At 45.6% G+C, this 72,089-nt stretch overlaps 6 protein-coding genes across 6 annotated transcripts; 2 read left to right on the forward strand and 4 right to left on the reverse strand.

Moving 5' to 3' along the window:
• Positions 1 to 21,684: 21,684 nt before the first annotated feature.
• EV420DRAFT_1652964 (uncharacterized protein) lies at positions 21,685 to 22,449 on the forward strand (the record flags this gene model as incomplete). The annotated part of the gene is made up of 1 exon (XM_060478698.1): positions 21,685 to 22,449. One exon carries the CDS (start codon positions 21,685 to 21,687, stop codon positions 22,447 to 22,449), a length of 765 nt encoding a protein of 254 aa, XP_060322069.1.
• Positions 22,450 to 24,258: 1,809 nt separating this feature from the next.
• EV420DRAFT_1281565 (ribonucleoside-diphosphate reductase small chain) lies at positions 24,259 to 24,982 on the reverse strand (the record flags this gene model as incomplete). The annotated part of the gene is made up of 2 exons (XM_060468266.1): positions 24,259 to 24,503; positions 24,553 to 24,982. Coding segments are annotated over 2 exons (675 nt in total), but the record flags the coding sequence as incomplete, so codon positions are not given.
• Positions 24,983 to 28,576: 3,594 nt separating this feature from the next.
• EV420DRAFT_1237324 (uncharacterized protein) lies at positions 28,577 to 28,954 on the reverse strand (the record flags this gene model as incomplete). Its single annotated transcript, XM_060466599.1, has 1 exon — positions 28,577 to 28,954. A coding segment is annotated over one exon (378 nt), but the record flags the coding sequence as incomplete, so codon positions are not given.
• A 213-nt stretch (positions 28,955 to 29,167) lies between these two features.
• Positions 29,168 to 30,010, reverse strand: EV420DRAFT_1281563 (uncharacterized protein; the record flags this gene model as incomplete). The annotated part of the gene is made up of 1 exon (XM_060468264.1): positions 29,168 to 30,010. A coding segment is annotated over one exon (843 nt), but the record flags the coding sequence as incomplete, so codon positions are not given.
• Positions 30,011 to 30,184: 174 nt separating this feature from the next.
• EV420DRAFT_1281564 (uncharacterized protein) lies at positions 30,185 to 30,706 on the reverse strand (the record flags this gene model as incomplete). Its single annotated transcript, XM_060468265.1, has 1 exon — positions 30,185 to 30,706. A coding segment is annotated over one exon (522 nt), but the record flags the coding sequence as incomplete, so codon positions are not given.
• A 24,271-nt stretch (positions 30,707 to 54,977) lies between these two features.
• EV420DRAFT_1652974 (uncharacterized protein) lies at positions 54,978 to 56,462 on the forward strand (the record flags this gene model as incomplete). The annotated part of the gene is made up of 1 exon (XM_060478699.1): positions 54,978 to 56,462. The coding sequence occupies one exon, from the start codon at positions 54,978 to 54,980 to the stop codon at positions 56,460 to 56,462; it is 1,485 nt and encodes a 494-aa protein (XP_060322074.1).
• Between the last annotated feature and the right edge of the window lie 15,627 nt (positions 56,463 to 72,089).

Here is a 72,089-nt window from a genome sequence, read left to right on the forward strand (position 1 = left end):
TTGGACACAGCAGGTACCGTCAGCACTAGGACTTGGCTGATGGGGTTCATTGCTAGTTAAAGCAGCGGAAATCCCATGTATGCTGTTAATAGGCAGACTCGAGAGTCCCCCTCCTGCTTTTATGCAAGCGTCAGGTGGAGGGGGCAGGCACGAGTAGCCCCGTCGATCCTGGGCTTCGTTCCTGGTCATGCCTGGACTCTTGATCCATTGATCGAGAACTCATTCTGGGTTCTTGATCAAACGATTGAGAGTTGCTTCTGGATCCTCGATCGTCTGATCGAGATCCATCCCGCACTGGTACAGCCTCGAGCTGCTAGTCAGGTCTGACCCTTTTGTGCCTGACCCTCAGGGTTCATTGCCCAGTGAGCGGTGGTAATCCCCTGATACACCGTTCTTGTCTTGCAATTCCTTCATAGTGCAAGATGAATGCGATATATTGTTACAAGTATCTACAGATACAACATAAGCATGAATATTCATGTCATAAGGCACACCATGATAAACCCCAGCTGACGAAGTAGAATCGCAGAGTCCTACACTGGTGTCTCTTTTATTTCCTCAACCTCTGTCAAGCTGGCGAGGTCTTCTTCCTCTATTTCTGCCAGAACGGCTCGGAGATGGGTTGCAAAAGTCGATGGCTTCTTCTTTGGGAATTTCAGCCACTTCGACTTGTCGGGCAGGCATTTATTGTCCCACCCCTGGTGTCCGGTGTGTCCACACTGGAAACATCGCTTTTCTCTTTTGAGACAATCGATGTCCATAGGTTCACCTTCACCACTGTAGGTGAATCCAGTGGCATCCCTTCTGCCCTTTGAGCCACTCGAAGAGCCCCCCACTGTTCCGGGCTTGGAACCAGCGGTCCCACTGGGATACTTCCCGCCTTGAGTGAGATGAACTTGGTAGTTCTTGTCCATTTGTAGGACCCTGCGCCTCCACTCCCAGTAGGTGGTAGGCTGCATATTGTCTCCGCCCATAATGATCTCCTTGACTCTGGGTCGGATTGCAAGGGCGATGACTTCCTCCATTTCCGCGTCATTGTCAAAGTGTTCCGCTTCTATGGCCAACTGTTCGAATCTCTCAAAGAATTCGACAGCCATTTTAAACTGCACCTGTTGCAGTTTCTTCCACTGCATCCGCTTGATTTGGACCTCTGCTACCTCTCAGAAACATGTTCGGACGTTTTCCTGGAAGGTCTCCCAAGAGGGAAGGCGATGCCTTCCACTGTGTGGGTCCTTGTAGTGTCGTTGCTGATGGACCCACCAGGTCATCGCTTCCCCACCAAGTCAGTGGGCTGCGAAGACTACTCGACTTGGTCCATAGCCATATGCTTCGTTAAGCACGAAGTATTGGGCAAAGACCTCGAAGTAGTATTCACAGTGACTGAAGAAGTGATCCAAGTCGCTAGCCTTCCCATGGAATTTGTCGGGGACCTCTATCAGCGTCAGCTTCACGTTTCTCCAGGGGTTGGGTTGTCCATCAGGGATCGCCCATCCATTTGGCAGATCAGGTGGTAGGGGGGGATTGGTAGGTCGTGGTAGTGATCAGAGGTTTTGATCACTACGTGGTGATGGTGGTTGTGCCGGCGGCCGAGGTGGTATCGGTGGAGGTCCTCCTCTGCCTCCTCCTGGTCCTCCTGGGCCGCCGCCGCCTCCTCCGGGAGCAGTGGGTGCTGGTCGACCTGCTTTTCCTGTCGGCACTGACTGGGAGGCTTCTCCGGCCATGCTATGGGCATGGAAGGTTCCTCCTCCTGCCGCTTCTAGTCCTAAGGCACTGGAAGGTGCCCAAGTGATGTCGGGGATCAGATTTTCTGGGCCCACTATTCCCAGGTTAGAGAATGACTCCTCACCATAGTGCCTCCCCGGTGCTATGGGATGGTCGGGGTGTATTTTGTTCCAATCAATGGCGGCGTAATACCAGGTTTCGGTGTGAAGTATCTTGTCTTCTAACTCGGAACCCAGTTCTACAGCATTGTATGCTTGTCCTTGGTCAGACGTGGTCTAATCTACATTGTACCATAGTCATCTGCTGGTCCATTCTAACATTTGCTGCCATGTTAGATCATATATTTGTCGGTCCATGAGCTCCTGTGCTTGAGCCCTGGACGAACTCGGGTGGGTCATAGGAGGGGCTTCTACTGGGGGGACGACTGGCTCCATCCTCCTCAAGTCGCTGGTCGATGACCATTCCGGCTCAGGTCCAGGGGTCTGACCTGTTGTCATGGTCGGGTGGAAAACCGATGATCTGGTATCGGGAGAATATCCCGTATCCTGCATCCCAGTCATTGTTCCAGTCCCATACACCCCTGCAGTATCTGTAGTACTCATCCCAGATCTCCAGGGCATCTTCACATCTCCAGACCCAGGGCCATAGGCCTCAGAGTGGGAGAAAGCCATAGTATCCATCGGGTAGGAACCCTCCTTCTGGGGTAAGGAAGGGCTCGAGCTCAATGGGGGGTCTGGTCAAGCTCCCTCAGGACGTGGTTCAGGAGGATGATAGGGTCCGGAAAGGGTTGGTCTCCGGCAAACCAGTTGAGGATTCTGTCTCCCTCAGGGGTGTCTCCTGGGAAGATAATCCACTGTCCCTGGCCAAACGGGGATTCTGCGTAGGTGTAGTACTCTGGGAGCTCCTCATTATTACTGTTGGAGTACTCGGTGAATATGATGTTCTCGGCTCGTCTGAGTATGACATCGTCAGGTCCGTCTTCGATGGTGTCATTAGTGGAAGTTTCTGAGATGTGGGCAAAACGGGGCTCTGCAAAACCTCTGAGGTCAGCAATGGTGACAATCATTCTGGGTAAAACTTCAGATTCGGGATGGGGGGGAAGGCCAAACAAAGTCGGACTCATGGACGGACTCGTCATCCCACCAGGATGGGGGTCCTTCAACTCTGTAGGTCCCATCAGAGGTGTACGACGTGAGAGAGGTTGGAGCATCATGCCACTCCGGCTCAGGAGATTCATCTCTTCGATGTCCTCCTGTGTTGGGTATTCCCCATACTTCCCCTTGTTCCTGGGCAGGGAGGAACGGGTTTTCACCTTCTTCGAAGGTGGTTCTTCGCCTGGTTCGTCCGTGGACGATTTGATCGAATATGTCACAGTAGAACCCACTTGTTCCTCTCTGGTAGAGACACTCTCCATTGTCGTCAAACCCTGGGACAGCTGTGGATAACTCGGTGGAGGCGATGGATGGCTCCTTGGAGTCATTGTCATCACCCCATGTCGTGTCATCCCAGGATCCATCCGTGTTGGTCCAGTACTCGACAGTAAATCTGGGATCGACTCAGTCGTCTCCATCATCTGGAGGGATGCCAAGTCATCCAAGCTCTTCTTCCCAAAGGGATTCTTCACCTTCACCGTCTCGGTGATCCTCTCCCTGAAGCTCGAGCATGGGGGGTTGCTCTTCTCTGTCGGGTAAGGGGTGTCGAAGTGCGTCTCGCTCCCCCCTTGGCCGTGGTGTGAGGGACCAGAGTCGGACGGTGCTTGGTGTTCGTGAGGTTCCTGTTGATGAGCCATTGAGTCCGTATACTCTCCCTCTTCCGAGTCTGGAGCCTTTACAAAGACCGGAACTCAAAGGCGAGAGGTGGGAATGCTGCTCTGGGAAGATGAACCAGAGCCGCATGAAGAAGAGGATGATGGATAGAACACTACATCGCAGCGCTACCGGGCCCCCCCCATTGTTTCTTTTCCTTTATTCTTTTTCTATTTGTATTTATTCCCTATCTCTTTTCCCTAGACAATGATTTTCGCAATGAAGAATAGACACCTAAAACACACGAAGCTACATAGAATTTTACCCGAGAGTTTTACATACCATAGAGTTGACAAGTAGATTAGTATTACAACGAGTAGTGGTACAGTCATACATAGCAGTAGAGTACTGTACCCCCGCGTCTTCGCCCACTACGAGGCATGTTGCGGGTCACCAATCCAGACCTTCATCATCATCATCATCATCTCCCTCTTCTGGGGGTCGGTGCTCTTTGGCGGTGGGTTGGTCAGAGGATATGAAGAACTGCGACTGCAGTTACTAGTGTCAAGATACTGAAGGTACTTCCGAAGATAATGGCAGTGCGGTCTGAGGGGGTAAGCGGCATAAAGTTCGTTGTACCACAATGAATGTTTATGATCTCGGGGGATGGTGGGTGCCGTTTTTTCGAATAATGGGCTGAAGGTTTTTCTTTCTTTGGAAGTATAACAGTGACTGCCTTGAAGCGGTACAGTTACCGTTAACAACAGTAAGAGTAGTAAGGGTAAGCTTCGGCTAATTGTTAAGCACTAACTTGAACCTTCGCCAAGGCTGATCTCTATCCTGTCACTCACGTTCGGTGATTCAGTATTAGAGAGGCGTTGGTAGATTGCGAGAAGTTAGGCATCACTTTATAGCGAAAGCAAGGAGCTTGTAAGAGTTAGGAGTATATAACCTTAGCCGAAGCTGGGGTCTGAGGCCACAGTGTAGGCTAGCTTAAATACATGTTAGACTCGTACTAAGAATAGTATCTACAAGGGCACATGCAACGAGAAGTGCGTCTTTCAACAAATGAGGAGGGAGGACACTAAAAGAAGTAGGCTCCTGACGAATGAGAGTAAAGAGCGCATATCACCTGCATCTGCACAGGACTCTGTCTGAATAGGCTGCATCCTGTAAACCACCCTCGACTGGCAGTCGACTCTCGTTCAACTACTAAGAAGCATGATGCCATCAAGAGAAGTGTGATAGCGCATGCGGGTCGCTGGTCATCTGAGAGGCAGCAGCGTGAACTGGGGTGATGGCAACTGGGTAACTGGGTAAAGAGTGTGCCAGCAGAATATCATGAGTCCAAGAGATAAGATAGGTAGGTCCGGGGTTCCAATGGATAAGGATAAGATAAGATAAGAAAAATAGGGGTAAAACTGTAATAATGCTTAGCAAACACATGGGTGACAAATAACTGGGCAAGCTCCTTGGAGTTGATGGTGTCATGAGTGGGAATGAAAATTGCTTGCTTACTTGCGTAGTTGACCACTACAAGGATAGCAGTGAATCTGTTGAAGTCTGGTAATTGTTTGATGAAGTCCATAGAGATGGAATCTCACAGGTGTTCCAGGACTGGCAAAGGTTTGAGTAAGCCAAAAGGACAGTGTCTAGGTGCTTTGTTATGTCCACAGATAGTGCAAGATTTAACATAGTGGTGAACATATTCATGTATCTGTGGCCAGGTGTAATTCCATCAGACAAGTTCAAGAGTCTGGTTTTGGCCAAAATAACCTGCCAAGATGTGGTCATGATTGTTTTGGAGAATGCAAAGATGAAGATCATCAGAGTCTGAGACATAGATGTGACTGTCAAGATATAGCAGTCCTGATTTATCCATGGACCACTGAAAGGGGTTGGAAGGAGAGGATGTGAGTCGAAGGCCTTCAGTGGCAGCGGAATCCAATGGCTGTGCATTCTTAATATTAGAGTGAAGCTTGTCAATATCAATGATAGCACTAGTGCATAAGACAGGGCCTTCAAGGAATGTAGTGTTGAGAGAAGCGGAGAGTTGTTCTTGAGTGAAAATGGGTCAGAAATTGTGAGGGTTGACTTAAGCATATTGACTATCCCCCTCTTTAGAGTAGACATCCCATCATCTAGTAAGGGCATCCAGTTTCCCACCAAGTTTACCTGGTTGGAACCAAATAACAAGGTTGAATTGATAGAGGAATTCAGACCAGCACACTTGACGTTGAGTAAGAACCTTGGTAGTAGAGAAGTATTCAAGATTCTTATGATCTGTGATGATGTCAACAGCTTCCACAGAGCCTTTGAGGTAATAACACCAGTATTTGAAAGCTTCAGAGATGGCTAGAAGCTCTTTATCATGTGTATCATAGTTGAGTTCAGTGCTGTGGAGACTCTGGGACAAGAAGGATATTGGATGAATCTCACTATCATCAAGGTAGATAGATAGGATGGTGGCAATAGCATAGTTGGAGGCATCAGTTTCCACAACCAATTGGCAGTCAGGAAGCCAGTGAGTAAGGATAGGTGCATGAGTAAAAGCCTGCTTTAACTCATTGAAAGCAGATAGGCATTCATCGTCAAATTTCCATGGAGTACCCTTGTGAGCGAGTCATGTTAAGGGCAGGATGATCTCACTGTACTCATGAATAAAATGGTGGTAGAAGTTGGCAAAACCAAGGAAGGATTGAATATCCTTGACCTTATGTGAAACCGGCCAGTCAGTAATAGCCTTGATCTTGTCTGCAGACATGTGTAAGCCTTCGGATGAGAGGATGTAACCAAGGTATTCAATGGAGTCCCAATGGAACTCACACTTTGAACCCTTGCAGTAGAAGCCATTGGCTCAGAGTCTGCGTAGAACTTCACATACATGTTTTCAGTGCTCCTCAGGATTGTCAGAGTAGATGAGGATGTCGTCAAGGTATATGACAACAGATACATCAAGCATGTCAGAGAAGATGTCATTGACAAAGTGTTGGAAAGCTGTGGGAGCATTGGTGAGTCCAAATAGCATGATATGCCATTTGAAGGAGCTGTAGCAGGTCCAAAATGCAGTTTTTTATTTGTCACCCTCAGCTATGTGGACAAGATGATAGGCATGATGAAGGTCTAGCTTGGTATAGAGATAAGTGAAATGCATGGAGTTGAGGAGGTCAGAAATTAGGGGCAAAGGATAACAGTCTTTTTTAGAGATTTTATTAAGGCCACAATAATCTACACAGAGTCTAAGTTCACCAGTTTTCTTCTTGACAAACAGTACCAGAGCTCCTTGTGGAGAATGGGAAGGAGTGATGAAACTATTATAGATGTTATCCTCAATAAACTCGCATAAGGCTTTCAGTCCAGATTCTGAAAGAGAATAAATAGGACCGAGCAGAAGAGTGGAACCTTCCTCAATATTTGATCTTGAGATCATAAGAGCAATGCTCAGGGAGTTTTTCAGAAAGGGAATCACTGAATACATCAGCAAATTCATGGTACTCCAGTGGGACATCAGATAAATCAGCAAGAGCCATGGAGTTAGCTTTGCCACTAACACTAGGCATAGAAGGCTGCAATGTGAACTGCTGAGCCCCTTCTTCTGCACAAGCTCAGACAAAAGCAGCAGCCAAAATAATAGATATCTTGGGGGCAGCCAAAGCACCAAAGGAAGGAATGGTAGGGTAGAAATAGATAGGCTCATAAGGTGGTGGGGCCCATCAGGGTCTCGATTTTGAAGTGGAAGATGAGGATTGGGATGATTGGATTGGACTGGAAGAGTCTGAGTGGACTGGCACATGTGTGTCAGCAGCCATGAGAGTACTTGAAGAAGAAATAACTGATAATGATGAACAGAAAGTGATACTGTGCTTTACCCAGCCAATCAACGGATTGTAGCAGGAGAGCCAGTTGTATTTCAAAACGACATTACAAGATGAATCTAGATGAGTGATATAGAAGTCAATAGGAAGAATGTCTCTGGAAGAGAAATAGATAGGTAGGAAAATAGATTGAGAAATGTGAGATCTGATAGAGCTGTCAAAAAGCTGAAGTTGGACAGGAGGAATGGATTTGGTAGGGAGATTGTAATTCTCAACATACTTCAAGTCAATGAAGCAGTGGCTAGAGTCAGAATCAATGAGAGCAAGAAAACAAAGGATAACAGAAATGGGTGAACTGTCGGACTCCAATTCGGAGCTGACTTCAGAGGAGAGAGAGATGGTTAAAGAATGGTTGGAAAGAGCAGCAGCATTGAGGGTTATGATCTCTAATACACAATGACAGTCAATGCAACCCTGTTCTAGTGCAGAGGATACAGGGTTGCTCTCTAGTTTTCCAGTCCCAAAGGAACTGGTTCAATAGAGGCAATAGACTCAGGAGTGGAAGAAATGGTAGTGGCATGGCCATGAGTGGAAGCTGCAGCCTTGCACTTGTTGCAATCTTCAGTTTTGTGCTTACCTCCACAGAACATGCAGAGGTTATTTTTCCAATGGTGGTCCTTTTCTTCTTGAGTAAGACAGCCATCCTTGCCTAGCTTGTTAGCATAGAGCTTGGGGTTGGAAGGCAAAGAAGAGTTGTTGGAAGATGATGATGATCCCACAGAGCCCAAATTAGAGGACTTTTGGCCTGCAGAGTTGGAGTTAGAAGACAAAGAGTTAAAACCCTTCAACTTGTTGCCATTGTTAGAGAAGGAAGGGTTACTGCAATTTTCTTGAGATATCTTGGCCCTCTAAGTCCAGTAGCAAGTGTCAAGCTCCTGAGCAAGATTCCACATATCATGAAAATTATCAGGTTTTCTGTGGTGAGCCATATCATCCTTGATGTGGGAGTAAAGACCACGGTAGAAAGCATGATGAAGGGAGTTGTCACCATAGCTGATAATGGCAGCATACTGATTGAATTTGACAATATACTTCATGATGCGGTCTCCATCATGCATCCAAAGGTTTTTGAGTTCATCTTCAGCATCACCAACAGCATTGAAAGAGCCAAAGTTGGTTCGGAGTTCTGAAAGGAAAGCAGTATAGGAGTATGCCCAAGCAGGGGGGTTGCAGTGGTTAGGATGAAGGATATCCGGCTCGAACCAGTCAAGGGTGACACCGGAAAGAAAGGAGATAGCATAGTTGACCTTCATCATATTCAATCAGAAAGCATTGAGATGGTCATTGAAGTTCAATTGGAGGGAGACAATGAAGGCTTTGAGTTTTCAGGAGTCCAAGCCATCAAAGGTACCTGGTTCCTTGATCTTCATGCATACAGCATGCTGGCAGTTACCATTGACAGCATCAGAGATGCCGCAGAGGATGTTTATGAGTTGAATGAGGATCTGGGCATCATTATTCGGGGGGTTAGGATTGTTACCAGGATTGTTGTTAGGACCACCTCCTGTTAAGCACTAACTCTAATCTGAACCAAAGCATGGCCTCTATCCTGTCACTCACATTTGGTGATTCAGTGTTAGAGGGTCTTTGGCAGATTGGGAGAAGTTAGAGCATTACTTAGATAGTGAGAGCAAGGAGCTTGTAAAAGTTAGGAGTGTATAACCTTAGCCGAAGCTGGGGTCTAAGGTTACAGTGTAGGCTAGCTTAAATACATGTCTGACTCATACTAAGAATAATGTCTATGGGAGGCATGTGCAGCAAGAAGAGCACTCTGCAGCAAATGAGGAGGGAGGACACTAAAAGAAGTGTGCTCCCAATGAATGAGAGTAAAGAGCCCATATCACCTGTGTCAATGTGGGACTCCATCTGAATAGATCATATACTGTAGACTGCCCTTGACTAGCAGCCTACTCCTGTCCAACCACTAAGAAGCATGATGCCATCAAGAGAAGTGTGATGATGCATGTGATGCATTGGTCATTTGGAATGTGGCAGTTGTAAACTGGGGTGACAGCAGCTGGATAAATGGGTAGGAGGTAAGCCAAAGGATTATTGTAGTTCTAGGAGATAAGATATGTCAGTCTGGGGTTCCAGGAGATAAGGATAAGATAAGATAAGGAAAATAGAGGTAAAACTGTAATAATACCCTCCGACAGTCATTAGGCATACTCGCTCCCTGAGTCAAGGGAGTGAGTAGATTCCATATCTCATCCATAGTCCTTGGTTTGTCTCCAAGCAGACATGCCCTGTTCTTGTGTCAGGAAGCTAGAGTCTGTTTGGGTCATAAGAGGAGACATGAAGCACTCATCATTGAAGATGTCTTCCTTCATGTCTGATGAATAATAGCCCTGTTCATCAGAGACTGGAAAGACTGTTGAGTTTTCAGTGAAAGAGCCAGGAGATGATATGGTTATGCATCCCCTCATTTGATTTGCCAAGTATTGCAAATCGTGTCCCTCTACATGATCTTTCTTGTTCATGTAGTGTTTGACGAGTTCTTCAGCATTGGTGAGGTTGCTCCTCTTGACTCAGATGGCCTCCTCTACTGGATATCCTTTCCATTTGACCAAATACTCCATTATAGTCCTCCGGTTGTATCCTCGACCAATAATATGGTCATGATCTTGAAGTAGTTCTTCTACCTCATATTCTTCTTCACTGTTCATGAGCTCTGGCTCAGGTGGTGGTGGTTTTTCCTGGTTGGGAAACTCCAGGGGAACATATGGAGTTGGATATTGTTCATTGAACTTGTTATGAACCCTCCAACCTGGCAGGAGCTTTAGTTCATATGCAGAGGGTGTTACAATTTTTCCATTTTTATCTTCTCAGTGCTTGTCTTTATCTCATCAGTGCATCCAAGCACTCAGACAGTTTACATGTTGTCAATGCTTGACCTTCATGTTGTTGCTGCAACACGTGGACATCATACAATTCTCTTTGTTTTATGCATGGTTACAGGACAACAGTAGTCTATTATTAGCATAACAGACATGTATTTAAGTAGAGCCTCAGCTGGCTTAAACCCCAGCTTCAGCTAAGGTTTAATCTACCCAACTCTAGCTCTCTTGCTCCACGACTATCTAAGTCTAGTTACTGGCTCATTCAGACCAGCATAGGCCTCATCGCGAACGATCCACCAAAGTGCAACTGGTGTTTCCTTGTTGACCTTTGTTTGTCGAGTTGGTGGCTAACAGAGGGCCCCCTTCTTTGAGATTATCTCAAAGAGGCTGATGTGTTTATTGTCTAGCTTTTTTGCTGGTCATGGGAGGTGAAGGTTGGTTGAGTCCAACCAGACTTTATCACCCAGTTGGCATTCCCATGCAGGACAAGTGTGTTTGTCATATGCCTTTCTCATAACCTCAGTGGCTTGATTCAGAGAGTGTTCCACTTGCTTGCATACTCTCTAGAGGCTTTTGACGAAGTCAGTTACTGATGGTGTTTCTGATGGCCTCATTGTGGTTGGGTGAATTTCTCCATCTCATCCAAAGACAAGTTTGATGGGGGAAAAGCTCATTGCAGAGTGTTGGTGGTTGTTGTGAGTGAATGCTGCCCACTGCAGCCACTCACTCCAATCGTCCTGTTTGTGGTTAATGAAGACTTGAAGGTATTTTTCAAGTTTTTGGTTAACTTGTTCTGTCTGTTCATCTGTCTGCGGTGTTGCGACTGCAGCCTACTTACATGTGGAATTTTGCAATCTAGCATGTTTTACATGCACACAGAGATATAGTGAGTGAGCAGACTAAAACGATGTGTCAACACTAACACTACACGGTGCAAGGATGCAGAATATAACTTATGGCATAAGAAGCGATGGGATTCTAAACAGGACTTTGTCACAGCATTGTACCTGATGGGCATGCATGATGAGAAGGCTAAACCCTATACCCAGTGCACTATGCCCTAACTTACAAGCATGCTCACGGGAGTTGGATGACACTTCAAAGGTTGCATTAACATTGAAAGTATTTAGCGTGCTCACTAACTGTGACATGTGGTATCTGAAAATCCGGAGAAATCCTTATGTGAGATGACAGATATCACCGGAGTGAACTTGGACAGTGGGTCTCAGCCAAAGTCTGTGAGCCCGTGTTCCATTGTCCAGAGTCCCATTGTTCGAAGACTCACTTGTTGCCATGTCTATGAGAAGCCTCTGTGAATCCAAGAAAGAAGTACTGAAGGACATATGTCAGAAGTGATAGTTCCATATGCCTAGACCTGTCGGTCATCAGAGAACAAGCCTGCAGGTATCAGGAGAGCACCTCTTGGCACGCGTTTAGTGAGCTCACTATAGAAATGAGACTCAAACTGGGAAATCTGACTCGGATGCTCAGTAAGGCAGCAGTGGCAATGTACTATGCATGTAGGGGTCTAGGTACTGTGTGACGTTTGTAATTCTAAATTCCCTGTAGTATAAGTAGGACAGTTCCAGTAGATAGAAGCCAAGTTTCGAACCCCCAAGTTCCTGTGCACATGTTGAAGGCAGTACTGTAACAAAGGATCAGTTTGTGACTTTGAGCTTTGTGTAGAATTAGCAAGCTCACTCAGAGAAATACGAAATACCCTTTTGATAAGACTTTTGAGAACTTAGTCAGAGTGAATATGAATCAGTGATGCTGTTTCTATTCTGTTAAGTGTGATAAGTCTGTTTGGAGAATGTGTTGAAGTGGAAATCTGAGATCTGTTCTGTTCTGTCCTGCTCTGTTCTGTTTCAGTCTGTTCTGTGTCAGTTCTGGTCGAAGTTCCATTTCTGAATCTGTTTCCAAGCACTTCTGAAGTGTTCTTGGGTCAAGATAACGTGCTGGAGTTAGTTGAAAAACCCCTACATACAGTTGTATAGTGAGTGGGCTAAGTCAGTGCTTGCCTGTGGTGTTCTTTTAGCAAGATCACTATTGTTTTGATGTGTATCATCTCTGTTTCTGTTGGGAGCAGTGTCCCTTGTGTATTTTAACCTGAATCTGCCTTGAAGGTTGCGTCGCACTAGTGAACAACCTTCCTGTAAAAGTTCCTAGACTTAGGGATTCATTTGAGAAAGTTTAGCTTTGTTAAGAGCATTGAGAATAAGAGAAACTCTGTGAGATATTGAAGTATAGTTGGATTGCATTAGAAATAATCACCCCCCCCTAGAACTTATGAGAGTGATTGTAGTTTGTGTAGTTGTGTGAGTGTGTGTGTGGGTTTTTGAGGTTCACCTTTTAGCCTGCTCACTATTCCACAGGTGCCCACAGCCAGCCTCTTCAGCGGGTGATAAGCCATTGATGGATTTTCTTGAATATTCATCATCGTGTATAGTTCAGTGATGAATCTTGAGACAAACTGGGATCCTTGGTCTGAGATGACTTTAGAGGGGATGACCCCAAATTGACAGATAATCTTGTCATGTAGGATTTTAGCTGACCCACTCAACGAGAGTTCCTTTGTGCATGGAATCAGCACAACGTATTTTAAGAATTGGTCTATGATGACTAGTACTGCATCGTAGCCCTTGAACTCTGGAAATCCAGTAATCATGTTGACTGAAATGTGTTCCCAGGGTCGAGATGGTACAGCATTAGGATGTAGCAGAGCTGCTTTCTGTTGTGTCAGTCTTCATCCTTTAACATGCCTCACATCCTCATATGTAGGTTTCCATGTCCCTTTGCAGCCTGGGCCACCAGTATTCTTTCAAGATCAATTCCTTGGTCTTGTTGATACTTGGGTGCCCTGCAGAGACATGATCATGATAGTGGGAGATGAGTTCTCCCCATAATGCATGATCACGAGGGATATAGATGTGTCCATCATAGAATAGTAGGTGATCCTTTTCAAAGACCCCCTTCTCGTGATTAAGACTTGAAGCTATTCCTCAGTCCCACCATTGGCAATCACTCATTGCTCTCCTGATCTTGCCATGGATTTCCTCCTCAGTTGGCATTATCAGAGCACAGAAGAATTCCGGTTTCAAGAGGACAATGTTGTCATTGTCCTTCTTGCCTTGGTCATGGTCGACTTGCCAACTCAAGAGGTCAGCCTTCCTATTGGATGCTCTCAGTTTATGGTTGAGCATAAAGTGGTACTCTGCTGGCTTGGTGACCCACCATGCTTGTCTGCAGTTGAGCTTTTGAGGTTTGCAGAAGTACTGTAAGTTTGAGTGATCCATCCAGATTTCAAAATCTTGATGGGCTCCTATAAGATAATGTCACCATTCCTCTAAAGTGATCATTATTGCCAGCAGTTCCTTGTTATAAATCTCATAATTCCGTTCCATTGCAGAAAGAGATTTTGATAAGAACGTGATTAGATGCCACTTTCCTTCCTATTCCTGTAACAGGATGGCACTGATTGCTCCTTCGCTGGAGTCTGCCTCTACATGAAACTTGTTGTAGTCATTTGGCATTGCCAAAATGACTCCTATTGCGAATTGGCATTTGAGTTCCTCAAACACTTCTTTTTATTCTTTTCCCCAGGTCCAGGGAACCTTCCCCATGAGTTCCATCATTGGTACAATAGCGCTATAATGCCAGATGAATCAGAGATAGAAATTAATGAACCCCAGGAATGACTGTAGTTCCTGTTTCTTGGAGGGTTCTGGCCAGTCCATAATACCAGCGATTTTGATTGGGTCCATCTTGATGGAGCCTTTGCTGATAATGACTCCAAGGTACTCTGTCTCAAGCACCTCAAATTCGCATTTTTCTGCCTTCAAGAACAACTTGTTCTTGCACAGAATTTTTAGGACTTCCTGCACAATTCTTCGGTGTTCCACCTTGTCTTTTGTGAAGATGAGGATGTCATCCAAATAAATGGTGACTTTTCCTTGAGCAATGAGATCTTTAAAGATATCATTCATCATCCATTGGAACATGGCAGGTGAATTGGTGAGCCCAAAGAACATAACCAGAGGCTCATAGAGCCCTTGGTTAGTGCAGAACGCTGCTTTGAATTCATCCCTGTCCTTGATTTGGATGTTATTATATCTCCAACAGACATCTAGCTTAGTGAAATACTTCATATCCTTGAGCTTATCCATAAGGTCTGAGATAAGTGGCAAGAGGTAGTGATTCTTGATAGTCATTTCATTAAATTTGTGGTAGTCTTGTACTGGCCACAGCTTTCCATCCTTCTTTTTGATGAAGAAGAAGGGGGATGCCATTGGGGATTTAAAAGGTTGAATTCAGCCAGTTGCCAAGTTCTCATCAAGGAATTTGTCTAATTCCTCTTGTTTCTTTGGATTCAAGAGATATACCTTGCAATCCAAACTGGCATTGGCATTAGGGATCAGCTCAACGGCATGGTCCCAAGATTTGTGAGGCAGGAGTTCATCGAAGTTTTCTTTAGCAAAGATGTCGATGAAGTCCCTATAGTGTTTGAACTTGGTGATGTCACCACCCTTGTTGCGAGTACCATCTGCATTATAGACCAGAGTGGGGTGAGCTGCTTTATGTGTGGTAATACTATGATCACATGTCCATTGCTGGTCAATAGCACTTCCTGTACAGCTACTATTGATCAGGGCCCTAACCGAATGATGGGCTATAGTATCAAAAGTTTCCAGTTGTAGGGTGATTGTGACATTCTGTCCCTTTGCTTCTTGGACATACTGGGGAGGTTTAGTAAGCTGGTCCATATGTTCCAGCTTGCTGTATTTGTCCAGATAGGATTCCCCATCCTGGGTTTCTAAGTCGTTAACCAGTAGCTCGTCTGCCTCCTTTTGTCATCGAGGGTGGACCCACTGTCTGAGAAGTGACATCTTCTCTCCTGGAGTCTTGGCAAGTCACATAGCTCACTGAGTCCAGGTGGCTCCAAAGGGCTTCAGCCATTGGGAGTCCTGAGGGTACTCCTCCGATGCTGGTGGCATCAGGGTCTTCTCCTCATCATTGCAATCCATAGGCCACAAGGGCCCTGCTCTTATGACCATGCAACTAGTCAGTTCCCTGTCACCTCGGTGTGGACACCCACTCAGGTTAGTTGGGACTTTACTGGATTTTGTAGTGTTCCATAAACTCTTTAAATAACTAGAATCATCGCTTTTATCAGCGACTTCTTCTAATGAAACATGTACCTGAGAAGGGGAGCCTCTCTCCCCTGTTTGGCCTGCTTGATCCTTGTGGGTGATTGAGCTTTTTCAGCTGGTATCCTCTGTGATAGAGGTGGCCATTCCCTGGGTTTTCTTGTTACTTGGTTTCATGTGCAGTGCTGGGTTTTCCCCTAAGGCTTTAGAACAGTTCATCATCAGGTCTGCTGGGCTCTGCCAGCCTTTGGCCTTGTCCCTAGACTTACCTGGGTTCTCCAACCTCACTGTCACTGAAGCAGTCTGTTGTCGAGGAACCTTGATGCTGTCATGAATTCACCCCTATTTTTCACCTTAGTCATTTGCTTCATGTCATTCTTCCTCAATCGTCATCCGATTCTTATCATCACTCCTATCCAGTTCATTCATAACCCGCTTGCTGATACTCCTGCATCACACACTGCTTCCATCACTACATCATCATTCCGATCATCAACAGTCACTTCTACATCACTTGATCCCTAGTTCATGGTGGACAAGCTCAGACATCTTTACTCAGATGGAGTCCTGACCACAAGGACACCATCATTCTAGAACCTTGCTCGCCTCGCTGGTCACTCACTATTGGGCAGTCCGTTCGTTGGCATATTTCCATTGGCCATGTTGCACTGATTCTCTATCATGGAACCATAGTAGCATAGTTATTATTAATGCACCAAAACTTGTATTTAAGTAAGCCTCAGCTGTAGGCTAAACCCCAGCTTCAGCTAAGATTATATACTCCCACCTTTTATTCAAACTCCAGGTTCCATGACTATCTAAGTCCCGACTACTGACTACTTAACAATGATCCACATCGCTACCTTTGTTTCACTTCACCGAAGTGCGAGTGACGAACTAAGGCCTGACCTTGCATATCCGAGTTGGTGCTTGACAGATGCACAGGGGGGATGCCAGTTCACCATTGTCTGGAACCCCTGCCACTAAATGCAGCTTTTCTGGGAGTTTGACTATGATGACATTGTCTTGACCTCCTGTATGGCAGGAGTTGTTGCTGAGCATCAACTCCACACCCCTAAGGTTCCACCCTTGGTTGCCTGTCAAACTGGTATTATTCCTAGCAGGGTACATGTGCCCCAAAGGGATATTTGCAGAGGTTTGCCCATTTGGTACCACTGGCACGAGGACTTGGCCGGTAGAGTTCATTGTCTCTTGCAAGGCAGAGGAAATCTCTTCTACTCCATTAGTTGGCAGACTCGAGGGTCCCCCACCTGCTTTTAAGTGAAAGCTTGGTGGAGATGGCAGGTGTGAAGAGTCCCATTGGTCCTGGACTTTGTTCCTAGTCGTACCTGGACTCTTGATCAAATGATCGAGAGTTGCTTCTGGATCCTTGATCAACTGATCAAGATCCGTCTCACACTGGTATGATCTCAAGCTGCTAGTCAGGTCTGACCCTTTTGTGCCCATCCCTTGGGGTTCATTGCCTGATGGGTGGTGGTAATCCCCTGCTACACAGTTCTTGTTTTGCAATTCCTTCATGGTATGAGATGAACATGGTATATTGTTACAAGTATCTACAGATACAACATAAGCATGAATATTCATGTCATAAGGCACACCATGATAAACCCCAGCTGATGAAGTAGAATTGCTAAGTTTTATGCTGGTGTCTCTTTTATTTCCTCGACCATTGTCAAGCTAGCAAGGTCTTCTTTCTCTATTTCTGCTAGGACAGCTCTGAGATGGGTTGCGAAAGTTGATGGTTTTTTCTTTAGGAATTTTAACCACTTCGACTTGTCAGGTGGGCACTTATTGTCCTGCCCCTGGTGTCTGGTGTGTCTGCAAGGAAGCATTGCTTTTCTCTTCTGATATGATCAATGTCCATAGGTTCACCTTCACCACTGTAGGTGAATCTGGTGGCACCCCTTCTGCCCTTTGAGCCACTCGAAGAGCCCCCTGCTGCTCTGGGCTTGAAGCCAGTGGTACCACTGGGATATCTCCCACTTTGTGCAATGTGAACTTGATAGTTCTCGTCCATCTGCAGGACTCTGCACCTCCACTCCCAGTAGGTGGTAGGCTGCATATTGTCTCCAGCCATAATAATCTGCTTGATATTTGGCCATATTGTGAGGGCGACAACTTCCTCCATTTCCTCTTCATTGTGGAAGCGCTTGGCTTCCACAGCCATCTGTTTAAATTTTTCAAAGAACTTGATAGCCGTTTTGAACTGCGCTTGCTGCAGTTTTTTCCATAGCATCTGTTTGATTTGGACCTCTGCTACTTCCTTGAAATGTGTTTGGACATTTTCTTGGAAGGTTGCCCAGGCAGGTACATGATGTCTTTCACTGTGTGGATCCTTATAGTGTCGTTGCTGATGGATCCACCAGTCCTTTGCATTTCCACCAAATAGTTGGGCTGCAAAGACTACTTGGTTCAGGCCGTACCCATGAGTTTCATTAAGTGTGAAATACTGAGAGAAGGTCTCAAAGTAGTATTCGCAGTCTGTGAAGAACCAATCCAAGTCACTGGCTTTCCCATAGAACTTGTCAGAGACTTGGATCAATACTGGCTTCACATTTGACCAGGGATTAGGTTGTCCATTGGCAATTGCCCAGCTGTCTGGTGGGTTGAGTGGCAAAGGGGGATTTGCAGAGTGAGGCAGTGATCAAAGATTTTGATTACTGCGAGGTGATGGTGGCTGTACTGGGGGTCAGGGTGGTATAGGTGGGGGTCCACCTCCACTGCCTCTGCCTCCAGGTCCTCCTGGGCCACTGCTACCTCCTCCTGGTGTGGCTGGTGCAGGTCCACCTCCACTTCCTGTTGGTACAGATTGAGAGGGGTCCCTGCCTATGCTATGGGTATGGAAGGTTCCTCCTTGTGCAGCTTGGATCCTCAGCATTGAAGAGGCTGGCTGTGGGCACCTGTGGAATAGTGAGCAGGCTAAAAGGCGAACCTCAAAAACCCACACACACACTCACACAACTACACAAACTATAAACACCCTCATAAGTTCTAGGGGGAGCGATTATTTCTAATGCGATCTGACTATACTTCAATATCTCGAAGAGTTTCTCTTATTCTCAGCGCTCTTAGCAAAGCTAAGCTTTCTCTAATGAATCCCTAAGTCTAGGAACTTTTACAGGAAGGTCATTCGCTGGCGCGACGCAACCTTCAAGGCAGATTTGAGTTAAAATACACAAGGGACACTGATCCCGACAGCAACAGAGGCAATACACACCAAAACAATAGTGAGCTCACTAAAGAAACACCACAGGCAAGCACTGACTTAGCCTGCTCGCTACACAACTGTATGTAGGGGTTCTCCAACTAACTTCAACAGATGATCTCGACTCAAGAACACTTCAGAAGTGTTCAGAAACAGATTCAGAAAATGGAAACTCGAAACAGAACTGATGCAGAACAGACTGAACAGAAACAGAACAGAACAGACAGAACAGAACAGAACAGATCTCGCTTTTCCTCTTCAGAACATACTCCAAACAGACTTATCAACACTCAATGGAACAGAACAGCTTCACTGATTCTTATCCTCTCAGAACTAAGTGCACAAAAAGTCTTTTCTCAAGGGTATCTTGTATTTCTCTGAGTGAGCTTGCTAATTCTATGCACAGCTCGAAGTCACAAACTGATCCTTTGTTACAGTACTGCCTTCAACGCGTGCACGGGAACTCGGGGGCTCGAAACTTGGCCTCTACCTACTGTAACCAGCCTACTTATACTACAGGGGAATTAGAATTACAAATGTCGTGCAGTACCCAGACTCCTACATGCATAGCATGTTGCCACCGCTGCCTTACTGAGCATCCGAGTCGGACTTCCCAGTTTTAGTCTCATTTCTATAGTGAGCTCGCTAAACGCGTGCCTAGAGGTGCTCTCCCGACACCCGCAGGCTTGTTCTCTAGCAACCAACAGGTCTAGGCACCCGGAACTATCAGTCCTGGCGTATGTTGTTCAAGACTTCTTTCTTGGATTCACAGAGGCTTCTCGTAGACATGGCAACAAGTGAGTCTTCTAACAATGGGACTCAGAACAATGGGACATGGGCTTGCGGACTTCAGCCGAAGCCCATTGCCCAAGTTCATGCTGGTGATAGCTGTCATCTCGCTTAAGGATTTCCCTGGATTTTCAGGTATGACGCGTCACAGTTAGCGAGCGTGCTAAGTATTCTCAGTGTCACTGCAATCTTCAAAATTTTATCTAGCTCCCATGAGCATGCTTGTAAGTTAGAGCCTAAGGCATTGGGTATAGGGTTTGGCCTTCTCATCATGCATGCCTGTCAGGTACAGTGCCATGACTAAGTCCTGTTTAGAATCCCATTGCTTCTTATGCCACAAGTTATATTCTATATCATTGCACCGTGTAGCATTAGTGTCAATGCATAGTTTTAGTCTGCTCACTCACTATATCTCAGTATGTGTGTAAAACACTTTAGATTGCAAAATTACACACATAAATACGCTGCAGTTGCAACAGCATGTTGGATGGTATCCATGCCGGGTCATGGATTGGGTTTTCTGGACCCACTATCTCTGGGGATCCTATGCTGGGAAAGGATTCCTCGCTATAGCGTCTTCCAGGCGCTACAGATTGATCAGGGTGTATTGTGTTCCAGTCAATGGCAGCATGATACCAGGTTTTGGTATGGAGGATTTTGTCCTCCATATCTGAACCTAAGGTTGCAGCATGATAAGCTCTTCCCCGGTTGAACACAACCCAAGTCATGCTATATCGTAGATGCTGACTTGTCCACTCCAACACTTGCTGCCATGTTAGATTATACATCTGTTGGTCCATAAGCTCCTGTGCTTGAACCCTGGATGAACTCAGGTGGGTCATCAGAGGGTTCTTGATCGGGTGGCTCATGATAGCCTCCTCACTAATTGATGACCATCCTGGCTTGCACCTAGGGGTCAGACCTGTTGTCATGGTCAGGTGGAAAGCCGATGACCTGATATCAGGAGAAGATCATATGTCCTGCATACCAGGTCTTGTTCCAGTCCCATATGCCTGTGATGTATCTGTAGTACTTATCCCAGATCTCCACAGTATCAGCTCATCCAAAGACCCAGAGCCATAACCCTGAGGGTGGGATGAAACCTCCATCATACTCCTCTGGTAAGAACTCTCCCTCCGGGCAGAGGAACAGCTTGAGCTCTGGGGCATCTCTTGCCCTATCATACTTGTCATCGGCCAAGGACCAGAGTTGTCAGCAGATGGCACAGTTACAGTAGGGATATGGATGGGGCTCAGTGCATTCAAGTTCCTCAGGGACATGGTTCAGGAGGATGATAGAGTCTGGAAGGGGTTGGTTTCCAGCAAACCAATTGAGGAGCCAGTCTCCTCTGGGGGTGTCGCCTGGGAAGATGACCCAATGGTCTTCATTGTAGGGGAATACAGAATGGGTGTAGTAGTCTGGGAGCTCCTCACTGTTGTTGTCAGAATATTCGGTGAAGGTGATGTAGTTGGGTCCATCGCCAACTGTGTCATTAATGAATGTTTCAGAGATGTGGGCAAAACGGGGTTCAGTGAAGTTTCTGAGGTTGGCAATGATAATGAAGTTTGGGAGAAGAACGTCAGATTTGGGTCGGGGAGAGGGCCAGATGAAATCTGACTCATGGATGGAGTCATTGTCCCACCATGAGGGAGGTCCAGCAATTCTGTAGGTTCCATCAGGGGTGGATGACCTGAGGTTGGGGCTGTAACCCAGTCTGACTCCGATGGTTCATCTCCTCAATGTCCCTCTTCGAAGGTGGTTTCTCATCCCCATGTTCTATCTGCTGTCCTCCAGTAGTTTCCTCTGGTTCTTGCACCAATGATTCAATTGAATACATCAATGTAGAACCTGCTGGTTCCTCTCTGATAGAGCTGCTCTCCATTGTCAAACCCTGGTATGGTCTCTGAGGGTCACCTGTGTTGGGGTAGTCTTCTCTGTTGGGTAGGGGGTATTGAAGTGCTCCTTGCTCCCTCCTTGGCCTTGGTGTGACAGACCTGAGCCTGATGGTGCTTCCTGTTCAGGATGTTCCTGTTGATGAGCCATTGAGTCCATCTACTCTCCCTCTTCCAGGAGTCAGTGCTCTTTGGCATCATTGTACCACAACGAATGTTTAGGATCTTGAGGTGCGATAGGTGCCATTTTATATATAACAGGCTGAAGTTTTGAAAAGTATAAAAGTGACTGCCTTGAAATGGTACAGTTACCATTGATGATGGTAAGGGTAGTAAGGGCAAGCTTCAGCTAAATGTTAAGCACTAACTCTAATCTGAACCAAAGCATGGCCTCTATCCTGTCACTCGCATTTGGTGATTCAGTGTTAGAGGGTCTTTGGCATAAGAAATGGACCTGGACCAGACCTCTCTCAGTCTGAGCATGAAGGCTCCAGGCTTCGAACCCTACCCTTCGATGAAGATGTCACCTCAATGGTCAACCATATCCCTTCAAACCAAATGGAAGAGAGTGGTGACCAAGGTGGCACAGAAGGTAGGACTCCCCTGGGGGAAGAAGACCTCAGCTGACTTGGCATCCCTGCAAATGACAAGTTGTCAATCTCTTCCTCACAACTATCGGCCACCATATTCGACACAACCGGAGAGCACCTCTATCAGTGAGGAACTCAAGGATTCTATGTCGACCTGGTTACCAGAAGAATCATCTCAGACAGAGGCAATGAGATATGCCTCATCAATTCAACAACAGGAGAAGATGTCACAGAAGACTACTTCTAACCAAACTATGAGCAGTATGTGGGAAGTGGAAGTGATGAGGAAAGCAGTAGAAGAGGCCCTTCCTCCTTTGCAGACCTCCACCCTGGAAACCCAATCTTTACTGAGAGGTACTGGACAGACAATACTGGATCCTGGGATGGGAACGATGAGGGAGACTCTGGAACTTCAAGTGGGGACAGTTCTTCACCTGGAGGAGACTCTTTCCTTCCTACCTGGGGACAGAGACTGGCTAGAGAGGCTAGAACAGATGAGGCAAGAAGAGAGGCTCAAAGACATGTGGAGGACGAGTCAGATGGTCCTTGGGTTACTGCCCCAACCTCCCCAAGGGAGGCCCTGGTCATTCTCGACCTCAGACTCACTGTACCAGGAACCCTGACCAGCTCCTCTGGAAGCACCATATCCTGGCATTCACGAGGGGGGTTTAGCCACAGCATAGGCTACTACTTAAATACAAGTTCAGTACATTAATAATAACTGTGCTACTATGATTCCATGATAGAGAATGAGTGTGACATGGCCAATAGCAATATGCCAGCAAAAGTGATACCCAATGGTGAGTGGCCAGCTAGATGAGGAAGGTTCTGGAGGAGTCATACCCTTGTGGCCAGAACTCCACCTGAGTAAGAATGTCTGAGCTCGTCCACCGCAAACCAGGGATCAAGTGATGTGGAAGTGACTGTTGATTGATCAGAACAAAGATACCGTGATGGAAGTATTTGTGTGATGTGGAAGTATTGGCATGGGTTACGAATGAGCCAGATAAAAGTGATGATGAGAATCAGATGACGATCAAGGAAGAATGACATGAAGCAAATGACTAAAGTGAAAAATAGGGGTGAATTTGTGACACTACTCCTGTCCAACCACTAAGAAGCATGATGCCATTAAGAGAAGCATGATAGTGCATGCAGTGCGTCAGTCATTTGAGATGTGGCAGTTGTGAACTGGGGTGATGGCAGCTGGATAAATGGGTAGGAGGTAAGCCAAAGAATTATTGTAGTTCTGGGAGATAAGATATGTTAGTCCGGGGTTTCAGGAGATAAGGATAAGATAAGATAAGGATGTAAGGTAGCGGCAGTGAGCACCGGGTCCCCGATTCTTTCTCACGGTTGAGAGTGTCCTCAGTGGAACGAATTTCAGTACGATTTGTAATGGTGTGCCCTATATGTACATCTGAAGGTATAGCTTTGTACTGTGTGTGATATAATACATGAACTTTCGCACTGAACCTAAGCGTTACTGGTTTGAATGAGATTTAGTTGAATCAGCGGGTCTTTTGATACGGCAATACATACAAGTATCTGACAAAATTATCTGGAACAGCAATGGCGTTTACATTGAAGGCTGCCAGGAGATCCATTCCAATGAACATGGAATCGCGAGGGTCGACGGAGTAGTAGATCGCGCCCACGGCGCCTTGGTTATTGTATAACATTGCTCCATTGCAAGGGTCACCATTGCTCGAGAGGGAACTACGACGAGTCAGATAATATGCGCAAGTTGTGATATAACTTACCAAACAACGCAATGGAGCACAATGTCGGTGAGATTGCTGTGTATGGAGTCAGGCTATTTACCTCTCTTCAAGGTAAGGATCGAAGAACGAATAAGTATTGGGTCGGGCTGCTCTGTACAATTAAGTCGATATCCTTCGGACCGATATAGAAGGGAATTAGCAGGTAAGGTTAATAACTTAATCCGCGCAAATACAAGTAAGTACCAAGTAAGGCCGTTCTACGTATGCAAAAGAAGTTAACACGGCTCGTTATGCATAGGATGGGAATTGTACATACGACTCTGGTTACACTGTCTACTAGGACGGAAACATCGACAGTGATAATAGACTTGCAGCTAGAAGAATGCGTGTGTTGTGCTTGACTGGCTTCTCCGCCATGTCTATACGAAACAGAATCAAGAAGACTGAGAGCAACGTGCAACATGCATTGTCCATGAAGGGACGGAGGTACTCACATGTTCCAATGTAATCAAGCAGAGACCTATATTTTGGAAGTGATAGGCGTGCGTGGTGAACTTGGGGTCAGCAGAACATAGTTATTCAGATCTCCTTTTTCACCTTATATATGTTCATTGACGCTTTATGTACATCAGGGCGTAGTTATCTAGAAATCTACATCCGTCTCACTGCACTCAAGTCAGTTGAGGGGTCAAATATTATTTAATCCACTCACAATTTTTTCGCTGCAACCGTGGACGTGTCACATTTTACAAACGCTCTGGAATATTCGGATACCCTGTGCTCAAAAAAATTGGTTTTTCCCTCCAAAGAAATCATCTCGACGAATTCAAACGGATTCACGGTGTTGTATACTTTCGAACCGTTCAGTGCGACTAGCAGTCGATCTGTAACAAACTTGATGTACTGGATCATCGCCATTGCACTAAGTCCGAGTATACTGTCGATCAAGGTGTCTATAAGATGTGTGAACAACCTGGTACGAGTGTAATTGCTGTTACGTACCACTCCAAAATTGCTGTTCAAGTTCTGATGCTTCGATGACAATTTGCGTCATGGTCGTCTCATCGAGTTTTTTTATAAGACAGGAGTACACATAGCACGCAAAATCAGTATGCAATCCTTCATCTCGAGCAATGAGCTCGTTAGAGAACGTTAACCCTGGCATTAACCCTTTCTTTTTCAACCAGAAAATTGCCACGAAGGCTCCCGAAAAAAATATACCTTCGACGGCAGCGAAGGCAACTATCCGAGATACGAAGGGGGCATCGGAGGTAATCCAGCGCATGGCCCACTCTGCTTTTGAACGCACACATGGAATGGTAGTGATAGCATGAAATATGCGGGATTGTTCTTCATTATCAGGAATAAGGGTCGTAACCAACAAAGAGTAAACCTCCCAATGAACGTTCTCGATCATCGCCTGAAATTCGTAGTTGGCGGACGACGAAAAACCACACCCCACATCAAAGGCTCCGAACACTGACTGGAATGATCAATGGTCGCACGGTGAATCGCATCTCGAGCAGACTGAGTACAACGCATGCCATCTCTGCTTAGACACATATTCAGCCAATCTTGAGTCGTTGCCGATTTTGCTTCTTCAGAATGACCACCGTTGGATACCCATAAATGAGGACTACATATCCCACTAAAGGATGATGTTGCGTCAGCTATCAAACCAAAACACCATCTACGACAGCAGTATGTAGGCTGTATCTGCGTTCTATTATGATCAACGAGGAGATCAATAATATCTGTCACAGCGATCATCTCACGACCATGTCGAGGAAATAGACCAGGCGCAGCAGCGGATAACAAGTCTCTTATTTGATCGCGTAAAGCATTCATACCATCAGCGCTATGCCTGATATCCAGTAAATCAATCTCATCAAATTTTTTACACAGCGCGACATACAATCCTTCACGACAAGTAGCCCTGGAAGCAGCGACGTATGCCGCAAATCCTCCTTCGTTCATATAAGCAAGAACACTGGACATGGTCTGACCTTGAGCGACCTGTCCTGTACAAGCAAAGCCCGCTTGGAAAGGCATCTGTTCTCTGGTCACAGATACGCTTACAGGTTCCCCTTCGCTATTCCTTATTTCATGACGAAACGTCCATGAAACGGGCGCAATCGGAAAACAGCATGGAGGCAGTCCTTCTAAATGAACGTCTGAGCCCGGAAATTCTACAACAGCATATCTTGCGTACGTGAAACCATAGTCATCTAAATCAGTTTGCAAAAATCGCAAAAAGCCTTGAGCCCCATTTGTTATCTTCAGATCAGTCGAAATATTGCACGAGCACAAGATCACCGGCATCCCGATATAATAAGCTAACCAACCATGAAGGCCACCGTTGCTAATAACTTTCGAAACGTCTCGATCAAGTAAATCACCACGGTTAGCCTCGGGAACCAATCGCCCACCTATTTTATCTAACGCACAACAGGTCACTACGTCTTCTGGCTTACAGTTACTAATTGCCTTGTACGAATTAATCGAATAGCGTAATAAGTTGGTCCGTACAACTGCCACCGCTTCAACACCATTCATATCAACTCCGCAGGGATACAGTTATTTACCGGTCATTGGAACGCCGAAAAATATTTTTTGTCTCATCCACCACACATCGTCTTTTTCCTCAAATAAAGTAGCCACAAAATTTTTAATATTACTCAGTGATGTCAATACAAAGTATGAACTGGATCAAAGCATCTAGTATTGAGATATTCTTAATTTACGGTGTTTCATTGACTGGTAAATGACCACATGGCAAACCCCTGCCAAATTTGCATCACTGTTCGATTTTTCACGGGGTCAGCAGTAGCGCTAAAATTCCCAAAAAATCACTAAAAATCTATAACATCTATGTCTCCGATTATACAACACTGTCAGGCAGCGGAACTGGGGAGAAGGAGGCTAAATCAACTGTTTCAGTGACTGATGGTGTTGCAATGACCTGTCAATAACTGTAATTGAATGTTTTAATAACTCGTTCATTGAACAACGCAACATCCTCTGGAATGCACTTTCTCAGCCGTAGCTGTCGAACAGCAGCCGCATACTCAGGATCTTGCTCCATACGTTTCTGACAATGTAAATAAACGACGTCCGTTATCGAATTCCAGTCCAGTCTTCCCAGTCGCTTACTGAGATTTTTTGCGTCTATAGGGGTGCGTTCTTTAATATGAGAATATACAGCGCAACCTTTCACAGGAGGGAACTGATAAAGATCATCAGTGAATATCACCATCATTCCTCCAAACCACCATTGCCTTATATTCTTTTCATATCTGCAGCCAGCCTCTACATCAGGCAATAATTCCTGTTGCAAAAGGGAAACTTCATCAATAACGAGTACATCGACATCTTTAAAATTTGTCTCGAGACGTCTATGACTGAGATCGGATAAGGTGGTCTTAAAATGCTCCTTACCATCAATGGACTGCATGGAATGTCTCGAGGACTTTTCGCATATACTAATTCCAAATGCCTTATGGATGGTCATTCCATCATTCAAAGCTGCCGCCGAACCAGTGGGAGCAAGAAATCTAATTGCATGGGACGATCCAAATGCTTGCATTACTGCCATTAGAGCCTTAATAACGTGAGTCTTTCCTGTTCCCCCTGGACCGGTTAAAAACATCCTGAGAGGGAAAGGCTCTTCCAGCATGTCCATGTCAACATTGATAAAAGTCTTTCATAAAATGAACGTCTTAGCCATGATCATAAACACAATCTCTTGCTCCATATTCAATTTAAATTTATTGCAAACCCGGCACAGCAGGACACCAACATCTTCCACGTTAGCCACATTAACCGTTGTAGGGTGAATCGCACCTGCGGAGCATTGGGATGCTTCGATGGAGGAACTATATTCTGACACGTCTGTGATCGTTGCCTGTGGCAACGATCTGTCATCTGCATTAACTTGCTGCGAGCCATCGGCGGCATTCAACCGCACTGAGGATACTATCTCTTCGTGAGCATGTATCTGTGCCCACCATCGAGTCATCAAAACACTTGTAATTCTTAGATCGGCAAACGGTGTCACTTCCGCTTGTCGGGTATCATGCACTCGTCGAAACCAATTACTTTCGGCGAGGTGGAGGATTTCAAACTGGGCCTTGCTTTCCTGCTGCTGAGCTTTCCCTTGAGCTGGCAGTTCAACCAAATCTTCCAAGTTGTCGGACATAATATGATTTAGTAATTGGGAAGTCTTCATCACCGATCTTCTTTTCTTCATCCTTTTGGAATCACGCTCATCTTCGCACTCATATAGGGCTTCCCAATTGCTCATGCATCTCCGACCTTGTGGGGAAAAAGGGAACAATTCAAATTCACTATGGATGGAGCGACCAGGAGGTATCAACGGAACCACGATATCGAAAGGTTTGAAGTGCGCAAGCATGAACCGTTCATAACACGGATCACCTAAACGGGGAATCTTATGTGCAATAACTCGAGGAACAGTCTTCGTCATGAACCTGGCTTGTGTAGTAGAGGTATGTTCCATTATCTCATGTGTTTCAAACAACGCATATCCAGGGCGGAAAGGAAACCGAGGAAGCTTATCAATTCGATCAGTTACAGTGTAATCCATAAGTTCCACGTCATCTTTGTTCCCTTTGATTACAACGCTGAAACAGTGCACAAATTCGTAGAAAGAGATTTCTCTAAGTGCTACACAGCGATTCATATAATCTTCAACTTGATTGCGTCGAAGCATATGACCTTTGTCATTGACCTGTACAGTCATATAGGACGGCTCGACTTCTGGAATGTCATCCTCACGTTCGTAAGGCCACGTCTTTTGTATAAACTCCATAAGAAGACCAGACATCATAGGAACTGTCCTGTGCGAACAAAATACTTCACGTTGACCTCTTATGACCTTAGCCGCATGTTGCGCATGCACTTGCTGCTGACTGGCATACTGAGCAAGACACTTGTGCAAGATAATCCGAGCCTCTACACGGTCGCCTTCACCTGCATTCACATTGGCCTTCATAACGGCGTCCGCCATAAGGGATAACATCTCATATGTCTTGACGCTCATTTTGGTGATGTAGTCAGTGATATAAAACATTGCCGCCTTGCACGATTTTCCCGACAAGATACATTGCATATCATGATTATGCCTACAGAACATGAGAATAAACTCATTGAAGTAGTTAACAAAGATGTCTCGACATGCCAAAGTTACTGATTTTCTCTCCTTATCATAGAAAGAGTGAGCAGCGTATTCGTGAGGAAACTGAAAACGGCACGTAGCATGATCGTATTTATAACAAACGTGTTCATGGTTATGACACTGCAGTAGCTCCCCGCAATACTTCACTTCTTCCTGGAAACGCCGCTTAAAATCTTCTATCTCAAGACACGAACCTGTATCAGGATCTGGAACAGGTGGAGGACGTTCCGTTTTGGGTTTTCCTTTCCGATCAAAATACACATCATTTGGCAGCTCGTGCTTAATGATGTCTTCATAGAACGCGAAGAATTGATCCTGGAATGCCTCTGTCTCTTCTAGACGTCGGTGTATATCTGAAGGATTTAAACCTCCGAGAAGAGTGATCAGATAATGTACATGGTACGAGCCTCGATCTGTCAATTCATTTGTTCCATAGAAAGCCTTCAGGTGTCCTAAAATACCCCCCTTGACAGACGAACGCTTGCGAGCGAAATCCCATCCAAATAGATATTCCATCATCGTCTTACAAGAAAAGTTAAAGAAATCCAGCGCCGCCACCGGATCATCCGCCAGACATACACAGCGCCATACATAATCCACCATTCGAGGGAAATGCTCATCCAAATTGACAGTAGTGTCTCCACACATCACCTGAAAAATAGGACTGTTTTGCGGAGAAGGATTGGCGGTAAAGTACACATGGGGAATATTAAAGTGAGCACAATAAGCCTTGATTTCATTTCTATACGTTAATTTCGACGCCTCCGAACCGGTGATCTTTGCGGAAATAGTTCTGACCTTAGATAATAGCGTAAAGACTTTCCTTTCCTCTGCAGTCAAATCCGAAACACGTTCCTCCTCTTCCAGATGACGAGATACAGAATGCAAGATCTGCGGAGTAACCCCCTCAATATCCACGGCAGTCGTTGCAAAATTACTCGATTTTACAGCAAGATGAGTATGCAAATGCGCTTGACGACGTTGTATCATATTCATAGCAACAAATAGAAACGAGTTATGATGACGAAACTCACAATTCGATAAATCCAAATACAAATTCGCTTGGCCGTGAAAGCTCAGAGGGACAAGTCGATCCGGATCTTCAAAACCACCTTGCCCATAGGGAAACAATGTAGGAAACATTCCCATCATCAACAAATGATTGTTATATTCGCCAACAGCATCCTCACCGCTGAACGCAATGAGATCCGGTCTGTTATTCGCCGGTCTTATCAAATTTTTTAGCGCGGACGACTGAAACATACGACCTTGAATTTTGACGGACTCGACATCAGATACACCCATTCTCTCAAGCAAAGGTTCGTTTCCTACATCAGACTCAACCTCCAAGATCTCATTATTAGAAGCGAAATGTGGCTCGAAGCCTGCTGTCTCCTCTTGAAACATATCTTCCGGATTGTCTACTTCGAAGTTGGTAACCCTCGCTTCCAATCCTGGTATCTCATCGTTCACATACAGTGCAAGCTGTTCCTTGGATAGCTGAATTTTCGCATACATAGGATTGTTATCTGCAAGCCAGCAAAGAAGATCCCATACTTTATCCTTCCATATGTAATTAAATTTTTTGAGACATGATTTAACGGACTGATTGGGACCCACGAAGACTATACTCAGCATCCCCTTTATATCAGCAGGAGGTCGAGGAAGCTCAGATGCTGTAGAAACATAATTTAAATCATGAGCGCACATATTTCCTTTAAATATTCTCGGCTGATCTTTATTGGGTGAATAGTACAAATGAGTTACATGACATGTACAACGATAGATTGCACAAGCCATTTCTTCGATCCAAGTCAAGTCCCTAAAACGATCCGGCAAACGACCTCGATATAGACCATTGTGCCACGAAAACATGGGAAGATGATTACTACAAAGAGACAACTCACATAATGTACAGACATGAAGTACTCCATCAGTATAACCTTGAGGGTCGAGCATATAACCAGAAAGTAAAAGGTGGTTAATAACATCCCTCTCATCCCTACGATCTGACTCAGATACAACAAGCATTTGAAAACGCAAAGCTTTTACTATCGCAGGGATATCACATTCGTTATAATGATTCATTCGTAGAACGTTACCATGATCAAGCTCCCTAGCACAGACCACACAAGTAAAAACCTTAGGCCATTTGGTTCCCTGAATATAACGATACACGCAGTCTAGTTTTGTTTTCAGAGGCACAACCTGTGGCCATTGTGCAGAAACACCTTCAAAGAATTCAGCCAGCGTCTTGTCACTACAATCCCGTGCCAATCGACGGACAGTCTGATGCACCACCCTGCGGTGACGATCACGAATGGGAGGAATCACAATATTACAGATAGACGACCTGAACTCTCGTTCCATCACCGTAAGGGGCGCAAATGTACTCTTGAGTTCAACCGTCGAATCATAACAGTTCAAAATATCGCCAACTGCAGCGGAAGGCAAAGAAATCAACTGCTTCCACCTATCCGTCATTCCAACTCGCAATGCCTCCAGACGCCGATTTCGCATATCAGATGGATGTCCACTTCTGCGTGAGTAATGCAAGCAAGTCTGATAATCAGATAACATAGCATTGGTAAGAGCATGAACATGACCATGGAAAGTCTTATAATCAAGTTCAGGATTAATGCCTTGCAATAGACGATTACCATACATAGCAGGACATGTAAATCTGTGCGCCCGAGGTCATATAATCTTAGGAAATAATGTGTTTCCAAACTTACGGCGGAAAAGCTCGAAGATCATATAACGACGACCATTAAAAACCGGAATATCTCCAATTGAAAATTTAAGACACATAGCGTACAGCTCATAATCTTCCATCAGACGAAGACGCTCCGAAAAAGCACAAAACATCCCAGTCAGGCAAGCAATCGCATCATTGCGAGTTCGAGTCTTCCGTGTGTACCCCGTAACAGCATTCATCGACCTCAAAGTAATGCCGTCAAACGCATCTGCCAAGTCCAGCTCCGAAGTGTAAACCCAGGAAGGATTACAACCCCTTTCATCATCTCCATGACATCGCTGAAAGTTCCGAGGATGAAAGGAGGAACGTTCGATATCGGCTGAAGACAACCGGAGACATAAATCAATGGACACATCCTCAATAAAAAAGATGCCATTGGAAAACTCGACATGGATGTCAGGCCAGAGACTTTCAGATTTAAAACTGTCAGCAAGCCATTCACATATAGCAACCGGAGACTGGAACATCGTCTCATGAAGCTCAGGATGATACAGAGGATCATAGTAAACGGGAAAATCAGCAACCGAATATTCCGAACCGTCATTCGGAGGACAATACTCACAATCAATAACTCGAGTAACAGTACAGGGACGTTTGAAAAGCGAAAAATTCATAGTTATATTTTATATGCTTCTGCTGAGCGGCAAGGCACAAAGCCAACGATTTTGGTACGCAGAGCGTAGCCGTTGAACGGCGTAGTAGTCGAACACGTAAAGTGCAGCTACCAAGATAAGACAACACACTGGGACCGTCTCAAACGTCCATTAACTCATGCATAAGGAAAGAGATAAAACACACCAGTAGAACGGTTCCGATATACGACGATGTCCAGTGAAGGAGGACAGATGAAATAACTGAACATCAAACGCGAATGAGAAAAAAAAACCAAAGGAGGACGAAACGAAAATGCGCGCACAAGCGTTCGCTCTCCAGTAACTAACCAACAAATTATTAGACGTAGGTACAGTTTTCCTATAAGCTCATGCTGTCAGGCATACCGACAGGATAATCAAACGAAGTCAACACTCACCCAAGACGTCAAGCAAACAGTATGGAGACGAATGAAGCGAGGAAAGGTGGCAAAATATGAGACAATGGCACCATGCCATCTCAGACCGATTGACATCACCACTCGCAAATGAGTCATCGGAACAAGACGGTACATCACATGAACATGCACCTTCCGCAAGAAAGTGATAAAACTGTTATCATATCTAATCTAATCCAAAAAGATATTTTTAAGTAGATGAAACCTTCCAAATGAGGAAAGAGAGCCAGGTAGAGAAGCCCCTGTACATGGTCCGTGGCTGGTCGATCATTCAGAGCTCCCTTTCAGACCCTCTGTCGTTTCACTCCTTATCAGTCGGAAAGAATCGGGGAAAATAGAGGTAAAACTGTAATAAACCCTAAAGGAGGGGACATACCTGCTGCAACAACCTTCATCACCAATATGTCAGAGGTGCATGAGTGCACATAAATGGCCCTCAAAAAGGTGGCAGATGCTATGAAGCACACCTATGACCAGCAGCATCAGACAGTGATACCATACCAAATTGGTGATGATGTTTGGCTGGATATTCGAAACCTACATCTTCTCCAACCAAAGAAGAAGCTTGATGACAAATGGGTGGGGTCTTTCAAAATAGTCACAAAACATAGGCCATCCATGTACGAACTACAGTTATCGACAGCCTGGAAGATTCACAACCATTTTAACAAAGCTCTCCTATCCCCTTATCACACTCCCCAATTCCTAAATCAACAACAACTGTCACCCCCATTCCCAGAACTCATGGATGGAGAAGAGGAGTATGAGATTGAGGAAATCATAGATGACCAGGAGGGATGGACCGGTAGAGGATGGAGATGACAGAGAGTCACAGATTACCTCATAAAGTGGAAAGGATATGGAGGAGAAGAAAACTCCTGAGTAACAAGAGCACACTTGGCAAACATGGAAGACCTCATCCTCGAATATGAATCCCATCTAAACCAAATTGTTACAGTCCCAGAAGAAGAATGGCCAAATGACTGGGACAACAGGTCTGACATGGACTCAATCAGGATGACTGAGTCTTAGTGAGAGGGTAATGTTACGATTTTCCTATTTCTTCTTGCTTCTTTTTCATCAGACTCTATTGACCCAAGTCCTCGTAGTCATACCTTATGCCATAACTATTAGTCAGGACCTTCTATTCAGACTAACCATGCCTCATGGACACCTTCTTACCCCTTTGTCTTATTGTCTAGTAAAGCCCATTGTAGTTCTATCTTTAGATACCTCTCTCGTATTTAAGCAGCCTATGCTGAGGCCTTAAGCCCCAGCTTTGCAGCTACCAGACTCTACACTTCTCAAAAACAGGACATCTTATGAACAGCTTTACTCAAAGAAACAGGACTTATCACACTTGTGTGTATGGGAGTGCCAATGCTAAATCACAATACCCAAGGAAAAGCAGAAGAAAGATAGACAAAAGATGTTTGACAAGGTTACTGATAATCCTAACAGTGTAGATTCTAGGCCTACTTGAACTTCTTGACCTACTGAAAAAGGACTGGCTTGGGAAAAACACATTGCTGATACTGAAGAGAAGCTTCAAAACACTGTCAGATAGCTGGTGTGAAAGGAGCCACAGACATCTCTGCTCTAATTGTGTTACATCAAATGGATCCTCTGGATAAATATTTCTCCCTAAGCTCACTTGATTCTCTAGTGGTGACATCATATCCTACTGTTTTTCTGGCACAGTCATTTTCTTATAGATCTTTCACTCTGTGTATATGGGACTTAACCAAGCCACCAGTGAAGAGGCTGGCTGTGGGCACCTGTGGAATAGTGAGCAGGCTAAAAGGCAAACATCACAATCTACACACATACTCACACAAATTACATAAAATACAATCACCCTTATAAGTTCTGAAGGGAGCAATTATTTTTAATGCGACCCAATAATACTTCAAATCAAGTAGAATGTCTTTATATGCTCAACACTCTTAGCAAAACTAAGCTTTCTGAAATGAATTCCTAAGTTTAGGAACTTTTACAGGAAGGGACAGGAAGGGAGTTCACTGGTGCAATGCAACCTTCAAGGCAGATTCAAGTTATTATACACAAGGGACACTGATCCCAACAGAAACAGAGACAATATACATTGCAACTTTAATAAGCTCACTAAAAGAACCACACAGGTATTACAGTTTTACCCCTATTATCCTTATCTTATCTTATCCTTATCCCTCGGAACCCCGGACCTGCCTATCTTATCTCTCGGACCCATAATATTCCATTGGCACACTCCTTACCCGTTTACCCGGTTGCTGTCACCCCAGTTCACAGCTGCCGCATCCCAGATGACCGACAAGCCGTATGCATCATCATGCTTCTCTTGATGGCATCATGCTTCTTAGTAGTTGGACAGGAGTCAACCGCTAGTCGAGGGTGGTCTATGGGATACAGCCTATTCAGACGGAGTCCCGCACAGATACAGGTGACATGTGCTCTTTACTCTTATTCATCGGGAGTGCACTTCTTTTAGTGTCCTCACTTCTCATTCATTGAAAGGTGCACCTCTCGCTGCACATGCCCTTGTAGATACTATTATTAGTACGAGTCTAACATGTATTTAAGCTAGCCTATGCTGTGGCCTTAGACCCCAGCTTCGGCTAAGGTTATATACTCCTAACTCTTACAAGCTCCTTGCTTTCGCTATAAGTGACGCCTAACTTCTCACAATCTACCAATGCCTCTCTAATACTGAATCACTGAATGCGAGTGACAGGATAGAGATCAGCCTTGTGTTATGGTTTATTCATTTTTCTTCGTTTTACTCAGCCTGATTACTCATATGCAATCCTCATGGACAGTTTCTCACAGTACTATTATTAGACTACTCCAAGTGTATTTAAATAGTGCCTTCGCTGGCTTAAACCCCAGCTTCAGCTAAGGTTTAATCTACCCAACTCGAACTCCTTGTTTCACGTCTATCTAAGTCCTCGATCAACTTCGACAATCTCCTTTGACCTCTAAGAGCATCGTCCACTGAAGTGTGAGTGGCGATCCTTAGTTGATCCAAGTTGATTATAGTTGGTTGTTGACATTTAGCCAAAGCTTGTCCAACGTTGCCTAGCATCATGGAGAACGAATGCTACCCAATGACTTCTAAGAATTATACTCCCCAGCTAGACCGAAAGGTCACTAGGCAGCACCTAGACAATTGTCGGTGCCCATCGATCCAATGGAATCCAGCAAACCCTCACCTGATTTTCTTGATCTCCCTTGGATTTACCCAGGAAGCTCTTGAATGCCCACTACCGACTACATAACCAACCTATCCCTTATCATCGCAATTCTAATCACCCTTACCATCCTTGTCGTTCGATCACTCATATGCCACTTGCTGAACTGCTACCAACTGTTGCAGTAGCTTTTGGATTACTTGCAGGGGCACTCCTAGCACTCACCATCTGGGCAGTATATAGGTGTTGCACCTGGGCTTGAAGGGCGAGACTCCCCTTCCATTACATTCCACACCTCTCGATTACATATCCAACCATGCCGTATCTGCACATTTCAGCACAACCCATGCTTCATGATGGACGACCCATCACACCAAGAGGAGAATCCTCAAATTCTGGGGAGTCTTCCCCAACCCCAAGAGCAGCCTCCGTCGACATCACAGACATATGAGGCATCGACATATTTGGAGACATCCATGTATCGCCCCCAGGAATCATCAACCTCCCTCCCATTGGAGGAGAAGAAGGAGGGGCTGTGGACGAGGGTGAAGAAAGCGATAACGACACCGAGTTCGAAGGGGACGAGCTCACAGACCTTGAAAGGATCCGACTCCAAGACCTTCTCGACGGCGTCCCGACGGAAGAAGATGATGCCAATTCTGGAGTCAGGTGGATCGATGTCGACCCCACCCCAAGAAGGTACTTCTGTGGAGACGACTTTGAGGAAGATGATGGAGAGCTCGGCCTTGGGGTCTCCACCGCAACTACCTCTGGTCCAGCTCCCACAGACCCCTATGATGGTAGAATTGTGCCAGGCAGTGGAAGAGAGCAGCAAGGGATCCCTGTGGTGTGGCACCCCGCCACAAGTTGGGTCTTCACCGGGCAAGAAACTCCTGTGGCCAGAATACCAGCCCAGACTACAGGGCCCGAGGACACCCCCATCCTGAAGACCATTGCCCTCCCCACCGAAACAGAAGAGCGTATCTGGAACACCATCGAAGCCTACTCCCCAGACGCTCACCCCAATTTATACACAAGAGATATGATTACCGACAGCGTCCCAGCCACCGAGTATCCGGGAGACACGCCGGAGGGAGAGCAGATCCTCGATTGGTTTGGAAGAGGTTCCTCCTCCGTCGAACTCCCCGACGTCCCCACTTTCATACCATCAGTCGCACCATGGGCCTTTGCAGTCCCCCAACTCATCAATCAGAGACCCTGGACCGACGAGTACAACACGCTTGTCCAGTCCAACTTCAACCTTCGAGCTGCCCAGCTCATCCCAGAAGGAGAGGCCCTTGTGAAGCGAGGAAGAACGGCAAGTGCATGCACTCAAAATGCAGAGCGACGTGCCGTTCAGGACCTCAGCTTTAACCTCCCCCTCGAGCCAGACGCCACAGATGCCGAGGCCCTTCAAAGGATCGGAACAGCAGAGCTCAGGCTTTGAGAAGCCTCCAGGAGAGCCAAGGACCTCGAGTGGCACGAGGAGATTAGGGAGGACTTCCTCTTCGAGACTCTCGATGAGGATTGCTCTGACCTCGCCGAGTGGAACCAGCAACACCGACAAGAAGAAAGACAACAGTGAGAGGCAGGAAGTTCCACATGGTCAACCAGAGGGAGTAGACAGTGGACTGCCGAAGAGGTCGAGCGCTGGAATGCCGAGGAGGCCGCCCATCAGTGCAATAATGACGGGAGTAATGAGACAGATCAAGAGGGTTCTCACTGAACCCATAATGGAGGTGCCACCAGAATTGAACCTCTTAACGTGGGGCAGTCTATACGAGATAATAGCAGAGGACATGGTCCAAGACCCACAGTGGCTTCTCTCTGAAGCAGGTGAAGACTACTTAGATGCCCAATTATCGGGGGATGAATACCTGATGAAAAACATCCTCGAGGTAGACGCGTGGCACCGGGCAGCAATCGTTTGGAACATATGCAACCCTAAGTACCCTAAAATAGGGTGTGCGGCATACCAACGACCCGTGCCAATGCCCCACCCCCTGGAAACCATGAAGTTTGCTGCAGCCGGAGGAGGAAAGGACGATGGCTGGATGGAGGAAGAAGAGGCAGGCCCCTCCATGACGGACAAAGGAAAGGAGTCCATGGTGCCCAAGAGGCCACCAATGGGACCACCCCCTCCTACTGGACCCTGCCCAAGCAGGTACCCGGGAGGATATCCATCGCCCGGAGGCAACCCAAGGTTGCGATCACTACCTTGACCCCCAAATCCGCCGATCCCACCAGCACCGCCATCGCCGCCGGATCCCATTCTCCCATGGCAATTAGCCCCTGGGGCTGTGAACAACCCATGGAACAATGTCAAACCCAAGTTAATAATGCAGCCCGAATACTTCACCGGGGTATCGTCGGATATAACCCGTTTCCTTCACCACTGCAAATTGTATTTTCAGGTTTTCCCCATGTATTACATGATGAATGATTTAGGGCAGAACCCTTACCGAATCACGTTCGTCCAGTTGTACTTATGAGGGAAAGCACAGGAGTGGTGGACCAATCAATATTATCGATATAGGGATGCTCGGGGACACTGGAGGTTACCGTCCTGGGAAGAATTCACCCATGATCTAACCACCCAGTTCTGCGAGGTGGCCAAACTGGCCATCTGGAAGCAAGAATGGAAGAAGATCCGCCAATCGGACTTCAAGTCAGCTGTGGAATTCTTCGCGAAGTTTGAGAGGCTAGCCCACAAATGCGAAGAGTTTGGAGACGAAAAGCAGATGTTCGAAGCCGTAGAAGCCGCTATACGACCTACAGTCCAAAACACCATCATGCACGGGGACAATGCTTGTCCCACCACCTACACGGAGTGGAAGTGGCGCGTCGAAAGAATCGATGCGAACTATCGATACAACGTCACCCAAAAGCAGTGGTTCTGGTCGAGGCAACCAAAATCAGACATCACAGAAGGGTGGAAGTTCTGGTGATAAGAAAGACACCATGGGAACGACGTATGGTGGAGCCGGGCAGCTGATGGAGATCGACAAGCTGCGGAGCGAGAAGCGATGCTTCAAGTGTGGAAATACTGGGTGGAGCCGGGACCATAAATGCCTGACAGACAAATCGAAATGGATCCCCGTCAAACTCCCCCCCCACAAAAAGATCCCTGCTCAGCGCCTACGACAGTTACTCGCCGAGGCGGAGAAAGAGGAAAATGGAAAGGATACGAAGATTGAGGAGGTCAAGGAGGACAAGTCGTCAAAAGACGAGCCGGCGTCGAAATAAGCGATTCGATGGTGTCGGCAAAGGACTTAGTTTCTAGTGGTACGAGCACTCTTCATGCTGGTCAGACTTATACTACATATGTAGGTACACCGTTTGAACAATATGAAAACATTTTCACTGCGCTCGCTATTGAAGAAACTAAGGAAAAGGAATCGCAAACTACCAATGGCGTAGGAGGGGATTTCCGCCGCTCCACGCGATCTGCATCTAGCAATGAACCCCGAGGGGCCATCCCACCTCAGGAACCCCCACTTGACAGCATGGGGGAAGTTCTGGAGAACCCAGTGAGTGCCTCATGTCAAGTTCAGACTAGCGCCAGATGTGGTCACGGTCGCCCCGGCAGGGAGAATCGGTCGACAACCCCGACTGATGGGCCTACCTCAATTGTTCCTCCAGTCAGCGCCGAAAAAGCAGCTGAGGCCGAGAACCAAGGGGACCACCTGCACTTAGTAGCGGTCCCACCCGCAAACGGTGTCGACCCTCTTGGGGAGCCAATATGTGTGCGTTCGGATAGGGTTACCGAGAGTACCGCCAGGTACAGGAATGAGGATAAGTATGGACCAACTGTGGGGGTTACAACGCTGAGCACAAGCGCCCTTGGCCAGGGCTGAACAAGGGGCAGCGACCCCTCCCCCACCAACTCGACGGAAGGTGACCAAGTGCTGCTGAGGGGCCCTTTTCAGCCCGGTGACCAACTGCCACCTCGAGACAAGACATCCCCAGTTTTGCTAGAAGAAGTAGAAGACAAAGAAGCCTACCTACGGTCCGACATTCCAGTTATGACACCCAAGGGGCAGTCTGCCGTGATCCCCGAGCCCAAATTGGCACCCGAAGCCAAGCGGGCAATTCTAGACATGTATTATGAACCGTTCAGGATACACTGGACCCGACGAGCGCTGCACCTAGCCACTAACGACGCCACCGCGTTTGCCACCCTCAAGAGTTGGGTACACCCCCGATGGGTAGGTGAAGTCACCCCTGAACTATGTGACTCCCTCAAGGAACAGCTGGAGACTGCGAAAGAGTCGAGAGAAAGGTGGGAGTGGATGGAAGATTTGAAGAGACCTCCCATGTATATACGAGGGAGGAAGGGGTGTAATGTATCTATCAATGTTCAATTGGAAACATTAGACACCCAAGATATATTCATGCTCAAGGCGTTAGTAGATAGTGGGGCCACCGGAAGCTCCATCGACTGAACCTGGGTCCAACAACATGGGGTCAATCTCAAGAAGGCGGCCTGACCTGTTCCGGTGTACAATGCTGATGGCACCAGGAACAAGGGGGGCAACATCACCGAGTATGCCGAAGTATGGCTGCGGATTGGGGACCACATGGAAAAAATCGAACTAGTGGTAGTGGACTTGGGCACCACGCCCTTGTTCCTAGGACATGATTGGTTACAGAGACATAACCCATTAATCGACTGGGATACAGGGGCAGTTACCCTAGCCCACTGCGCCTGCTGCAAGATTCCCTTTTCGTTACCAGATACAGACCCCTCCTCGTGCTGGGAGGAGTATGAAGAGGGAGACACCATCCTGGTAATAGATTTCGAGGAAGCCTTTCACGTACGAGCTATGGGGACTAAAGCCAATGAATTAGCCACCCAAGCCAATGCCAAGAAAAAGGCAAAGTCATTCGAAGAAATCGTGCCAAAGGAGTATCGAGAGTTTAAGGACGTCTTCAACAAAGAAAACTTCGATGAGCTGCCTCCCCATAAGCCGTGGGACCATGCTATCGAACTAATTCCCAATGCCAATGCCAACCTAGACTGCAAAGTCTACCCTCTTAATCCCACGGAACAAGAGGAGTTGGATAAGTTCCTCGACGAGAACCTCTCCACTGGCCGTATCCAAGCCTCAAAGTCTCTGATGGCGTCGCCTTTTTTCTTTGTCAAGAAGAAGGATGGAAAGCTATGCCCGGTACAGGATTATCGAAAGCTCAACGAAATGACCGTTAAAAATCGATATCCGCTACCGCTCATTGGAGAGCTGATGGACCAGCTGAAGAAGGCCAAGTACTTCACCAAGCTGGACGTACGATGGGGTTACAATAATGTGAGGATTAAGCAGGGGGATGAATGGAAGGCAGTGTTTCGAACCAACTGGGGCCTCTATGAACCCTTGGTAATGTTCTTTGGGCTCACTAACTCCCCAGCAACCTTCCAATGGATGATGAACGATATTTTCAAGGACCTCATATCGGCTGGAGAGGTGTCCGTTTATCTAGATGATATCCTTATTGCATCCAAAACCAAGGAGGACCATCGCTGCATTGTATGAAAGATGCTGAAAATACTTTGAGACAATAATCTGTTCCTGAAGGCTGAAAAGTGCAAGTTTGAGGTGGAAGAGACGGAATATTTGGGGGTAATCATCAGCGAGGGAAAGATTCACATGGACCCGGTGAAGATTGCCGGTTTGTTGGACTGGCCGGTCCCCTGCAGGAAACAGGAGTTGCAGTCGTTTTTGGGCTTCTGCAATTTCTACCGACGATTCATTCGAGACTACAGCAAGCATGTCAAGCCCTTAACCTCCCTTACTGGCAAGGTGGAGTGGCAATGGGAGCAAGTGCAACAGAAGGCCTTCGAAAAACTAAAAGAGTTGTTCAGGGAAGATGTAGTGCTGGCCATACCACTCGATGAGGGAAAGTTCAGAGTGGAGGCCGACTCAAGTGAAGGAGTGGTGGGCACGGTACTGTCCCAACTACAAAACGATAAATGGTGCCCGGTAGCATTTCTTTCCAAAGCCCTGTCGACGACGGAACACAATTACGAGATTTATGACAAGGAACTCCTCACTATCATGATAGCCCTGGAAGAATGGCGCCAATATCTTATGGGTGCTCGGGAGAACTTCAAGATCTGGACAGACCACTCCAATCTCCAGTATTTCCGTAAACCCCAGAAACTTAATCGACGACAAGCTTGGTGGGTAACGGAGTTAGCAGAGTACCAATTCATGTTACACCACAAGCCGGGGGCTCAAAACCGCAAGGCGGACCTGCTGTCCCAACGCGCAGACCATGACCAAGGCAAGGAGGATAATAAGGACGTGACTGTCCTAAAAGCAGAACACTTTCGGGCTCTACTTATGCCAACACAGGAGGAGTTACACGAGAAGATCAAGTTAGCCACTCATGATCCCTGCAGGTGAGACCGAGGCATCTCGGACTCCCTTAACCATGAGAAGGGGATCTCTTGAAAACAAGAGCTGCTTTGGTATGACGGACGCATTTATGTCCCAAAGGATCGACGACTGCGGGGAGAGATTATAGCGTTATGACACGACCATGTAACGGCAGGACACCCTGGCATTGAAAAGACCAAGGAACTCGTCCTGCGAGACTATTGGTGGCCTCGAATGCGCCAGGAAGTGGAGGAGTATGTAAAAGGGTGTGAAACCTGCCAAAGGACAAAAGCAGACCGATGACCTAAACGAGTGCTGCTTCATCCTAATGAGATACCCACCAAACCGTGGACTCATATCTCCATCGACATGATCACTAAACTCCCCAATTCAAAGGGATACGATTCCATTCTGGTTATAGTTGACTGATTCTCCAAAACCATCATCCCGATCGCCTGCACTGAGGAGCTTACCTCTCTTGGGTTTGCTAAGATCCTTCAGGATCACGTTTACGTTCCTTATGGGATCATGCCCGAGAAAGTCATCTTGAATAGGGGGGCAATTTTCGTGTCCAAGTTTATGAAGGAATTCTACGATCTAATCCAAGTCACTGGTAATCCCTCGACTGCCTACCACTCTCAAACTGATGGGCAAACCAAACGGGTTAACCAAGAGATCGAAAAATACCTCAAAATGTTCATAAACTATCGACAAGACGACTGGAGCGAGTGGTTACCGCTAGCTGCGTTCACACATAATAATCGAAAACATTCAGCGACGGGTTTCTCTCCCTACAAAGTAGTCTTTGGAAGGGACGGGCAAGTCATCAAAATGGCCCAACGTCCTGAGGCCATTCCAGCCACCTCAAAGCTGGTCCAGGGCATTCAAGAAGTGCAGCAGAAGGTGAAAGAATCGTTGGAGCAGGCGGCCAAATCAATGAAAAAGGCCTATGACAAGCATAAGGACAAAGCCATTGAGTACCAGATTGGCGATAAGGTATGGCTGGACTCTACCAATCTAAGCCTTCCTTGCCCCACCAAGAAACTTGGAGACCGTCGTGTAGGACCTTTCACCATTATTGTCAAAAAAGAGACATCCGCCTACGAACTAAAACTCCCAGTGGGCTGGAAAATTCATAATCGATTCAATGAAACTCTTTTGACTCCATACCATCCTCCCGAGTTCCCTAATCAACCTCGACCTGAAAGACCACCTCCAGAGCTAATCAACGACGAGGAGGAATACGAGATCGAGGAAATCGTAGAACAACGAGACAAGGTCGTTGGGCGCAGACGAACCCGTCATACAATAACCGAATACCTAGTAAAGTGGAGAGGGTACCCCTCGGAGGAAAACTCTTGGGTAAAAAGATCCAACATGGCCAATGCAGAGACCCTAGTCAACGAGTATGAAGCAAAGGTTCGACAGATAAGGGGAAAGATCGAACGAGCTGATAAGGGACTATCGTATAACGATAGTACCCAACAAGACTCTTATTCCTCTTCCCAATCCTCATGTTCTAATAATGAAACCTCAGCACCTTCCGCAAAGATTGACCACCTCGAAACTACCCACGAACCATACGTCGCACACCCGTTGGACGAGTGGTTGGACATGCTAAAGAAGGCGAAGGGAGGGAACCCACAAACATGCAAAAATCCTGAAATTGACGCTGATGACTCTGAGGAAGAGGTAAACCTCCAAAACCTCCAATGAATCCACGAGAACTGGAATTCGGATGAAGAAGATAACGACGACATACCATCTACTTACTCCAAATCTAAAAATTTGACTTCAGACGATGACGAGTGGGAGTCTGAGGACTCATTTGGGATGAACAAGTCTTAAGAAGGGGATAATGTTATGGTTTATTCATTTTTCTTCGTTTTACTCAGCCTGATTACTCATATGCGATCCTCATGGACAGTTTCTCACAGTACTATTATTAGACTACCCCAAGTGTATTTAAGTAGTGCCTTCGCTGGCTTAAACCCCAGCTTCAGCTAAGGTTTAATCTACCCAACTCGAACTCCTTGTTTCGCGTCTATCTAAGTCCTTGATCAACTTCGCCAATCTCCTTTGACCTCTAAGAGCATCATCCACTGAAGTGCGAGTGGCGATCCTTAGTTGATCCAAGTTGATTATAGTTGGTTGTTGACACCTTGGTCCAGATTAGAGTTAGTGCTTAACAACAGGCAAGCACTGACTTAGCCTGCTTGCTACATAACTGTATGCAGAAGTTCTCTAACTGACTCAAACAGATTATCTCAACTCAAGAACACCTCAGAAGCACTCAGAAACAGATTCAAAAATGGAACTTTGAACAGAACTGACATGGAACAGACTGAAATGGAACAGAACAGAACAGAACTCAGATTTCCACTTTGAAACATTCTCTGAACAGACTTATCACACTCAATAGAACAGAACAGCTTTACTAATTTTTATTCACTCTTTACTAAGTGCACAGAGGTTTTATCAAAAGTTTCTTGTATTTCTCTGAGTAAGTTCACTAATTCTATGCAAAGCTCAAAGTCACAAACTGATTCTTTATCACAGCACTGCCTTCTGTGCATGCACTGAAACTGGGGGGTTCAAAACTTACCTACTATCTACTCAGACTGGTCTACTTATACTACAGGGAACTAGAATTACAAAAGTTGCACAGTACCCAGACTCCTACATGTATAGCTCACCGCCACTGCCACCTTACTGAGCATCTGAGTTGGACTTCCCAGTTTTAGTCTCTTTTCCATAGTGAGCTCACTAAACATATACCAAAAGGTGCTTGCCTGGCATCTGCAGGCTTGTTCTCTGACAACTGACAGGTCCAAGCACTCAGAACTATCAAATCTAGCATATGTCTCTCAAGGCTTCTTTCCTGGATTCACAGAGAGTTCTCATAGACATGGCAATAAATGAGTCTTTGAACAATAGGACTTGGGCTCTCAGATTTTGGCTGAAGCCTACTGCCCAAGGCTGTGTCTGTAATATCTATCATCTTGTATAAGAATTTCCCTGGATTTTCAGATACAGTGACATGTGCAATATGTTCATACATGTAATTTTGTGAATTCCATGAATGCAAATGTGTCTATACCTTGTGAATAATCTACACACTGAGGCAGAAACACTATAATAAAATTAATATGAGTAGAGTGCATGGCTTAGACTTAAAGTGGCACACTTATGTCATCTACAGTTATCAACTGGTCTTCTGTACATCAAATCTTAATATCCATTTTTTAATTCCTTATTGGCTCTTCCTCATAATTCTGTCTGGCATAAAGGTTTTATATATGGCTGTAGATGCTACACAAATTGAAGCATGGATTTTATACTAAATTTTAAGCACCAAAATCACCTGAGAATATCAGAGGAATGATGTTCTACAGAGTGTACAAAGGAGTGGTGGTGTACAGAAGACTGGTTGATTACTGTAAGTGTGAAGTCTCAGTGCTTGTACTCACATACTGTGCACTCCTCTGTAGTGTATCACTCAATTAAATTCATTGAAGATATAATATATTGAAGGTGCTTTGTGCTACATTGATCTATGATGTGTTAACCCTGCTGATCTGACAATCACTGAGATACATCATTTTAAATGAAGAATCACAAAGTCTGAACTCTCTGAGGAATTCTCAGCTGAAGAGAAATAAAACCCTTTACCCATATGAAATATTGAACTAGAAATAGTTGCACAGCAACTAATAAAATAAAACTCACTCATCAGATAAATTATGCAGCATTGGAATTAAACCTGCAGAGCCAATAAGAAGACACAGACTACATAGAATAGCAAGTCTAGATCTTGTCAAGTGGAGAAAATAGTGGTGGAACATGCACCAACACAGAGTGCTGAATAAAATAATGATTACTATCAGTATGGCTAACATGGCATGCAAGAGAAGAGAGTCCAAAGTGGAGTGTTTTCTAGTTTCCATATTTATATTTCATATAGTCAATAGTAAATATAAGAGTGGTAGTTACAGGTAGATTGCACTCTACTTAGAGAATATTGTATTGTGATAACTTGAATGTGCATTTGTGTTTTTGGAACTTGTTTGTGAATTCTAAGTTATTGCAAGTGGCAGAGGTTCAAACCCTTTGGCTTGTCAGTACTCTCAGAGGTTTTTGGTTTATTCTCAAGTGGCATAGGTTCAAATCCTGTGGCTTGTGGATGTGTTTCTGTGTTCTGTGCTTCTCTGGATTACATAGGTTAGAACCCTGTGGATCTACGAACAGGTTTTGAAGTGTTTTCTGCTTAGAGTGCAAGACTTTAAGTTATGTTAAGTGTATTATGAAATGTTGTGGACATTTAGGTGTTGTGTGTGATGTCTTTTGAGGGTTGTATGTTCTTGTGGAACATTTGTGGACTTTGCTAAATAATACTTTTGCCTTGAGGCTGAGTGATTCTGTTGCTCACCTTCTGTTTCAAAAGCATTTGGACTTAGAGAACTTTTATATGCTAGCATGCTATTATATATTGTCATGTGCAAGACTCCTTTCAATATTACAGTTATTGTGTACTTGTATCACACATCTCCTCTGAACTACTGAGAGTTTATATATATATATATGTGTATATATGTGTATATATATATGTATGTAGTTGTGTTAGTGTTTTATTCAGGTTTAGAAGAGGAATTTACACAAGTCTAATTGGTGCGAGATCTCGTTACTCAGGTCTTTCACACCCCTCACACTTTTTCTCTAGGCATCAGCTGCTCTGCAGCACATAACCTGCCACTGTTTTCTATCATGTACAGTCTCAGCCTCCCCTCAGGAGTTTTAGCTGTCTCACATGTGAGTATGCAATGCAATTCAAAGCACCAGCAGAAGGCTCACAAGCATTTAGCTTCCTTGCCATGTCTTTCTTTTTCCCAGACTATTTCTACCTGTCAGGCACAACAGGGATGCTTATCACCCTCGTTGAACTGCTAGGTACATTTCTCTCTTTCACATAGTGATTAATTAGCTTATTGTTCACCTTCATTGGTCTGACAGAGCTTTCCTTGTGTTTGCACACATTTAAATATACAAGTCTATTCCATCATCTAACAACTCAACTTGCTTGACTATCTGATATGTCCTCTAGCCCTAATGATGCCTTACAAGCAACTAGCAGCACACAGACCCTTGGTGGCTCAACTCAACATGCTGTGCAGATCAATCATCAAACTCCCAGTTGTGAAGCCTCTCCTGCTCTACCAGATACACCCCAGGCCCAAATCACAATCAGATGTGATGCTCTTGTCAAGGCTTTCAGGACTGGAACCAACACCTTCAAACCTGACACCTTGGCCCAAATCATGCATGTCCTCACTGAGTTCTTCAATGCCCAACCTGGACATGACAATGACTTCAACAATACCCTCTGTATCTATGTTGAGATGCTTGACAACTGTGAGGAGGAACAGCATCAACTTCTCCATGAAGGAGAATGCTAGGTCTGAGCCAGGGTGAATGACCAAGAGGAAGAGGGTGAGCATAGATGACCTCAATGACCTTGAGCAGAAGATTTCCATGATGAAGAGATTCCAGAGAATGACCAAGGAAGAGGCAGTCCCAAGCATGACTGGGATGAGGAAGACAATGGCGCAGATAAAGAACAATGAGGACCTGCCAAATGACTGAGGATCAATGAGTCCAAATTCCCATGGCAGTCTGTCAGAGAAATTTGACAAGCTCTTTTGCACCCAGAACTACAGCGTACCCTTGCTCTCATTGAGAATTACACCCTTGACATCAAGGCTGCCTGGTGATGAGCCTAAACTTCTGTGGAACGGCAAAAACCAAAACTCTAGAGGAGTTTACGGCAAATGGCGTGTAGCAGCAATAAAGGCTTTGTTATTGTGCGAGTGTTTCAGTGCACCTCCATGTGATGAATTCCTCAAGAATACAAGTATACACTGCGACTTTTCAGTCAGCAGAGTAGTACTCTTGATGATTGAGTACTAGAAAGCATTGGCTGTAAGCTGGAAAGGGTCTTGATGTATGAGAAGGAACAGAATCTGGTATAACTGGGAATACTGGCAAACCATGAACGAAGTGATGACAATTAACTAGTAAAAGCCATGGGCAGAATTGGTGGAATTAATGGAAATGCCATCAAAGAGAAATACCGTTTGGCAAGATAACAAATACTGTGATGGCAATAGACAAAGACTGTAGTCGAGAAACTGGTGGTAAAGCAAAGAGAGGCTGGCTGGTGGAAATATGATGAGAGACTAGTGGCGGCAAATGATGACTGAGACTGGGCAAGGCTGATACTGAAACTATACTGAGGTTAACAATGGCAAAACGAAACTTATACTGATCCTGAGTCTACACGGAGACTATCCTATTCTGAAACTGACAGCAAGATAACAAATACCAAGACTGGTGATCCTATACTGAAACTGACAGCAAGATACCAAATGCTGTGACTGATGATCTTAATCTGTGTCCACACGGGGATGTAACTGTACTGAGCTGAACTGAGATGAAACAATGGTGACATAGAAAGTGAAAGCTAGTAAAACGATGCTGGCTGGTGAAAGTGAAATGATGCTGGCGGAATAAAAGATAAAAGCGAGTTGTGGACATGAAATTCCATGTATTGGTGCAATATGAGTGTACACCAATACCGTTTAGAAGAAAAGCCATGACAGAGAGTATAACTTGGAGTGACTAGGTTTTATTGTCTGTCTTCTAGTGAGTACAAGCGGTGATGGTGGTCGATAACAGTTGTGATAACTTGTGTCTGGTAACTTGTGTCTCTAGCAACTTGTGTCCAATAACTACTACACTAGCTTTTATACTACAAGTCTGGAATAAAATTAGAATACTTGAAACAAGTCCTTAGTAAGTCCTTAGTACATCGATTGGTAAGAAATGATACAAAATGTGTGCCAAGGTTCTAAAGTAACAGCACTCACATGGTTTTACCATGTATAGACTTGGTGATCAGAAAGAATTCTGCTGACATATGGACTCTTGGACTGCTATGTTGCTGCAGCAAAGTACACTGAAGGTAGTACACTGAAGTAGATGCATGCGGCATTGTCTTGGCATTGTAACAGCCTTAATAAAGCTGGTGGAAAGGTCATGGTATTAAGTCTTTTGCTGTGGAATAGTTATTTTGGCTGTGGCATTCTATTAAGTGATGCTTGATGCTGATGTCAGTGATGGCTATGCTGAGTGATCAATGATGGTCCTAATTCCATGAGATCTACAATCAGGTGCCTGGCAGCAATAATGAAGTGGCGCATATTGATGCGGAATGCAAGCTGGGAAGGGTATTTGGTGGTAAAAGTGGGTATTGCCATGATTGCAATTGTTGACTTAGGGAAAGTCTGCTAAGTGGACAAGGCATTTATTATAATGCTAAAATCCATGAATTCTGAGCATACAAAGTCTTGAGGCTCATCACTGGCAGAGCATCACCAACTCGCCAGAGTGTCCCGAGTTCCCTGAAGAGCAATGGCTTGCCCTCCTTGCTAGAAAAGCTGTCAACCTTGATGCAGTATTCTCTGCCACCCATTCCATGTCAATCAATGAAGTACAGACTTATGAGATATCTGAGAGGATTGCTCTCAGGCTTGCAGAAGGCTCGACAAACCCCTCTGAATCGAAAAGAACAATTAGAACTATGGATGAGTGGACCACGACCTGGTATATGTATACCCAAGCCATTCTCATTGCTTTCCCATGTAGGTACCAGGAACTTTCCCTCTACCAACAATACATATCCTCCCTCTTCAGCATGGTTGCCATCTTCCTCCATTGTCGAGTCTTCATCCTTGACCATGCTATATGAAACTGGGTTGGCCATTGCAGGAATATTCTCCTCTCTGAAATCGACAAGTTTAGGGATCTTGAGTAGTCCCACATCTCTACCATCAGGACAGGCTACCATGAATTTGAAGAGGGACATTCAGAATCGAGGCTGAAATAGAAGGTGAGTGAGCAAGCAAAAAGTGTTGCCACCTGTTGAAGGTGGAATGCAGGAGTCTGCCCTTCCTCTGATGGCAAGTGCCACTACAGACATGTGTGTTCAAGTTGCAAGGGAGGACACATCATCTCCGCTTGCCCTGCATGGGTCTAGAAGGAGGGGTGAGCAATTGAATGGTCGAGGGAGGTTTGAGAGGGGAGTGAAGGGAGAGATCTGAGAAGAAGAAGGTTCAGAGTTTGCCCCAAGGTACAAAAGAGGGTTTGTTTTCTCAAGCTGTCACTCCAGCATGAGCCAGACTGCCGGTTGCACAGAGTTCAAGTTACCAGTCCCACGTCCTCCAGCAAAGGAATACAAGAACAAGGAAGCAGTCAAAACAGTCACAGATTATTCTCATCTGTTCAAAATCATGACACCAATCAATATAGCTGAGTTGGAGGCCTGCTTGTGCACTCACCCTAACCAAGCTTTTGTTCAATCTGTTCTCACCATGCTGCAGGAGGATTTTTGGCCTTGGGCTGACACAAGCCCCTCTGAAGACTTTCTGCTCACTTGGAATAATGCACAGATGTCCTCTAGGTCTGAGATAGAACAGGAGTTCATCCTCAGGTACCAAGAGGAGGAAACAGCTGCAGGACAATTCTCACTGCTGTTCGGTCCAAAGCTGCTCCCCGGCATATACAGTACACCTGTTCATGCTGTACCCAAGCCATGTTCCAATGATCTATGCATGGTATCTAACATGTCTGCAGGCACCTATGCACCCAATCAAATGATTAACCATGCTGATATTACAGGCTCATGCTTGGATGGTCTTCACATGCTCTTCTCATCAATACTGTGATTTAGGTGACAGTCTCCAGCCAATGCAAAGAAGGTTCTGGTTGTCTTCAAGTCAGATATCTTGAAAGCCTACCAGCTATGTTCAATGCACCCCCTCTGGCAGCTGAAGCAGGTTGTTATGATAGGATATTTCACCAGTGAGCAGAAAGCTGCTGGCCAGATTGAGACCCTTGTGAGGACTGTGGACTGCAACAACAATTTTGGGAGATGGGGATCATATCGTGTCTGATACAGCGTCAATGAACTCATTACCTGGATGGCCATCAATGTCAAGAAAATCAAAGATCTGGGATGCTACATGGATGATGACTTTGGTTTCAACAAATGGAGTCACCTTGAATACTATGAACCCTATGATATGTTCTATCCTATCAAACAGACCCGCTTGAAACTTTGGGATCAATTGGGTGTACCACACAGCAAACCAAAACAATTGTTCAGCTTGTAGCTCATAGTCATTGGATTCATTGGATTTGATGTCAATCCAAATGCCATGACAGCCACTATGCCCAAGGAATCTAAAGCTGAGCTTGTACTGGTGATCTGGCACTTCATATCTTCAGCACGTTGAAACCTGCAGAAGTTTCAGCAAATAACTGGGTGGTCAAACTGGTCCTTCAATGTCTTCCCTCTCTTGAAACTGGGACTCTGCAACATGTATGCTAAGATGGAGGGAAAGACCAATCTGTTTGCTGGAATAGCTCTCAGTGTGGGTGTCAAGGATGATCTCAGGTGGCTGGCAGATCACATTGAAAGATCAACTGGTGTTTATTGCTTTGACACAATCGACTGAGATCCTCTATCAGAGGTGATGGTTACTATATTCTGTAATGCCTGTATGGATAGCATGGGGTTCTGGATTCCATGCATAGCATGTGGATTTGTGTGCCTTACACTGGACCAGCCAGAGGATGAAGAAGTGATTTTTTTCTTTGAAGCATTGTGCATCTGTGCTGCAGTCCAATGGGTGGCAAAAACACTGTCAGCAGAGCTGAGGAAGAGGGTTACCATCCTGACAGATAACACCAACACTGTAGACATCTTCAACTCCCTAAAAGCCACTCTCACATACAATTTGATACTCAAATCTGCTATTGATGTGATGATCTCTCACAGCATCGATCTGCATGTGTTGCACATCCCAGGTGTGGAGAACAATGTTGCAGATACTTTGTCATGTTCAGAGTTCTCTAGAGTCCAGAACCTTGTCCCAGATCTCATCATTTTACCTTTTGAACCCCCTTGTGACATGCTGGGAGCATCAGAATGTTGATAGACATAACCTCAGGGTCCAGACAGAAGGCTCATGAACCTTAGACCCTGGAGAAGCTTCATCACAAATGGTGCCTCACCCTCAGTGCCACAATTGACACATATACACTTGGCTCATACAACTCTGCTCTAAACTCTTACATCACCTTCTGCAAAATTCACGACTTTCCAGTTAAGCCCATGGAGGATATGCTCAGCTACTATGTCATCTTCATGTCTGCCCACATCAAGCCTGATTCTGTGGGCTCCTACCTCTCAGGAATCTGCAACAGACTTGAAGGTTTCTTTCCTGACATTTGAGAAATCTGCAATTCTCGAATAGTCAGTAATATGCTTAAGGGCTCCAAATGCCTGAGGAGTTCCCAAGTCAAATGGAAAGCTCCTCTCTCATGAGATAACATATGCCAAGCCATTAAAAAACTTGGGGATTCCTCAGACTATAACGACATGCTTTTCCTAGCCATCCTAGCCATGGGCTTTAATGGCCTCCTTCACCTTGCTGAACTGAGCATGCCCAATGCCAAGAAATTATGCAACTGGAGGAAGATCATGCATAGAACATCTGTTGAGTGGTTGCCATCAGGTTATGTTTTTTTCCTCCCGACTCACAAGGCCAACACCACCTTCAAAGGAAACAAAGTGATTATTCCTACCAGCAATGTTCCAACAATCAATCCTGCTCTCATCTTCCATCAATATCTCACAAGACAGGACTGTCAGCACCTAGTTCACCCAGCACTGTGGGTCACTATGTTAGGTTTCATTCCAACATGCTCCTGGTTTATGAAACGGCTCAGGCAGATTTTCCCAAACACAAGCATAGCAGGGCAATCAATGTGAGCAGACAGTGCAACTGATCTTGCCAAGTAAGGCGTCTTGCCATACCTAATACAAGCTTGTGGTTGGTGATCTTCTGATGCCTTCAGGATTTACATTCAGAAAAATCCTGTACTTCTCCAAGCCATGATTGATATCTGAGCTCCATCCATCTAATCTTGCTGCCACATATGTGCTCCCCATGCACCTTCAGTACTATTACCCTTTAGTGCTCACACATGTGGCACTCATTTCCCAACATGACTTGTGCCTGAAAGAGCAATTTGCTTGGTACACCTGGCCAGTTAGTCGGATGCTCATTGACCAATTAGATACTAGTGCATTTCTAGCTTGGTGTGCACAGAGTCTCTTCAATGGCACATCATAGCTAGTGAGCACACTATGTAGTTATCAATGTCCATGCAATCCCAATATTCTATTTTACTCCCACAAGTGTGCTTGTAGGTTAGAGCATATTGCATTGGGTCTAGAGTTTGGCCTTTTCATCAAGCCTGCCCATCTGGTACAGTGCTGTGACTTTTAAAATCCTATTGCTTCTTATGCCATAAGTTATATTCTATGTCAGGGCATCATATTGTTGTGCCTGCAGCCTGTTTATGCATGTAATTTTGCAATCTGACACATTATACATACATACTGAGATATAGTGAGTGAGTGGGTTAAATGGATGTGTTGACACTGAAACTATACAATGTATGGAGATGATAACTAGTGGTATCATAAGAAGCACAGGAACATTAACAGGACTCAGCTATAGCTGTCATGAATTCACCCCTATTTTTTGCTTATCTTATCTTATCATGGTATCTTATCGTGGCAAGTCGGCAACTCATCATTCGACTCTTGTCATCACTCCTCATACCTGATCTGCATCATTCATGACCCACTCGGTCACATCGCCCACACGGCATTACCTCATACCACAGACCATATCACTGGGACTCTGTCATGGGCTCTGCTACCAGACCTCGTAGAAGGCAGCACCATACGTGCGCTGACCTTCTTACTCGCAGGAGCGCTTCTAGCATCATCACACTCACACCGCATCATCGGAGCATTGCCACAACACAACCATCAGTCTTCCCTGATAGGTTCCTGGATCCACCGCTCACACGCATGATCCGTTTAATGGCCCATAGACCGATCACACTCTATGGGCCGGATCCTTCTTCACCCAGTCATGCTTCTTTAGGTCGTCTGTGATCACACCCTAGGATGGACAAGCCGCCACGTACACTCCTCAGGAGACCACGCCCTATGGACGCTAGTCTTCTTACTCACAGGAGGGCTTCTCCTATATCAAGCACCATACGATACAGAGGACTTAGAAGACAGCGCTGCGTTGGGACAGCACGCACCAAGACACAGGAGCGGTACATACTAGTAAATACCACAATGTATTTAAACAAGCCTTGCTGTGGTCTTACACCCCAGCTTCGGCTAAAGTTATACACTCCTAACTTTTCACGCAGAAACTCCCTGTTTCGTGCCTAAGGACTATCGTACCTTACCTAGCGATTGCAACGCCCTCTTCACAACTGAATCATCGAACGTGAGTGACAGTTTAGAGGCAAACGTTGTTCAATCCAAGTTAGTGCGTTACAATTAGCCGAAGCTTGTATTAATACCCTCATCATTGTCAAACGACGGTGACCGTATTGTCTTGCTTGATTGCTGTCACAAGCTTGTCAGCAACAACACTTCTACAAAGCTACACCCACAGAAAGCACTGACCCTCACTACACCATCAAATCCGGAGCATTCAAACAAGGAACCCTTGTCGTTATACGACGAGTCCTCGGGGTTGCTCACCCCTACAGAAATATTTCATACTCTCCTCATCGTTCAATGATGGTGACTGTATGAATCTAATAGGCTCTATTACAAGCCGTACTTCCACCCTAGAAACCTTACTATCCCTGGTAAGGCACCCCTTGTACCGCAGCACTCGATCCCATCCACAACCACGAAATGGATCAACTCCCATTCGCCCCAACACTAGGGACAACCTCCAGGCCCAATACCCTGGAAGTCCCCAATTCGCAGTCGGATACTGGGAGAATGTCGGAGGATCCTGGGATGATCCTGATACCCCCATCGCCTCCGACGTCCAACAGTTCTACACCGACGAGTACAACCGACTCATCGAGGAACGAACTCTGGAAAAGGGTAGTGGAAGCAATGGCGGCAAGGGACGTGCAACAAAAGGAACAGAGCGGCGAAGAACCACCTTTGAAGGAATCGTTACCCCTTTCCTCCCTGCCCGGGGAAAGGAATGAGAAGGTGGACGAACCACAGTCGGAAAAACCGACGCAGGAGGACATCGAAGAGATGAATCTCCAGAGTCATTCAGGAAGGCCGGACCAATGCTCCATGCCTCAGAGCTCAACAGGGGAATTTACTCCTCCACCGGAACTCCAAGAGAGGCATGGGGAGTCCACACTGGGTCAGGAGATCACTTATCAGACTCATACCCCAAGGGAGACGTCTCCCATTGGAGCCCAGACACCGGCTCCTCCTATGAGGCAGAAGTCATCCGGCTCGAATCCGAAGTCGCCTCAAAGAGATCCGCTTGCCTCTGTAGCCGGGTATATCAATGGTATCACCAAGTCACTCTACAACTCGCACACGGAATCCATCAATTGGCCAGAAAAGAAAGAGGAGTGGCCGAGGAAAAAGGGATACTGGATTGGGGATCGCTCTTTCCAGTGGATTCCTGGATCACCCCTGAAGAGGGATCCTGGGACCTACCCCCCATGCACTCCGACTCAACCGCTAATGACACCTGGCACTCAGTTGCCAGGGACGGCTGGGAATCCCCCTGGCCAGACACCGTGTACGAGGCCATATGGCCCAATCCCATGGCTCGAACCGCCATCAACGAGAATCTATGGGACTCACTTTCCACCCCCGTATTCCTGGGAAGGGAATACCGAACTATCCCGGAAGAAGAAGAAGAAAGTGAAGATAGTGATACCCCCACTGACACCTCCTCTGATGAGGACGAGACCATCCGCGTCTTTAGTGCTGAACTTCAGCACTGAAGACATCTTCAACACCAAGGAACCTGGGGGAGACTGGACCAAACCACACCTACCAACTGAGGTGTTTTGGACCACGTCGCTGGACCCCGAGCTAGGAAAAAGAGTCCCCTCTCTTTCCCAACACAGAGACGCGTCACACCCTGAAGTAGCAAATGAAGAAACGGGGAAGGATCATCTCAAACGAGAAAGACGATGTTTCCGGTGTGGACACACTGGACATGTATGGAAGAATCGCAGATGTGATCTGCAAAAGGAGTGGTTCGTCAAGAATGCTGAAGGATGGAAGAGCCACTTCGCATGGCAACAGCAAAAGGGGTCCATAGAGGAGCAATGTCTCCGCTGTGGATTCCATGGACATACTAGACGGGATAACAAATGCTCATCTGACAGGTCCCAATGGCGCTCTGCTTGAAGCAGAGCAAGACCCCTCAACAACAAATGCTGAGGGGGAGGCGTCGACAAAAGACTAGGCAAGTCGGCCTAGGTCGACCAGGACTAGTGCAATATCAGCAAAAAGAAAGGAGTCGACGACGGACCAGGCAAATTGCCCTTGTACAACAGGACTCAATTTTCTTTCAGGTAAAACCCTACTACAAAAAATTTGTACTCAGAAATTATGTTTGTAGGTACCAATACAGACAATAAATCCCTTTTGTTGCGGTTATACAGGGAAGGAGACAACCTTTAAAAACAAAAGAACTCCGAGGATTCAAACGAATCCTGACACCGTCGCTATGGATATGTTGTGCATCCAAAGAGACAAATCCAATCAAGAGACGATTGATCAATTGATCCAAAGGATCGATGATCAGGACCCTGATCAAATTGATCAAAGGTCCATGAAGGAACTGGAAATCCCAGCCAACCTACCAAGATGGAGAGACCGACCTCCGCCATAGGGGATGCTGGATTCCCAGACTGCAGGACTGATCAACCTCGAAAGGTTGACAGTCAAGAGCTATGACCAATCTGGTCGACTCGACAGAAACCCATCCATGCGAGTTGGAATCTCCACGAACGGAGAAGAGGCAGTACACCACTACAAAGGGAACTCTGGTCGACGTGCCCAAGTAAAGGAATCAGTGAAGCGTAGGAGCGACACCTCAACGTCATCCGCCATAATGTCAAAAAAGAGATGACTCCCCCACTAAACCTTCACTGTGAAGTCCACCAACCGAACCCACAAAACATCATTATGGACAACCTCAATTGGACAAATCTGGAATAGCAGTGGGGATCTAAACAAGATTATTCGCATCATTCATGACCCGCTTAATCCCACCGATCACACTGCATCATCATTACCCTCGTCTGATGATCCGTTTGATGGCCCAATAGATCCAATCATACTTCTATGGGCCCGACCCCTCTTCTACCGAGTCACACTTCATAAGAAGCTGACTGTGGCACATCCAGCAGGGGATGGAAATGAAATCATATACATTGGGACGCCTCTCATATGCTAACCCAGCCAATCTGGAAGGAAGCAACACGTTAGAACACAAAAAGAGGACCCCACCAAATGAAACAACTACTTCCAATCCCACTGGACGACACGGGGTATGAGGGATTTCCCCTGCTGCCAAATTGGCAATGAACCCCAACCGTCAGGACATGCCCCCTGGCAGGGGCGCTGACGACACGAGAGGTCAAAACGAAGGCTGAACCAGGGCCAGACTCTCAGAAAAGTGCGACTCATGCACAACTCCAGAAACGAGCAAGCGAACCGCTGCTGCTGGTGGCGGTGGATCAAGAACAAGTAGGCCCCTCTGTGATGGCAGGGAACCCCTTGGAAAAGCGGAGGGCCATGCTGCAGGGATAATGGGAGCCTGCAGCATAAAAGAGCTACTGGATGAAGGTTTGGCAGTAACCTCCATTATCCCCAGAAGCAGGACTGACACCCCCACTCGGATCAAGCTCCCAGTGGGGGAGAAGAAATTGCCTGACATGGGAAAAGTTTCGGGAGAGCCGACGAGCCCCCTGCATCAGGATCAGACTGTGCCCAGTCACCCCGGTGAAGATCGGTCGACAACCTGGGCCGCCGTTGTAGCCCCGGCTCACGTTGGAAAAGCAGCTGAGGCGAGGAATCAGAGGAATCCAAAACCCTTTGACGAGCCAACATGTGTGTGTCCATGACAGGTTACCGGTCTACCCATCAGGGTAAAGGACTGGGGTAAGGACCCCTCAAGAATAAAGACCTCGCAGGGCAAAAGCTATGCTGCTCGAGGCAGAGACAAGGACAAGGAGTCTCTGGGTAGTAAACCCTCGGGGAGCTGGATTCTCCCCCCGAGGTAACCAAGTCAAGAAAATGGTAACTATCGCTGGAATACCTGACGACGAGAAGTACCGGAAAATGAACACCAACTCGACATCCAGTTGGTGCTCATTTTCTGAGACTCCCCACTAATTTCAGTTACCAAAAGAGTTTATGGGACTCTTAAAAACCCGGACTGTGCGGGCCATCCCCGAGTGGAAAAGACCTTAGTAGCGCAAGCGAACAGGCAGGAAGCTAAGTAACTGCAGAAGCACAATGGGCCACAAGACCTGCAGCGAACAGCGACAGGGGGAAGTCCCCAATGCCGAAAGAGGGAAACCTCGAGTACTCATTGGAGGAGTACCCTTCGGACTCAAGCAGTTCTAGTCAAACTCATCCAAGAGGAGGAACTCATGAAGCATAAGAGTAACGCTCAGACTCTATAAACCCTGTTAAAAACAGTAACCGACACTCTGCTCGTGACTGTTAAAACAGCCGGTAAAGAGAAGAGGCGACTCACCCATGAAACCTCCCCGATGAGAGAGACCAAATGCACCTGATATGCCTAGGTGGACACGAAGGGCCATGCGCCGTAAATTAAAGGCCGCCAAAACCCATTTACAGTGGATATACCCTTGATGGACAGGAAATTTAGGCGATTAATGCACAGCCTAAACAACCTGCCGTTAGAGAAAATCCACAAAAATCCTATCCTGACCGATTGACTGGTGGACCCGCAAAACGTGAAAATCAGAATTCACGTATGAAGTGGTCTATACCCCACCATCATCGGTTGGCACGAATAGTACTCAAAGAGGGAGTTATTTGTCATAATAACTACCTTGAATGGATCATACCACTGCTGTATAGGTGCCGTACCGAAGGATTTGGGATCAATCATCCCAATCCCCTGCACTCCTAACCCCAACAAGCTTTGGAACGTAGCAAACCAATAAATGACACCAAGTTCCCTGACTAAAGAGCCCTGCTAAAAGATTGGTTGGCGACCCACTCCTCACATCTGAGTCGCTGAATATCAGCACCAGATTAGAGCTCAAAGTGTGAATAAACAACCTTAGCATGTGCCATAGTCAAAACTTCAAGATGTCACTTCGTTAACTACACTCCCAAAAATCACAAATTGACTAATCAATCCTGATCAAAGGATCGACAATCAGGGCCACGATCAAATTGATGCAGAGGCCAAAAACGAGGAGCCATTGACTCAAACAATGAATGATAAATCCCTTTCGTTCAGAAACATAGGGAAGGAAGAAAACCTTTAAAAACAATAGTTACAACTCATAGAGGAGGAGAAAACCTTCGAAGAAATCAAACGGTTAAACCAGAAAACTCCATTGCGACAAAAAAAAAAAAAAACGAATTATCGTTAAACGTCGAGGAACCTTCCGGGATAACCAAGTTAAAGGATGATAAATCCCTTTCATCCCGATCAATAGGGGAAGGACAAAACCTTCACAAAAAATCAATTATCGCTGACTGAGAACAGTCAACCCCTACATTATAACCGGACGCCCCACATCGGCCTCCAATTAATTAACCAGAGTTATTGGATCCCCAATCTATGGGAACTGCCAATCCCTTTCGCTGGGAAATACGAGGCTGCGAAAGCCATACAACCGCACCCCACAGTGGGAACACCCTCGGGAACCTGGAACGAAGCCCTAACGTAACTTGGGCGACAACCCAGAGTCCGAGGATGCCCACTACTCCTATCCCCATAGCCATGTCTCCACTGGCATCTGGAATGCCAAAGGACATAGGCCATTACGAGAAGCATACCCAGGAATTATATGACATAATAATTGCCTGGGAGAACCACAAAGCCCTTCTTCAAGCCAGCATTCGAGCAACAAAGAAGTAAGTCCTCGGGGAGCTGGTTCTCCCCTTGAAGGACTTCTTCAACAGCTATGACCGAACAGGAGGAGTCTCTAAGAAGTAAGTCCTCGGGGAGCTGGTACTCCCCTTGAGCCGACTGCTTCAAAGAACTATGTCTCTATTTGAAATCAGCGACACTCAAAGGATGATTGCGATGAAAACCCCCAACAGTAACTGACACTTTGTTTGTGACTGTTAACCACCCAAACCAGACTTGTTGGACCCTGCCCGTACAGGTACTACTGCCAATCCCTTTTGTTGGGAGATGCGAGGCTGCGGAAGCCACACAACCGTATTCAATGAGGACTCCAACCAAATTTACCACCAAGGAGAAGCCCCTCGACTAGGGAACTCCGTGGCAAGATATGTTGGATGAATCGTTACAGATAGTAAATCCCTTCTATCCAGAAACATAGGGAAGGAGAAAACCTTTAAAAACAATGGTTACGCGTATTTATTCCCCTTTCGTCAGGACATGCAAGGCTATAAAAGCCTTTCATCGGCAAACACGAGGCTATGGTAGCCACACAACCAATATACCGGGAATCTATCCAGATTCCCAAATCGAGGAGTAAACCTCATAAAAATTGGCTGTTCAAGAACAGCTCATATTTATGATGAAGCATGGTCAATACCACCTACACGAGGGTTGGGATGGTATGTGACCTCGAAGGACAAGAGCCACCTCGTTAAAAGATCGATGACTGAGAACAGTCAACAGTTACTAATCAGTGACCTTCGCAGATAGTGGTGCCCATGCACAACCTACCAAGGAAGAGAGACCAACCTCTGCCATAGATGAAGCACCAACCAGGACCCCCAATGAAGGAATACATTCCCAAGGGATCACCTCACTCAACCCAGCGCAGCGATTGCAAGGGTCTTCGATATCTAAATCACCCAAGGAGTGTGGATGATACAAGAATCAATACAAGACAAGCCTTGTTCAATCCAGGTTGAAGATCGATAATCTAAGGAGAACCACCAAGGATGCTATCAGAGACAGACCTGATAGCATCCCCCGAAGACCAGACCAAGATGTCATCCTTGGCTGGTACAGAACCGACCGATCACGATCTAAATGATTGAGGATCAGGGCCATGATCGATAACCGATACCAAGGCCAAAATAGGAGAATGACCTCCTATATCAAAATTCGTGGCATGAGAACATGCAAACCATACTAATCAGTGATGTTCCCCCCAGGGTTCTCACAGATTACACCATAACCCAACAGTTCCACTTGAAAAGTGGATTCAAACAGGGCGCAAACTGTGCCAAGAACAGGGAGCCATTAGGCTCACAAACAGAGGAATTTGTCCTCAAGAGATCACCTCACTTGACCAAGCAATTGCAAGGGTCTCCAATATCTAAATCACCCAACGAGTGTGGTTGGTATTGATACGAGACAAACCTTGTTCAATCCAAGCCAAGGATCAATGATCTAAGGTCACAAATTCCAAACCACCAAAGAGGAAGTTCCACCTGGAAGTGGACTCTAGTGAAGGCGCAATCAGCGCCATAACAGGAATGAGACCACCCATCATTGAATGAGGAGTGTCTCCATCACCACCCCGACAAGGAACCTAAACCATCGGTTGGAAGATGATCACGATTTGCAACACTTGAAGCAGCAGAGGGATAACACCATATCATCTCCTGGCTCTTCAGAGAATCAACCATCGTTTAACCGAATGGCTACAAAGGTTTATTTGCTGCCCAAAAGGAATGGGCAGTAACTCTCGTGGAAGGACTCCATAAAAACCACCAAACAGCAGCAGGCTCTGTCCAATGGGGAACCTATAACATCCTGACTAAACATCCACAGCCAACCTGCGACTAAGGCGACAGGGTTAGACACCAACCCTGTTTACCATGACTGGCCAAAAATGGGCCAACAAGCGAGCTGGACCCTACAAGGTTCTCGCAAACAAAGTGACTAGAAGCATATGAAAGAATGCTTACTGGTGGAATGGAGAAACCACAAATTGATTCAATAAGTCTACCGGAGCTTATTGAAGAAGAGGAAGACGACAGACCCCCATGGCGAGACGCACTCAAGAGACAAGGATGCCAAAGTACTCTCTCGAAAAGGGGACACCCAACCTTTTCAAGGACCAAGAACTCAACAATCTTTTCCATACTAGAAAACCTTGGAAATCAGAGACGAACCTTACACTGACTCAGTCAGGATGACCGAGTCTTAGTGAGGGGGTAATGTCATGAATTCACCCCTATTTTTTGCTTATCTTATCTTATCATGGTATCTTATCGCGGCAAGTCGGCAACTCATCATTCGACTCTTGTCATCACTCCTCGTACCTGATCTGCATCATTCATGACCCGCTCGGTCACATCGCCCACACGGCATTACCTCATACCACAGACCATATCACTGGGACTCTGTCATGGGCTCTGCTACCAGACCTCGTAGAAGGCAGCACCATACGTGCGCTGACCTTCTTACTCACAGGAGCGCTTCTAGCATCATCACACTCACACCGCATCATCGGAGCATTGCCACAACACAACCATCAGTCTTCCCTGATAGGTTCCTGGATCCACCGCTCACACGCATGATCCGTTTAATGGCCCATAGACCGATCACACTCTATGGGCCGGATCCTTCTTCACCCAGTCATGCTTCTTTAGGTCGTCTGTGATCACACCCTAGGATGGACAAGCCGCCACGTACACTCCTCAGGAGACCACGCCCTATGGACGCTAGTCTTCTTACTCACAGGAGGGCTTCTCCTATATCAAGCACCATACGATACAGAGGACTTAGAAGACAGCGCTGCGTTGGGACAGCACGCACCAAGACACAGGAGCGGTACATACTAGTAAATACCACAATGTATTTAAACAAGCCTTGCTGTGGTCTTACACCCCAGCTTCGGCTAAAGTTATACACTCCTAACTTTTCACGCAGAAACTCCCTGTTTCGTGCCTAAGGACTATCGTACCTTACCTAGCGATTGCAACGCCCTCTTCACAACTGAATCACCGAACGTGAGTGACAGTTTAGAGGCAAACGTTGTTCAATCCAAGTTAGTGCATTACAATAGCATTGTACCTGATGGGCATGCTTGACAAGAAGGCCACACTATAAACCTGGTTGCTGTGTGATAAGACTAAAAGCTCACTCTTATGGGAGTTAAGAAACTAACCCAGATTGCATAATTATTGATTGTAACAAGCATGCCAATGGAAACCTGACTCCAAATCAACTCCAACAAACTACATCCTGGAATTCTATGGATTCCGATTCCCAGTTTCCATTTTATATTTCATCTCTCCATTATAATTTATCAGTAGTCCGACATCAGTAGTGAATATGTCATCAGACTCTATCAGCTACCGACCAGTAGAATACAACCTCTGACAACCCTAGAATGTAGACCAACTCAGGTAGAAACTAGATCAGACTCCTAACTAGTATATAAGCCTTAGAATTACACTATAGATACTCAGTTCGAATATCAACTTAATTCAGCCCAATCTCTCTGACTCTCAGTCAAACCTCTCATTCTCCAGTTTGTAGAACCCCGATCCATTGGACTTGTCTCTTACCTCACATTCCTATTGGCATGATCCTAACAGTATATTTGAACTCAAACTCTTGAATTAAAATTTTCTTCCAAAATCATGTCTTCTACTTTCACCCTTCCTCCAGAAACCAACTGCAACTCCACAGCCAACAACTGAACCTACACCATGGAGGATATCCTTACTTCTGCCTTGAAAGAGGGTCCCCTTTCCTTTGGATCAGATTCTACTCTCTCCCAACACTCCCATAGGGAAATCTACCTGCACAGTAGTTTCACTGCACACCAATCTGACACTAACAGATTATCTAACCCCTTCTTACCTCAGCAATCAGAATCCAATGGCTGGGGTGAGTACTGAAATGATCCTCTGCAGAATCTGCCTACATCCTTGTTCGACGACATCCCAGGTCAGGATGAGGAAGATGACCAAGGATTAGAAGATGGAGACTTCATTTCTCATACCTCATACTCTAATGAATGGCTGAGGATGCCTGTTGGGCAATCCTGGCAGTAGCCCACCCAATCCTGGTGGTCCTGGCAGACCCGGTGGTCCTGGAGGTGGTCCTAACAACAATCCTGGTAACAATCCTAACCCCCCGAATAATGATGCCCAGATCCTCATTCAACTCATAAACATCCTCTGCGGCATCTCTGATGCTGTCAATGGTAACTGCCAGCATGCTGTATGCATGAAGGTCAAGGAACCAGGTACCTTTGATGGCTTGGACTCCTGAAAACTCAAAGCCTTCATTGTCTCCCTCCAATTGAACTTCAATGACCATCCCAATGCTTTCTGATTGAATATGATGAAGGTCAACTATGCTATCTCCTTTCTTTCCGGTGTCACCCTTGACTGGTTCGAGCCGGATATCCTTCATCCTAACCACTGCAACCCCCCTGCTTGGGCATACTCCTATACTGCTTTCCTTTCAGAACTCCGAACCAACTTTGGCTCTTTCAATGCTGTTGGTGATGCTGAAGATGAACTCAAAAACCTTTGGATGCATGATGGAGACCGCATCATGAAGTATATTGTCAAATTCAATCAGTATGCTGCCATTATCAGCTATGGTGACAACTCCCTTCATCATGCTTTCTACCGTGGTCTTTACTCCCACATCAAGGATGATATGGCTCACCACAGAAAACCTGATAATTTTCATGATATGTGGAATCTTGCTCAGGAGCTTGACACTTGCTACTGGACTTAGAGGGCCAAGATATCTCAAGAAAATTGCAGTAACCCTTCCTTCTCTAACAATGGCAACAAGTTGAAGGGTTTTAACTCTTTGTCTTCTAACTCCAACTCTGCAGGCCAAAAGTCCTCTAATTTGGGCTCTGTGGGATCATCATCATCTTCCAACAACTCTTCTTTGCCTTCCAACCCCAAGCTCTATGCTAACAAGCTAGGCAAGGATGGCTGTCTTACTCAAGAAGAAAAGGACCACCATTGGAAAAATAACCTCTGCATGTTCTGTGGAGGTAAGCACAAAACTGAAGATTGCAACAAGTGCAAGGCTGCAGCTTCCACTCATGGCCATGCCACTACCATTTCTTCCACTCCTGAGTCTATTGCCTCTATTGAACCAGTTCCTTTGGGACTGGAAAACTAGAGAGCAACCCTGTATCCTCTGCACTAGAACAGGGTTGCATTGACTGTCATTGTGTATTAGAGATCATAACCCTCAATGCTGCTGCTCTTTCCAACCATTCTTTAACCATCTCTCTCTCCTCTGAAGTCAGCTCCGAATTGGAGTCCGACAGTTCACCCATTTCTGTTATCCTTTGTTTTCTTGCTCTCATTGATTCTGACTCTAGCCACTGCTTCATTGACTTGAAGTATGTTGAGAATTACAATCTCCCTACCAAATCCATTCCTCCTGTCCAACTTCAGCTTTTTGACAGCTCTATCAGATCTCACATTTCTCAATCTATTTTCCTACCTATCTATTTCTCTTCCAGAGACATTCTTCCTATTGACTTCTATATCACTCATCTAGATTCATCTTGTAATGTCGTTTTGAAATACAACTGGCTCTCCTGCTACAATCCGTTGATTGGCTGGGTAAAGCACAGTATCACTTTCTGTTCATCATTATCAGTTATTTCTTCTTCAAGTACTCTCATGGCTGCTGACACACATGTGCCAGTCCACTCAGACTCTTCCAGTCCAATCCAATCATCCCAATCCTCATCTTCCACTTCAAAATCGAGACCCTGATGGGCCCCACCACCTTATGAGCCTATCTATTTCTACCCTACCATTCCTTCCTTTGGTGCTTTGGCTGCCCCCAAGATATCTATTATTTTGGCTGCTGCTTTTGTCTGAGCTTGTGCAGAAGAAGGGGCTCAGCAGTTCACATTGCAGCCTTCTATGCCTAGTGTTAGTGGCAAAGCTAACTCCATGGCTCTTGCTGATTTATCTGATGTCCCACTGGAGTACCATGAATTTGCTGATGTATTCAGTGATTCCCTTTCTGAAAAACTCCCTGAGCATTGCTCTTATGATCTCAAGATCAAATATTGAGGAAGGTTCCACTCTTCTGCTCGGTCCTATTTATTCTCTTTCAGAATCTGGACTGAAAGCCTTATGCGAGTTTATTGAGGATAACATCTATAATAGTTTCATCACTCCTTCCCATTCTCCACAAGGAGCTCTGGTACTGTTTGTCAAGAAGAAAACTGGTGAACTTAGACTCTGTGTAGATTATTGTGGCCTTAATAAAATCTCTAAAAAAGACTGTTATCCTTTGCCCCTAATTTCTGACCTCCTCAACTCCATGCATTTCACTTATCTCTATACCAAGCTAGACCTTCATCATGCCTATCATCTTGTCCACATAGCTGAGGGTGACAAATAAAAAACTGCATTTTGGACCTGCTACAGCTCCTTCAAATGGCATATCATGCTATTTGGACTCACCAATGCTCCCACAGCTTTCCAACACTTTGTCAATGACATCTTCTCTGACATGCTTGATGTATCTGTTGTCATATACCTTGACGACATCCTCATCTACTCTGACAATCCTGAGGAGCACTGAAAACATGTATGTGAAGTTCTACGCAGACTCTGAGCCAATGGCTTCTACTGCAAGGGTTCAAAGTGTGAGTTCCATTGGGACTCCATTGAATACCTTGGTTACATCCTCTCATCCGAAGGCTTACACATGTCTGCAGACAAGATCAAGGCTATTACTGACTGGCCGGTTTCACATAAGGTCAAGGATATTCAATCCTTCCTTGGTTTTGCCAACTTCTACCACCATTTTATTCATGAGTACAGTGAGATCATCCTGCCCTTAACATGACTCGCTCACAAGGGTACTCCATGGAAATTTGACGATGAATGCCTATCTGCTTTCAATGAGTTAAAGCAGGCTTTTACTCATGCACCTATCCTTACTCACTGGCTTCCTGACTGCCAATTGGTTGTGGAAACTGATGCCTCCAACTATGCTATTGCCACCATCCTATCTATCTACCTTGATGATAGTGAGATTCATCCAATATCCTTCTTGTCCCAGAGTCTCCACAGCACTGAACTCAACTATGATACACATGATAAAGAGCTTCTAGCCATCTCTGAAGCTTTCAAATACTGGTGTTATTACCTCAAAGGCTCTGTGGAAGCTGTTGACATCATCACAGATCATAAGAATCTTAAATACTTCTCTACTACCAAGGTTCTTACTCAACGTCAAGTGTGCTGGTCTGAATTCCTCTATCAATTCAACCTTGTTATTTGGTTCCAACCAGGTAAACTTGGTGGGAAACTGGATGCCCTTACTAGATGATGGGATGTCTACTCTAAAGAGGGGGATAGTCAATATGCTTAAGTCAACCCTCACAATTTCTGACCCATTTTCACTCAAGAACAACTCTCCGCTTCTCTCAACACTACATTCCTTGAAGGCCCTGTCTTATGCACTAGTGCTATCATTGATATTGACAAGCTTCACTCTAATATTAAGAATGCACAGCCATTGGATTCCGCTGCCACTGAAGGCCTTCGACTCACATCCTCTCCTTCCAACCCCTTTCAGTGGTCCATGGATAAATCAGGACTGCTATATCTTGACAGTCACATCTATGTCTCAGACTCTGATGATCTTCATCTTTGCATTCTCCAAAACAATCATGACCACATCTTGGCAGGTTATTTTGGCCAAAACCAGACTCTTGAACTTGTCTGATGGAATTACACCTGGCCACAGATGCATGAATATGTTCACCACTATGTTAAATCTTGCACTATCTGTGGACATAACAAAGCACCTAGACACTGTCCTTTTGGCTTACTCAAACCTTTGCCAGTCCTGAAACACCTGTGGGATTCCATCTCTATGGACTTCATCAAACAATTACCAGACTCCAACAGATTCACTGCTATCCTTGTAGTGGTCAACTATGCAAGTAAGCAAGCAATTTTCATTCCCACTCATGACACCATCAACTCCAAGGAGCTTGCCCAGTTATTTGTCACCCATGTGTTTGCTAAGCATGGTGTTCCCAATCATATAACCTCTGACTGTGGCTCTGAATTTGTCTCCCATTTCATGTGTGCTCTTGCTAAAGCTTTGGATATGGAGCTTCACTTCACTTCTGGATATCACCCAGAGGCTGACAGACAAACTGAATGTGCTAACCAAACTTTGGAATAGTACATCTGCATCTACTGCTCCTATCAACAAGACAATTGCAATATCTTACTACCCATTGCTGAGTTTGCCTACAACAACACTCCCAACACTTCCACCAGAATCTCTCCACTCTTTGCTAACAAAGGCTATCATCCCAACATCACCACATCAGAACTACTCACCCTATTATGAAATTTGCCAAAAAATTCCCAGGACTGTTTGACATCATTGCTCAACCCAGATCCCATTCCTTCACTCTCAAACTCCTGTCAGACCTCTGTTTCATTCATCCCATATTCCACATTTCTCAACTCGAACCCGTGGAGACCAACACTATCCCTAACCATACCCAACCTCCTCCACCTCCAGTTGAAGTTGATGGTGAAGAACAATACAAGATTGCTCAAATTCTTGACTCAAAGCTCAACTGTTGGTTCTATTGTCCACTCTTATACCGAGTTTAATGGTTGGATTATGAAGGTACTGATGAAGAGTTTGCTTGAATCCCTGCTACAGAATTCTCTGTGGATGAATATATTAAAGATTTCCACTGTTATTACCCAGACAAACCAGGACTGCTATTCAAAATCACCATCTGTAAAGCCTACCTCAAATTCTCACCCATTACTCTCTGAACTATCCCTAAATTATCGGTGTTTCATGGTTTCTGCTCCTCAAATTTCAAATCAAATTCTGGAAAACTATTGTAAATTATCTTCTTAATTGGGAACAGAACTCATTGAACACCTATTTCTTGGTTTTCCTTACTTTTCTCTCTCACTCACTTAAGTATACAAGTCAAGATATCTATATATTGCCCATCAGGGCTCGCACCTACAAAATCCATGTACAACAAAACATTCAAAAAATTACAAATCCAAAAAGGCAACTAGGATTCCACAGGCACCAACTCTCCTATCACCACATCCTCATCCACTTTATCCTCCCCTCCATCTTCCTTCCCAGCTCATCCAATGCTGGAATGCCAATAGTACTCATGCCAGAACACATCTCATCCCTCTTCTTCTCCTCAGGATCCAACTCCCCTTCAGAATCCTTGACCAAAAACTCCTCTGCATCTTCCAAGTACTTCTTCCACAGTGCCCATTCAATCTGACAGCCTCCAAGTGTGTAAAACTTATCCCTATTGTTCAAGAAGTGGTTATAATGCTTAATGGCCAGTCAGAGCCCATCCTTCCCAAGACAGCCATACCAGACTTGCATATTTGCAACCTCAAAGAGATTCTTAGGATTGAGGGACTCAGTGCCCATAACATGGGCATTTCAAACATGCATGACATTTTTGTCCAGTTGCATCCGCATTGTGATCCATAGGGCCTCCACATTCACATTCTTGAGGTCTTTCAACTTGGCCTTTGACACTGCCCATTCTTCCTTGAATTCTGCATTGATAAAATCCAACAGCCACTCTGAGGCATCACTCTTATGGAAGTTGTCCACCAAGTCATCAATTTGGCTTCTGAGAAAATCAACCTTCCTCTCTACCCTCTTCAAACCTTCCTGAAAATTGTTCATCTTGTCATAAAGTTTTTATAAGAGATCCAAGATCTCACCAGACCCTATGAATCCTGACCCTTCACCTTGGCTAAAAACATACTTGCTTTTCTTCAACTTGTACTGCTCACAAGTACAGCCACAGTAAATAAAACACTTTACATTGTCGGCCTTGCAATGCCCACAACACTTTATACAACAAGTCAGCAAAATATTCAGAGTCTATGGAAGAACATACCATTGTCTTTATACTCCTTGTTATCAGCCTGCATCTCAGGCTTGGTCTTCAACTTCTTCAAGGGCCTCCCTGATGGCTCTGTAACTTCCTCTTTTCCACTCAGCACCACCACACTAGACTTTATCTTCCTCTTCTTCAAGGCTCCCATGGCCTCCAAATCCATCATCTTGCCCTTACCCTTCCTATCCTTTCTTTGCTTCACCAACTTCTTCAATGCTTTACCTTTCAGGTTCTTCTCCTGCTCATTGTCTCTGTCAGACCCACTAATAGCCTTGCTCCCCTCATTCCCATTTGTCCTCTCCCTCTCTGTTTCCTTCTCCTTCTTGGCCTCCATGGCTTTCCTGGCCTCCTCCAAAGCCTTGGCCTCATCCTCTAACTTTTTCCTCTTTATGGTCTTCTTCTCTTCTTTTAATTGCCTCACCTCCACCTCTTTCTCCTGCCATTTCCTCTTCATGGCTTCCTACTCCTCCCTCTCCTTCCTTGCCTTCACTTTGGTGACTTTCTTTTTCTGTGCCAACTTCTTTTCTTGCCTCTCCAACTCCAGAGCCCACCTTTTCTCATCCTTCAGCTTCTACACCTTCCAGGCCTCATGAGCCTTTGCAGCATTCTCCCTAGCTTTTTCCATGGCATCCTGCTCATCATAAAAAGCCTCTAGATCTTCAGGCCAAATATCTTCTGGCATTAGAGTGGGTTCATATGGTCTGAGAGTAATGGACAAGCAATATTGAACAGTCGAGAACATGACAAATAATGAGGGCAAAGTCAAATAGCAATGGAGATAGTGGTGGTTCTAGTTTAAGAGGTGAAAAGCCACATGACCAACCTGAAAAAATTCCATGCAGTCACACTCGGCCATCGGGATCTGTGTCCTTGAGAGCAAGAATGCTAAGAGGGGGATACTGTAATGAGCATGCTGATGAAAACCCAACTCCAAATCAACTCCAACAAACTGCATCCTAGAATCTTATGGATTCCAATTCTCAGTTTCTATTTCATATTCTATTTTATATTTCATCTCTCTATTATAATTTATCAGTAGTCCAACATCAGTAGTGAATATGTCATCAGACTCTATCAGCCACTGACCAGTAGAATACAACCTCTGACAACCCTAGAATGTAAACCAACTCAGGTAGAAACTAGATCAGACTCCTAACTAGTATATAAGCCTTAGAATTACACTGTAGATACTCAGTTCGAATATCAACTTAATTCAGCCCAATCTCTCTGACTCTCAGTCAAACCTCTTGTTCTCCAGTCTATGGAATCTCAATCTGTTGAACTTGTCTCTTACCTCATCTCTGTCACTCTGTGGACTTCCGTCTATATTCATCTTAGGGCTTTGGCTCAGGGGTGATGTTGCTAATAGCTTCACCTATGCCTGACACATTCCATGGCTTTCCACTACATGCACTCTCTGCTGCATTCCTATTGGCATGATCCTAACAGTCCTTGACCTCTCATGCCTCACTTGTGACCACCAAATCAAGGTTTCACTTTGATTCTATGCTTCTCTTTTCCAGACCAGGATTTTACTTTGGTTCTCTTCTGATCCTGGCATTTTTCTGCTGGCACTGCCATGTTATTTTTATGTCACATGACTTTATCACATTCTGGATCCCTCCATTCTATTCCATTTATACCCAAAACTCCAGCTGACAGTCTTCCCATGAGTTGTACTGTTCAGTCCACTCCCTCTACTATATCCTGAGAAATCTCTAGTGCTGATGCTATCTTTTTCTTTTTTATGGAGGAGGATAGCAAGCTTGTAGGAGAGGAGAATTATTTAGTTTTGGCTATATGAATGAAGACTCTGTTTTTGATTGTTGATATGTCTGGCAGGCGTACACCTCTGAAAATGCTGTAAAATTGTATTTTGCCATTATACAAACCACTGTATATAGCTGCACTAGTAAGAACAAATATGTAAGAGGACAAG

The sequence above is a fragment of the Desarmillaria tabescens genome (genome assembly GCF_030435595.1).
Source record: "Desarmillaria tabescens strain CCBAS 213 chromosome Unknown EV420scaffold_141, whole genome shotgun sequence".
NCBI lineage: Eukaryota > Fungi > Basidiomycota > Agaricomycetes > Agaricales > Physalacriaceae > Desarmillaria > Desarmillaria tabescens.